Here is a 71,181-nt window from a genome sequence, read left to right as displayed (position 1 = left end):
CATTTTCATGGCCCTTGGAGATGCTTCCTTCTGGCCTAGCACGGTTATGAACATATTTCTTTGAGACTCCCATGAACCTCTCAAAGGGGAACATATTGTGTAGAAATACAGGACCCAAAATGTTAATCTCTTCGCATAGGTGAACTAGGACGTGCGTCATGATGTTGAAGAAGGATGGTGGGAACACCAACTCGAAACTGACAAGACATTGCACCAAATCATTCTCTAAACTTGGTATGATTTCTGGATCGATTACCTTCTGAGAGATTGCATTGAGGAATGCACATAGCTTCACAATGGCTAATCGAACGTTATCCGGTAGAAGCCCCCTCAATGCAACCAGAAGCAGTTGCGTCATAATCACGTGGCAGTCATGAGACTTTAGGTTCTGGAACTTTTTCTCTGCCATGTTTATTATTCCCTTTATATTCGATGAGAAGCCAGACGGTACCTTAATACTGAGCAGGCATTCAAAGAAGATTTCCTTCTCTTATTTGGTAAGAGCGTAGCTGGCATGACCCTGATGTATGCCGTCTTTTCCATGCATACGTTGCTGGTCCTCCCGTGCCTCAGGTGTATCTTTTGTCTTCCCATACATGCCCAAGAAGCCAAGCAGGGTCACGCAAAGATTCTTCGTCACGTGCATCACGTCGATTGCAGAGCGGACCTCTAGGTCTTTCCAATAGGGCAGGTCCCAAAATATAGATTTCTTCTTCCACATGGGTGCGCGTCCGTCAGCGTCATTCGGAACAGGTTGTCCGCCAGGACCCTTTCCAAAGACTACCTTCAAATCCTTGACCATATCATGTACATCAGCACCAGTACGGTGGCGAGGCTTCGTCCGATGATCCGCCTCACCTTTGAAATGCTTGTCTTTCTTTCTTACGGGATGCCTGCTCGGAAGAAATCGACGATGTCCCAGGTACACATTCTTCCTACAATTGTCCAAATATATACTGTCGGTATCATCCAAACAGTGCGTGCATGCGCGGTATCCCTTGTTTGTCTGTCCTGAAAGGTTACTGAGAGCAGGCCAATCATTGATGGTCACGAACAGCAAGGCCTTTAGGTCAAAATCTTCCCCCATGTGCTCATCCCACGCACGTACACCTGTTCCATTCCGCAGCTGTAAGAGTTCTTCAACTAATGGCCTTAGGTACACATCAATGTCTTTGCCGGGTTGCTTAGGGCCTTGGATGAGCACTGGCATCATAATGAACTTCCGCTTCATGCACAACCAAGGAGGAAGGTTATACAAACATAGAGTCACAGGCCAGGTGCTATGGTTGCTGCTCTGCTCCCCAAAAGGATTAATGCCATCTGTGCTTGGACCAAACCATACATTCCTTGCGTCATCTGCAAACTCCTTCCCGTACTTTCTCTCGATTTTTCTCCACTGCGACCCGTCAGCGGGTACTCTCAACTTTCCGTCTTTCTTACGGTCTTCTCTGTGCCATCGCATCGCCTTGGCATGCTCTTTGTTTTGGAACAAACGTTTCAACTGTGGTATTATAGGAGCATACCACATCACCTTGGCAGGAATCTTCTTCCTAGGGCGCTCGCCCTCGACATCACCAGGGTCATCGCGCCTGATCTTATAGCGCAATGCACCGCATACCGGGCAAGCGTTCAAATCCTCGTACTCACCGCGGTAGAGGATGCAGTCATTAGGGCATGCATGTATCTTCTGCACCTTAACCCTAGAGGGAAGACAACCTTCTTTGCTTCATACGTACTCTAGGGCAATTCGTTGTCCTTTGGAAGCATATTCTTTATCATTACCAGCAACTTTCCAAATCCCTTGTCAGATACACCATTCTCTGCCTTCCATTTCAGCAATTCCAGTGTGGTGCCCAACTTTTTCTTGTCAGCTTCGCAATTCGGGTACAACAATTTCTTGTGATCCTCTAACATGCGTTGCAACTTCTTCTTCTCCAAATCACTTGCGCAGTTTCTCTTTGCATCGGCAATGGCCCGACCTAGATCATCAGCGGGCTCATCTGATGCCTCTTCTTCAGCTTCTTCCCGCATTGCCGGCTCAGCTTCTTCCCCCATTGTTGTATCATCGTATTCAGGGAACCCATGGCCAAGATAGCTGTCGTCGTCCTCTTCTTCTTCATTGTCTTTCATCATAGCCCCTCTTTCTCCGTGCTTGGTCCAAACATTATAGTGGGGCATGAAACCGGACTTATACAGGTGGACGTGAATGGTTCTTGACGTAGAGTAATTGTGATCATCCTTACAGACTAAACATGGACAAGGCATAAAACCATCCGCCCGCTTGTTTGCCTCAGCCGCAAGCAGAAAAGTTTGCACGCCATTAATGAACTCGGGAGAGCATCGGTCATCGTACATCCATTGTCGGCTCATCTTCATTACACAACACCGAAAAGACCAAATTAATACAAGTTCATACATAAAGTTCATACAAGACTTAAATGCAACAAACAAATAACTCTCTAACTAAAGAATTTAAATGCAACAACAAATGCGATCAAGATCGCAACTAAGGTAAGCATAATGATACCAAGCCTCACTATCAATGGCATATTTTCTAATCTTTCTAATCTTCAAGCGCATTTTCTCCATCTTGATCTTGTGATCATCAACGACATCGGCAACATGCAACTCCAATTCCATCTTCTCCCCCTCAATTATTTTCAATTTTTCTTTCAAATACTCGTTTTCTCTTTCAACTAAATTTAACCTCTCGACAATAGGGTCGGTTGGAATTTCTGGTTCACAAACCTCCTAGACAAAAATATCTATGTCAACTTGATGGGCATAATTTGTCATAAACACGAAATGCAACAACTAGTTTTAAAAGAGAATATACCACATCCGAATCATAACAAGGACGAGGGCCGACGGGGATGTATATCAAAACCATGGCACTATGTATAACAAACAACGTAAGGGTAAGATAATTATACGAGTAACTATATATCCAAATCACACAAACATCAATTTGGTAATGTAAAACATTCATGAACAAGAGGCTCACCACAAGGTGGTGCCGGCGACGGAACGGTGCGGGCGATCGACTGTGGTTACGACGGAGATTTAGAAGGCACCAAGTAAACCACACCTACATATGCAAACTAAGTGTTATTTTTTGACCTCAAATTGCATATAAATCAAATACTAGCACATATATTTCCTCCCAAATTACTAAACTCATAAATTAATCACTATACAAAGCATTGCAAGAGCTAATCTAGCAATGAGAGATGAAAGGACAAAGTTGCTAACCTTTGTGATCATTTGAATGGATGGGGGCCTTCAAATCTTGACAAATTTTGGGCAAAATGTGTAATGAGCTCGAGAGAAAGAGGGGAAGAACAGAGAGGAGAGGGGAAAGGGGAAGAACAGAGCGAGCTCGGGTGGACGAAGGATTTATGTAGGATGACCTTTAGCACCGGTTCGTGCCACGAACCGGTACTAAAGGTGCTGGAGGGGCCCCGGACTGACAACATCCTGCCACCACTCACTTTAGTACCGGTCCGTGGCACGAACCGGTGCTAAAGGTCGGCCACGAACCGGTACTAATGAAAGCGGCCGGCTAGCCGTTGTAACCGGCACTAATGCACACATTAGTGCCGGCTCAAAAGCAAACCGGCACTAATGTGCTTGACATTTGACCCTTTTTCTACTAGTGCTTAGGCTTCGATTGTTGTGCCACCATCAACATCTGAGATCCATGAGGCATTGTCCAACATAAAGACTCTTCTTCAGGATTCATTGCCTTCCTTGTTGATTGCTTTGGCTACCATCCTGAAGGATGTGATGCTCCAGTCCGCTCTTGCAGTGCGTGTGGAGTTGCTGGGCTCTGATCTTTGCTGCACGACTTCCTCCCAAATGGGTCACGCTGGAGCGATGGATACTGGTCATTAAGAAATAACCGGAACAACCGCTAGGCCACCTCCCGAGCACCGCTGCCAAAATCGAGGGAGAATCACCCCTCGAGCGGTAGTTGGACCGGTACTTGGTACCGTAGTACCGCTCAATGAGGGAACTGGAGAACTGCCAAAGTACAATGTACAATCGCCTGGCCAGGTAAACGGGTAGGACCAAAACAGCCGTTACTTTTGCAAACGAACTCTGATTTCGACGAACTGAATCTTGATAGAAAGCTAACGACATGAGCTATCAAGGCCGATGCTAGAGTCATGCTTCTGTCGTATGGACAATCCACCGTATGTCTATGGGTCCTCATCCCCACAGGCCCTTCACCGATTCTGTCTTCCACCTGGCCGCTCATCTTTAGGAGGAGAACGCCAAGTTCACGCAACTGCTGGTACCGACTGGCCATGTCAAACTATCTCCAAGTGGATGCTTATGTGGGTCGCAAAGCCCTATCCCCCTAACTGGCGCGCCAGATACTGGAGCGTGTACTCAAGACACCAGGGATCAAGGATACCCCGTATTTGTGAGTTCGACCAGGGGCTAAAACACTTCCTCAAATCACGAGCGAGAGAACATACAAAGACACATGGATTTTATATAGGTTTAGGTCGCCATGTCGGCATAAAATCCTACTTCTTGTATTGATATGGAATGGAGGAGTACAAGTGCTTGTGGTGTTATAATATGGTGGTCGGGGTGCGATGAGTGATGGTCGGGGTCCTTGCTAGAGTGCCCGAGCACTCTTAATTCTACTCTTCTTGCCTTCCTCGGGGGAATGCTACTACTGTGTGTTTTCCTTGGGATTGGTAGTGTATGCTGATGAGCTTGGCACTGGTTGGGATATGTGTTTTTCCTTGTCCTCTAGGCGACCTTGGTCCTCCCCTTTATATAGGCCCGGAGGTACCACAGTGGTCATCTAACCATGTGTGAACGAGTATCCAGAGTTGTAGGCGTTGTGTGCAACTTGTCATCATCGTTAGTGGATGACCTGACACTGTTGAGAGTGTTAGGTGCTCGAATACTTATGCTTGATGTGATGCGTCGCACCGGCCTCCTTTGGTTCAAAGTATGAGCCAAGGTCGGGTCACATCAATCTGACCGGTGAAACACTACCCTTAATGGCTCAGGATGCTTGCCTTGGTCTTTGTCATGATGGCCTATCTTCATAGGCCTGTGGTGGGCTACGGGGGATAGCTTGGGCAGACATTTAATGCCCGTCAGTGGAGTGTTTCACAAGGTCCCCCAGCCATTGGGATACATGCCCTGGATGCTCGGGGCTCTAGCCCCCGATTCCTTCACTGCTGGTGTCATCAGCTACCCCACGATCCTTTCTGGCAACTATGGCCGTAATACTCATGTACCTGTGTATGTCTTCGGGTGATCGGCATATGCATCACACTTACCTGACCTACTGCTCTTCGAGTTTGCACAACCCTTGAATTTCTTTTGGGCTCATTCTTTTGGGCATAAAGTCACCATCGTTGCCCTTCACTTGCTTAGAGCTAGCGTCACCTTCGCAAATGCAACATGACACTTGGACCTGTTTTGAGCTCGTTTGCTCGGCATAAAGTCATCAATGTTCTTGTTCACGTTATTTGAGCTCGCGCCACCCCTCACTGATGCAAAACTTTGCCATGGTATTGTCCCCTTAGGTATAGGGCCCCAAATGACCTTCATCCACCCAAAGTTGAAGATCTCCTTGTTAAAAAATTCCGTGTCTTTAGGGTATCTCTACAAATTATAAATAACAATAATACAAAATTAGAACGAGGAACATATGGTCTAACTGGGTGCATTATGAAATGGCAATTACCTTAATGTGGTCCTCATATTGCTTCTGCCGAAAAGTTATTTTTTGATGGCCGGGAAGAAAAGCTAACCCAGTAATACGCGCATGCATATATTTGAGTTCAACAATTCTGTCCCACCTTCCAGGCAACTGCAAAAGTTCTTGTCGAGTTTCCTCTGGGTTCCTTTCCGGAGCTTCTCCGGGAGACTAGTCTTGGAAAAACACTTACCCAACCACGTCAGGTGGCTATCACTACTAACTAATCCTATATACATAAGAAGTTCATCCCCACTATCTTGTTTATCTTAACGAGCAGCCTATACACCTAATCACATACACCATCTTCCATTTAAATATACATGCAAGTCATCCACATCATCAAGCACATGCAACCAATAAAGCTTTAACTTTCCACTTGCTACAACACACACACCCTTCACATCATCAAGCACCATGCAACCATTCAACTTACCATTTCTCACTTTCCACCACATGCAAACCCTCCACATCATCAAGCACATGAAAATGATCCACATTATTGATTTGTTATTTTTGTTTCTCAATAATAAATAATTAAATTTGAATGCATGTATCTGCCCTTGATTTACCTCTAGGATCGATGAACGTGGTATGGTAATACTTTCATATATTCTAATATTTAGCAACACACGAGGTGTTATCCAGTCCTCCAAAACGCACACTTCCCCTACTAGCACGCTGCATTCTTTCCGCACCTGGCAAAAGCAAATGAGACATAGTTGGAGCAAAACGATATGAAGGGTCACCAGACATGAATGGAGAAATGGCTAAGGAAGGTTGCTCGATGGAGGACGAAGAGAGGTTCGATGGCTTATTTTATAGGCTCGGATAATGAGTGCTATGGCGAAAAAATAAGCGGGAATGATGAAGAGAGATTCGATGTGCGTGGGAATCAACATTGCTTGGGAACCAATCCCTGTCGTCGGCTGGAGCACATTCGGCACAAAAGGCGATGCCAACCATGCCAACAACCGACAGGAGTGTAGCGCGTTGTCTAGTCCTGAGCAGCAGCAACAGTATTGCCGCCATGGTGCATGGCGGCAGGATCCACGTCATAGGGTGCCACCACAGCTTGTGGTGGTGGGGCCTACCTCTTCCGTTTTCTGTTCCCATCAGACTTGGGAGTCGTTCTGCTCAACATGCTGTCACGGGCTACGGCGGAAGGCCCTGCCACCTCCAGCTATGGCGGCAGGTGCTATGTGTCGGCTGTAGGGCCTAATGCCTTGGTAGTTTTGTCAATTATGTTCAGGGGTGGTCTTTTTTGTTAATATGGTCGCGCATGTGATCCAATATGCCAAAAGTTCTTAATAAGACAAGTAGATGGGAATTTTATGCCTACAATATGATTAGCTATTTTTTATTGGCTAATGTCCCAAAAATTAGAACGTACCCAACTAATGTTTGAATAAATTTGTACTAGTCTTTTTTTAGCAAGGAGATAAACATATGATCCTTTATTTGATCACCTAGCTACCTATGATGACATATACATGTGCCATACATTGCTTTCCATCCGAGTGCTAGTTGGCGCATGAACTATGGAAGCATCACCATATAGTTGCCCCATGAGAAAAAGTAGGTTCAGACACCTTCATTTGTTTTCCCTCTACAATGAAAACATCAGCCGGTGGGCCTCATCAAGCAAATGAAAAAAAATAGGGTACAGATGCATCTACTCTAGTTTTTATACCTTTTATCTTAGGACCACTCTCTTTTCCTCCCAAGCACGTGCCTCCTCCTGAAAATCCCATAGTACCATCCGAACCAAATTTTTCTGACATCCGAGCCTACATGGTCTGCGGGGCATCAGTTTGAGGCTATGCATTGGCCATGCCCTTAGTTCTTCTTTGGGAATAGTGCTAGTTATTTAATTTATTACAGTATGGACATGAAAAATAATGAGTTGAGCTGGCTCACCAAATTTTAAAATGACCGCTAAAGGACTGCGCAAAAGCATCGCATACGAATGAGAAGGCCTCTATGTGGACAATCATTTATTTGTGAATATCTTGTAGAAAATAATATGTCCTAGAACGGTTTCAATGTAGATAAAGGCTCTCGACCAACCACAATGTATAGGACACGCTAATCAATTTTTGGATCTTTGCGATTGATGGAGAAAGCTCGCTCTTTGCTTCAAGTGTTTCACTAGTCTTCTCTCCTATAAAACCGTGTGCCTTGTTAGCAGAAACAAGCTAGAGAAATGGAAGGTAGTGCAGGTTAGCTAGGAAGTAGCAACATACATGCATATGTAGAAATGTAGTGAACTTGAGAATAGGAGACATCAGGATGCCAAAGCGTAGCTCAAAAGGAATATCCAGTAAGGCGCGGTGTGCTGCTCTGGCGTGTCACCGCTAACCAACGGCCATGGTAGGCATTTGGTATTTTGTGTTCTAGCCGCCATCAACGTGTTTGACTAATGGATCTACGAAGACGTGCAGTGATCCTGTATTTGGGAACAAAATTTCTACCGCTGACGACAGTCACCGCTGACCGTCGTCGGCTTCTTCATTCATACATGCTGCAAGGTAGGCCGTGTCGGAGCGAGCAGAGGCGGCTAATTGCCACGAGGAAAGGGAGGAGGAGCAAAGCAATCTGCGTGGTACAGGTGGAGATGGAGATCTACTTGCTCCAGCGCGCTGGCTGTACCCGGTCGGCGTCTCTCTTCTCTGAACGATTCCTTCTCAACCCTTCCATATTTACCTGACAAGGAAAACAGAACACCATGACACACAGTTTTGGTTGAAAAAGAAGATGAAAGAAGGGGAGCGGAAAGAACAGACCGGCCGGTGATCCTTCTAGTGCGACTTCAGAGAATTAAACTAGAAGAAAACACTACTGAAGGAGCTGTTGGCTGACATAAAAAGATGGCTTCGCCCGGGTTCGAACCGGAGACCTTCAGTGTGTTAGACTGACGTGATAACCAACTACACCACGAAACCTTTTCTGGTCTACTTTCGATTTATAACCCTTTTGTTCGGAACATTCACGCTGGAGCTTCCCCACCGCAAGTTATCAGGCACTTGATCAGTTTATTTACAGTATCAGTATTCTCCAGGTCAGACAGTGGCTGATGGTCACAAGTGTCACAATCTTTCTGGTAGTTGACTCTTTTCGATGGGTCCGGTGAGTTCTTTTGTGGTTCACTGGGTTGTTGTGGAGTCGAAGCCGCTGTGGAATGAGTCCAACTGGTGATGATGGTGGGCACTTGATGGCCGCTTGCGGTGGGCCCAGTTGGTGAAAGTCATGCATATTTCCCTTGCGATGGTTGTAGACAAAGTCGAAGCTGTCGGTCGCTAGCGCGTGTGGCCTGTTGTTGGCATGGGCCATCATGGGTTGTGTACAACTATTTGCGGGTTGGATTCGGTGGGGCTCTACTATGAAGTCTGGGTTCGTTTGTTCGCGGGCAAACAATGATGATGATGTGCTTGCGGCCTCTTCGATGGTTGCCTTTTTTTTGCTACTCTACACGTCAAGTGACCAGTTGGTCGATGTTGGGCACTGTGTGTGGGTTGAATTGTGTTGGTTTTAGCCCAATTTTCTGCTAATTAACCTAATAATTTATTATTTATTTATTTATTATTAATGAAAATGGCAAAATAAATACCCTGCCCGCCCTTGACCCCCGCATCGCCGAGTCGGGCGACTCAGGGAAACCCTAGACGCCGGCGGCCGGCACCCATCCTCCACCTACCCCGCGTCGCTGCTGGTGGAGGGCTGGCCGACGAAACCACTGCGGGCCTTGGGATGGCGCGGTGGGGCTATCTTTCCTTCTTCCCCCGCCAGATCTGGTTTGGCAGCGGCGAAGGCTGCCTCCCCCGGCTTCCCCTACTTGCTGGCGGAGTGGGTGACCTGCCTCGGCCGAACTTCCCCTGTGGTGGCTCACTGTCCGCCCCGGATGCGATTTGGACGCCCTTTCCAGCTGATTGCAATGCTCCGTCCGGCCAGCCATGGTGGCCGGTTGAGCCCTGCTAGATGCGGCTCCACCCCCTCCCGACCCCCACCCACCCCTCTGCTCGAGCTTCAGGGTCGCCTCTTCGCGAGGCGGCCATGGAGGCTGTTGGATGTGGTTGTTCCCGTCGGTGGTTGCCTTTTGGACCGGTTGGGAGTTTGGCTGCGTGCAAGACCACTTCGACGACGACGACCACCACCACCATCCCCTCCAGAGGCGTCTTCAGCCCGGTGGGCATGGACCTGCGTCCATTTCCTGCGTTCACGGCCGGCCGGTGCGGCTTTGGACTGGACGAGCCTCGGGAGATGCGCTCTTTTCGGCCCGTTGGCTCATTTGGCTCTTTGGCTCCTCGGCGTCTCTGCACCACCACCACCCAGCGGGTGCCTTGGTTGGCCGTTCATCCCGGCGCATCTCTACGTCTCTGGCACGTTCCGGAGCTGCGTCCCCTTCCATCTCCTTTAGCCCATCGGCACTCATGCTGCCCTGGTCCCCGTGGCCCGGATCTGTGCATCCTTCCAGATCTTGGCTTGTCCGGGGCTACGGTCACCGTCCCATCCCCGCTGCCTCTCATTCCGCGCAGCCACACATCCTCCCCCTCCTCCGGAGTTCTCACGTCCAGCGATGCCCGGTGCCTCCTTCAGCGTCGTGCGTGGTTCCCCTTCCCGCAGTCGCAGCTCCGGCCTGTGCCCGACAACCTCCTCTTCGACAGTGTTCCGATGGCTTGGAATTGGCCACGGCTAAACTCCCTACATCTTATGCTGGCAGCGGCGACACCCGTGGGTGTCGTCCCCTTCTTGAAGGCGCTGCCATGGCCGTTTTATGTGCCCTCTTCGAGCATTGGGGGAAACTCTAGGTCCGGGTTTCCGGATTAGATAACGATGGTGTCTAGGTGTCACTATTCTCCTTTATGAAGGCGTTATCTTGGTTGCTCGCGGCATCCTCGGTGCTGGCTTCGGAGTTTTGGTCGGCTAGTTGTTGACTGGATTGCTTCTCCAGTTGGTGAGTTTAGCCGTGTTCTTCGTTGTTTGGGTTGAGCATGTTATGTCTCTCCGCTTCGAGCATCATGTTCACGCTCCTTATTTCCATGTCATGTGTTTTACAAACTCATATACTCATTCTAACTTCTTCTATCAAATGCGATGATTGTGTATTGGCGAAAAATAAATAAACGCATCCCCAGTTCCCCACCCGACTCCTTTCTTCTTCAAGAAAAAAGAACTCATTTCCCTCTTGCTTGCGCGTGCTAGCGGTTCCCAAATCCCACCAGCGCCGCCACAAGCCGCCGGTCGCCGCTCCCCCAGATCCCGCCGTCGCTGCCCCCTCGCTTACTCCGTAGTGCACGCATCTTCCGCCGGAGGCCGCCCCACCTCCCCCGTGGTGCAGAGCATCCAGGCGGGACGCCGACGCCCTCCCTCTTCCTCGACGCTGCCCTCCTCGCCACCGCCCTCCTAGACATCCCCTCCTCGGCAACGACCCGAATCTGCCTCCTCTCCAACGCCGGCCGCCGCGGATCTGCATCTGCCTCGTCGCCGGACAGTGAGCTCCTCTTCCACTCTCGTGCGTGCGCTAGCTGCTGCCGCTTGAGCTACTGATGTTGTGCTGCTGCTTGTGCTACTGCTCTGTTGTGCCATGGATGGGTGGTTCTGCACTTGTGCTGCTGCTAGTGGCTGCTGTTCTCGGAAATTTGTCAATTTTTCAATTGAAGCATGTGTACACAGTGGGGGCATTTTCCCCCTAATACACAGCGGGCATTTTACTTGGCAACTGATATTTGTGGAGATTGTGTGCATTGCTCTGTTGTTTGTAGATAGTGCTTAATGGATTTTTTTTATTTTTGATACACTAGTACATTTTACACATCGCACTAATACAGCACTCTGGCGCATAGGTGAAGTACAGATGCAAAAACAGAAATGCATCTGTAGCTGGTTAATATCCCAAGTGTTCCCTAGATGAAAGTAGAGATGCAGGTATCAATGCGAATGTGATGTGCAGTGCTTCCTAAATACTCCCTCTGTCTCAAAATATAAGACGTTTTTTGACACTGAGACAGAGGGAGTACAAGTGTTGCTTGCTATCTCTTATTTTTCGACATGCCTGACTCGTCAAAATACTGCATTGTAGCTGTGAAAGTGTTTGACTTATGCTTGCTTGTTCTTTGAGTTTTCTTGCTTACGATGACCCATTTTGTGGATGAAACTATTTTCTTTCTCCTCCAGGATGTTTCTAGCCAAATCCAAGGAATCGATGCAGTATCAGGTCATGGAGGGGAGGAAGGACATGCAAGAGTCAGACACTGCACCTGTTGTTCAAGTACCCAGAGAGCCTGCCATCGTTATCAATGGTGTCCCAGACTTTCCTCCTGATTTCGCATCTGGTTCACAACTTGCAGTAAGAGATGCCCCGCGATCTCGAGCTGATCATCGCTTTGGTGAATGGCTAGTAGAGCGGAAAGTGAGGAAGTGGTTTGGAGACAAGTACTATGCAGGGATAGTTGTCAGGTACGACAGTGGAAACAATTGGTACACCGTTGTCTATGAAGATGGTGACCAGGAAGATCTTGAGTGGCATGAACTGGAGGAGATCCTGCTACCGTTGGACATAACCATTCCACTCAACACACTTGTGATGGACAAATTCAAACATCAGAATGTTGTTCCTGACTACAGAACTAATGTTGCTAGCAATCAGATGGTGGTCAGAGCGGTAAATGGCCAACAGTCAAACAACCTACCACTACCAGGGTGGCTTCAGGCGTCAGCATCAGCAGGAGAAAATGCTCTAGTATGTCTGAAACCTAGTGATCAACCTAAGAAAAGGGGCAGGCCTCGAAAGGATAGAAGTGCATCAGGTGATATTCAACCTAAAAAGAGGGGCAGGCCTCCAAAGGATATAAGCACATCAGGTGATATTCAACCTAAAAAAAGAGGCAGACCTCCAAAAGAACCTGGAGAGAAGAGTATTGATAGGAGCAAATTAGAGACAGTCAGGGCTGAAAAACTGAAGAGAGAAAGCATGCTTCTGCGAGGGCCACCACCTGGAAGCCAGTCATTCTAATAATCAATACCACCGTTCCAATATCTAGTAGATATCTCTAAATATTCCAGTCTATGTATGCTTGCGACACTAGCTTTCAATGTACGTTGTACAACCCAACCCAGCGTACTTTTAAATCTATATTTACTATGCGACTGCTGTCATATCAAATTCTTCTCCTAGACAAGTATATCTGCATGCTGTTTAAAATTCTTCTGGTACAGTCTTTAGGAGTTCTCCTTGTGGAAATGTAACCTAGTTGTGCTTTAATTTCTTTTTCCAGTGCAAGTGCATCTGCAAGCTGTTTAAAATTTCTTTTGGAACAGTCTTACAACTTCTTGTGGAAATGGAACCTAGTTGTGTTCGCCTGGCTGAATTCTTTTGAAAGATCCTTGAGTTGTTTCACGAGTGCTGGAGATCCACAATAGATTGAAAACGCCTGTAGATTCATGTGCATGTTAACTATTGCTTGCACTACAGAGTGTTCTTGTGAGTTCTGATGTTTGAATTTGTCCATCACAAGGTGTTCAGCGAATTCATCTCACCTATGCGAGAGTTCTTGTGAGTTCAGAGAACAATTCGCTCCAGTTAGGTCTTTTTAAAGTGTGTACGAATCTACAAGAGATTTATCAGCAGATACCTTGCTTCCTGAGACGGCATCAACACCATTTTTTGGCATTTGGAGTGACTGAACCATGGCAATCATCGCGGTGAATCGCCTGCGTGCGTGCTACTAGTGGAGACGGAGATCTACTCTGTTCGCGCACCTCTCTTCTCTGAATGATGATTCCTTCTCAGCTCTTCCATGCTTACCTGACAGGAAAACAGAACACCATGACAGACAGTTTATCTGCAGCTATCTATGCAGTTCCAAACTGCCTTGAGTTGCTCTTAAGAAGATGATACGATACAACGGTGACGAACTGATAGAATTAAACTTCAGGAAAAAAAACTACTTAAGGAGCTTGGCTGACATGTGTTCAGAGAAGAACACACACAAAAAATGGAAAAAAAATATATGATTAAATGGCTTCGCCCGGGTTCGAACCAGAGATTCCTAGTGGGGTTAGCGATCAGGCAATCAGTTTATTCTTCAGGTGAGATAGTGGCTGATGGTCAATTTGTACTATGAGATACCCACGGTAGATTCTGAACAGTCTTCTAATTTCAGATCATGATTTGGATTATATCAATTAGTACTTTCTATGTCCAGAGCATATCAAATTATATGTCCAGAGCAACCAAGAACCACCAGTGCTGGTTCTAGCACAATATGAAAAACATCATTATATACCAATCTCTGTAATATAACATGCTTGTCGCAGCAACAACTTCGCAACAAGTTAACCATACAAAACACATCATATCATATATACCAACCTCAGTCGATGGCGTCACCATGAATACATACATATCTGTGACTAGTTCCGGCACAACACAATTGAACATTCATGATAAATCTCCAGGGTATTAAATTACATGTCCACAGCAAACCAAGAACCGACATATGCTGGTTCTAATACAGTACAAAAAACAGCATACCAATCTCGGACGATGGCATGCACCTTGAATGCATACATATCCTGACTAGTTCTAGCACAATACACTTGAACATCGATTGATGCATGATAAATCTCCAGAGTATTTATCAAATTACATGAGAGCAAAGAAAGAACCGGTGCTGTTGATCTCTTCCCAGCTTCTACCCATTAAGTTTACCTCGCAAGGAAGCCCAGGTAACAACCACTTGCACATAGACCCGATTGTACAGGTTGTCGCAGAGCGAGTACCATGAGACTCTCCATCTTCTCTTGAACAAGAAGGTGCAGAAGACCACCCACAGACCCATCACATATCCGGAACCAGTGGCGACGAAAAACGAAACCACGTCACCATCACTTGCATCTCGACGGCTTTCTCCTGGAATTGGCTCCGGCTGTGAACATTTCCGCGAGAGAGGGGGGCCACACAGGCCCGCGTTGCCAATATAAATAGATGCCTGGTCTTCAAGTGTTTGCAGTTGATTTCCAGTCGGTATCTTTCCTCCCAGATTGTTGAAGGACAGGTTCAGGCGACTCAATGATGTGAGAGCCGACAAGCTTGAAGGGATCTCACCAGACAACTCATTTTGTGATAGGTCAAGTGACTCCACTTGCATTAAAGCGCCAATATTCTCAGGAATTTTGCCGTTGAAGTTGTTCGATGATAGGTTCAGGTTCTTCAGTTGTACAAGAGTGCTGATCTCTGCAGGGATCTCTCCGGTAATACTATTACAGGATAAATCAAGATTCACCATGTATATGATTTCTCCTGTATATAATCTCTCTTGACCTTTTGTGAGTACCGTGAAATTCACAGTGTAGTCAACTAGTTGATTTTGACCAACACCAAATTCAGAACTAGAGGCATACTGAAGATAATCAGTTTTGTCTCTTGTTTGTGCCATGCCCGTGGGACTAAAAATGGATCTCGGTATGCTCCCCGATATATTGTTGTAGGCAAGGTCCAAATATTGAAGATTGACAAGTTTTGAAAGCTCGACTGGAATGGGACCATAAAACATATTGGATCTCAGTCTTAAGAATGATAGAGACAATAGCTTCTCCCCAATCCATGCTGGTAAAGTCCCAGAGAAGTGATTATGTCCGAGATCAAGAAAGATGAGTCTTGGGCATTTCTGGAGTAGTGAAGGAAATTCACCCGAGAGGTTGTTGTTTCTTAAGCTTAGATTGGCAATACCCAGGCCTGTCATGTTTGTGCTGGATTCGTTGACTAGGCAATCGGTAATTGACCCATTGAGACCATTTCTTGATAGATCTAACAACCTCAATGCTCGCAAACTGCACAAAGAAGATGGAATGGCGCCAGAGATCATGTTGTTATATAGAAGAAGTGTCCTAAGCCCCGGCGCTCCAAAGTCTAATGGAAGTGGCCCTATTACTCTGTTCCCACTGAGATCAAAGCTAGTTAGATTGATGGGAAGCTTCGGTATTGGACCACCAAGCTGGTTAGAACTGAAATCCATTTTGACTGCTCTCATAAATTCCATTGTTGATGGGAGGACCCCTGAAATCTGATTATTTCGGATATTGAGAAACTCTGCTGAGGAAGCTGCCATCCAAAACCAACTTGGTACCATGTCATTTATGCTTGTGTTTGATATATCAAGATTGGATAAGTGTGTTTGCCATCTAAGCCACATTGGAAATTTAGGCCCTAGCCGGCAAGACCGAAGGTGAAGCATTCTTAGACTAAAAGGAGGAACCCATGTTGGACTCACTGTGATGGTTATGGAGTTGTGTGACAAGATCAAACTGTCTAACATATCTAGACGCGATAAATGGCCTTCATGTATGACCCCATCTAGGTTATTGGAGTTAAGGTCCAATATTGTCAGCATCGTGAGCTCTCCTATCCACAGTGGCAGAGGACCAGTGAGTTTGTTATCATCGAGAGCCAGCCAGCTCAGGTTGCTTAATGCTTGTACTGGTGCAGTTGGCAGGCTTCCAGTCAGATTGTTGCCCGATAGATATAACTGCTGTAGTTTATTCCTTGAACAATTGGGTAATTGATGGAGTAATTCTGTTATACTCCCACTGATATTGCTCTTATAAGAATATAATGCCTCCAGATTACATAGATTCTTCATAGTGGATGGTATCATGCCCACAAGGTTGTTTTCTGATAAATGAAGTTCCACCATGGAGGTCATATTACCTATCTCGTCTGGAAACGGGCCATAGAAACCACAGCCCGTGATATATAGATACTTGAGGCTAGTTAAATCCCAAAACCAGTTGGGTGTGCTACGCTGATTGAACTGGTTGCTCGCAAGCAAGAGTGTTTCAAGAGATGTCAGATTTGAGAGCTGAAGAGAGTCAGGGCTAGTTCTAAGCTGGCAAGAGTTAAGACGAAGAAATTTCAGAGTTGGAAGCATGTTCACCACCGGAAGCCAGTGGACAATTGTACTGAGGTTCACCCAGGTCATGTCCAGGTGCTCAACGGAAGTTAACCGTGACAACCAGGTGATATCAGTGGAGTATATGCCATCTGAGTTGTACGCAAGATTTAAGTAGTGTAAGTTGGAGAGATTACCCAGTTGCGGCGGTACCCTTCCGGTGAACATTGACATTGATAGGTCAAGATATCTCAACTTATGGAGAGAACCAATGAACTCCGGTATTTGCATCTTGTCGAATTCATTGGAGCTGAGGTCGAGATACCGCAGATGCTGTAAACCAAGCAACGAGGAGCTTATGTTGCCTGCTAGCACCTTCCTACTGTCACTGTCGATTGTGTAACCGCTGCCTTGGAGATCGAGCTTGACAACATGGCTGGTTCTGTTGCTGCAATAGACGCCCTTCCACCGGCAGCAGTCGTCGCCCTTCCATGACGAAAGGAGGTTGGCCGGGTCTGAGAGACCTGCCCTGAAGGCGAGAAGGGCAGACCTCTCACCGGCAACACAGCTGGGGATCGCTTCGTTTGGAAGCAGGGCAGATGTGTCCTCTGTGGTGCTCTTGGCTTGAGCGAACAAGAGAAAGGCTATGGCTATCTGGATGTAGGAGAGTTGGAGCGTGTCCATGGGTGATTTTGCCATGAGTATGTGCTCTTGTTGGTGTTGGATACCCCATGGTATGCATGATATATATGTAATCCGACTCTTGGTGTCACCTATGGTGGTTATTCAATGATATGCATGCTCATGAAGTTTCCTGCCGTGTTCATTTTGGCATCTTAGGTAGCACACCAAGGAGGACTCTCGGTCTTGGAATTGAATACAAGCAACTGGAGAGTGTAGTTGCATATTATGTTTAATTAAAGCAAATGAAATATGTAATCCAAACTCTTGGTGAACCTATGTATGGTGGTTACTCAATCTCATGCATGCTCCTAAAGTTTACTGCCTTGTCCTTGTCGATCTGATTGCCATTCAATCAATCATATAACCTATGGTGGTGGTTATTCAATCATATACACCGACTGATTGCTATTCAATCGTCATATATATATAACCTGTGGGCTGTCAGGCTTGGGATTTGATTAAAGCAACTGGAGAGTGGAGTTGCATATAATCAATCAGAGCAGTTGTTGGCAACAGGGAAAAGGACATGTATGATCTGGTATTCTGGTTACGAGTGATCCTGAATGTAAATATTCTAGGAATTCTCTGTAAACAGAAGTATTGCTGTGTTAAGCCGTAATGAACGAACCTCACCGGCTGTCTTCTCTTTATATACTGAACATCCAGGTTGAGTTACAGCAGCAGTTACACGCACTTGATCATGGATAATCAAGAGAGAAGTCTAGACCTTCTATGTTCCAGCACTAAGCTCTAATTGCTCAACGCTACAATAACTCATGTTAATAGCAGCGCTAACTCATAGTTATTCTAACATTCTCCACTGCTGTATATGTAGGATGTTGATGTGTGTTCTTATAGAGTAGCACATGAATTCCATGCTTAATTACCTGACAGGAAAACAGAACAACATCGGTTGACATGAAAGAGTTCAGGGAAGAACACAAAAAAGAAATAGCAACATAAAAATACAGCTATCTTGGCTTCGCCCGGGTTCGAACCGGAGACCTTCAGTGTGTTAGACTGACGTGATAACCAACTACACCACGAAACCTTTACTGTTCGCTTTTCAATATCAGACATATTCGTTGCTTTTGTTCTGACAGAAAAGGTGACGTGGCACCGTAGTTCAGTTTTTACCGCTCGGCAACCATAACGAAAACATCAAAGCTACTGGAGATCCATCCCATCAAACGTGAGTCATTAGCAATAGAACTATGGGTTTTCATTTAACTAACATTGTGCAATTCAAGGCGATTGAGATCGACTTCAATCCTAGATACCGCGAATAACTTCTAAATCGAGGACAGCCCAAGAATGCTTAGTTCTGCAAGCAACCAGGCACTTCAACCAAGCACTATACACCACAGATGCTCTCGAGAAGGATCATACCACTTTTCTGCCAGAAAACTATACATTGCATGTTTTTTTTAACTTGGAGGCAATACATGGAACCCCACATAGAGGCAATGCTGCCCATATACATCCAAAGGTTATTTTTATTTGTAAATGTAGAGAGAGAGAGAGAGAGAGAGAGAGTTGCTAATTATGGCATACTGACATTGCTTGTATAATTCCTGTAGGTATGAATTTTTAATGTTTATCTAGACGTCCAATGCACTTTCAGTACCTGTGCATTGTGGACTTTAAAACTAGATCCTTAACTGTAACTGCTTTGCACTTTGTTCAGTTTATTTTCAAAAGGGATTTGAGATGGTGCCCTACATTTATAGTAAGTTAAAGACATTTAGTAACTCAGCTTCTTATTATCTACTCCCTCCATAAGAATGGACTTTTAAAAAAAAATCCGAACAGTTTTTCAAACTTGGTGAACGTTTTCCTAAATCTATAACTTTTTTAAAAATTCATAAAAAATATTGATGAACGTTTTTTCAAAATAGATGATTTTTTTTTCAAAATTGATGTTCCTTTTTCTCAAAATTGATGGAGTTTTTTTTCAAAATGAATGCATATTTCAAAGTAGATGAATTTGTTTTGCCAAAATTGATGGACCTTTTTCAAAATTGATGAACTTTCTCAAATCCTTAAAAAAAATCTACAAACATGAAATTTTTCTCAATTCATGTTCCAAAATATGCAAAACTTGTTGAAACCCCAAACCACTTGACATGGTGCCTTAAATTGATCCTACAAGGACATGAAAAAAAAATGAGACCATTTAAGAGATATTGAGAAATGGGCTACTCCCAAACGGACTCTTCTGGCCTAACCGAATAGTCTCCGTCGAACATGGTATTTTTGGAAATCTCAAGACTGACCCAAACTTTCGTAAGCAGGTAGGCGTGCCCATGGTAGTCATTTACGCTAGGTTTGAATGATTTACTACACCATATGCAAGTTGCGACACGTCCCGCCATTTATCGACCATTTTTTACCGAGAAAACTCCAGAAAATACAAAATTTGTCGAAAAGCAAAGCAACTTGGCATGGTGCCATAACTTGGTCATACAAGCCACTGGAAAAAATAGGGTCATTTCAAGGATGTTGAAAAACAACATGCCATGAGATGAAGCCTTGTATTTTATGAATATTTGTATTTCAATGTTTGTACTTTTTTTTTACAATTGTGTCTGTTCAATGTTTGTACAATTTTTCAGAATGCGAATGTTATAATTTATGAACAAATTTTGAAAAGGCAAACTTTTTTGAAATTTTGGAAAAAAGAAAATGGAAAAGAAACAAAAACTATCAGCAAAAAAGAGAAAGAAATAGTGGAAAAAGTCTGTTTTGCTACAGTAAGCTGGTTGGTAAAGGATAGTTCTAGTAGTTTGCGTTTTTGTAGTTAGACATTTGAGTTTATCAGTTTGTGTACCTAGCGGCGAGCGGTCGGCAGTGAGAGTTACAGGGTTTGATCCGCACATTGCCATTTCCTTTTTAATGTATTTTCCCTGTTTTCACGTGCGATAATGAACGCGGCTAGTCGAGGCAGCGTATTGTGCGTGGCACCTTCTATTTGACTCTACTTCCCGAAGGCGAACCCTATTTGCTGCCCGAGGGTGTCAAACCGTCATGGCTTTGCTGAAGCGAAGCGACCGACACAATATGCGTCGGCCCACTTTGAACGAGATACCGGTATTGGGAACCTTCTAGAAGGTTCCCTGAGCTCATCGTATTGAAGAAAAGTATTCACCGTATATTAGGAAAAAATTCACTGTGTATAAAAAGTGTTCATCGTGTCTACTAATTTTATTCAACGCGCATTTCAAAAATATTCAGCATATTTTTTAAAGAAAGTTTAGTTTGTATTTGAAAAAAAACCATATACTAGGAAAATGTTAAGTGCGTATTTTAAATTCACTTTTTAGAAAACTGTTCATATTTAAGAAAACAATATCTATTTTTTATGATTTTGAAACATTGTTGGCATTTTCAAGAAATTTTGTTGGCATTGTTTTGCAAAAGTATTGAAAAAGAAAAAACAAGTCGGATCTGCAGCTCTAAATAGTACTTTAAACATTAGCGCTGCCTTTAAACCGTACTTAGTTACTAGGCCCTCTGGTTAGCACCGTTTCCATTCATGGCCAGGTTGTGAGTTTGATACCCGGTGCAAGTGCTTTTATTTTTCGCATTTATTACGGATACGTGTCTCAAAAAAAATTAGTAATACGTGTGCGACAGACTACCGTATACTTTGTGAAATGTCTATATTGCCCTTTTATACGCTTTGTGAGGGGGTCTACCGAAGCATTGCTCTTCTCCGAAAAGTATTTCCGGATGGAGGGAGTAGATAATAAGAAGCTAAGTTTATGGCATTAGAGCATTTACCTAGGGGAATGATTTGCCTGCTCCCGTGGAAGAATAAAGAATCAAAAGTTGCCAGATTCCAGATGTCTAAAAAATGCAGACATTCAGAATCTCTGATTTATGTGTTAAAAAAAGTTTTCAACAAGAAAGTCTTAAATGAACTAGTTGGATGATGTTCTGCTTGCTCGAACTTGAGAGGTGCATTACAAGGGTCTTGGGTTCGGGTACATCTATGTCGATCGGCTGGACATATCCCATGGCTACTCGTTCTGTCATTTCTGACCGGTTCTGCTACTTTTTTTTTTTTGAGAATAGGTTGTGCTCCATTTTCACCCTACTTGTTTCATGGCATGCCTACTTGTTTCATGTTTAATTAAATTTTTGCTTACATCCTGATGAGTTAGCTTTTCGACTCTTTTTTCCACGGGTGTGGCGTTGTATTGACTCTCTGAAGTGCTTTTATTTCACTATTTCTGAATGTCGACGACCAGCACGTTTACAGAGCCAAAACTGATAAGAGTAATCCTAGCTTGTTGTAGTATAAACAGTTGAGTGTGCAAATGTGTTCTGCACAGTGGGGTGGGTTGATGGTGGGCTGCGCCTGTTGCAGCCATCAGTTCATGCAGTGTGTGTACTGAAGATGAAAAGAGAGGAGCCGGCGTGTGTTGCTGGTTCAGTTTTGAGTGAAAAAAAAGGACAGCATCTGTTGCCTGGATCACAACTGAGTCACATTGCCCTGTTTTATCCTCTGTTCTTGTTGGCCTGTGTGTATGAGTGCATTTCATCGAGCTCGTGTTGAATCCACCCAAACCGGTGAAGACAACAAAAGAGGTGGCCAACAGAAACAAATTACTTCACTAAATCCAACAAAAAAAAAGTGGCAGCATGGCAGTGCTAATAGTAGTTCACCGAGGGAAAATGATTTTGTTGACATGAGAATATAAATACTGAAGAACTTTTTTCCCTCTCAAATTTGACAGCAGGGCTACTTGGCGACTGCCACTACTCTGCCTGATGACTGGCTATGGTCGATTGGCGGCACAGGTGAGGGGACCCTAGCAAGGTTACTTCCCTGTAAAAAAACTGATGTTGTGGGAGCGTTGCTTCGGCGGAGGCTGTCCTCCAAGGAGATCACACAAGAGCCTTTATGCACTTAAGTCTGGCAATGCATATTACTTGATAAATCTTAGGAAAGAATTCGGTGATCAAGAATTCGCGATTTCCTTCAAGTAGGTCCAGAATTCATTGACCGAATCTTCTGCTTGCTTAATTATGGCAGGCAGAGATGTCTTGCAGAGTCATTTTTCATCTTTGAAGCCAAGCCAGAGCCAAAATCGTATAGTATCTTGAGCAGCGGAGTCATTGGATCCAATTAATATCTGGTGTGTTACTATGGTGTAGTTGAGAGCTTGTGAAATAATGAAAAAAAAGTAAGCTTAGTAACAACGAGTATATGCCATCAATAATTAGGTTTATATTGTCCCGTTTGATTTCCAGGACTATCTTTAACTTGTCTTACATGGTATGCACCCACCAAACAAGACAACCTGAAGATAACCCCTATCTCAAAACTACTAGCAGATCTACCCAACTATGATCTCTATTTTCTACGTATGTGAATATAAATACATACATATACACATGCATATTTTCTTATGCTTAGTATCCATATATGTATTTTCTTCCAGCTAATTTCTATGCTAACATGGAATATAGATCACCGCTGCCTTCAGGTATGCTATGCAAGGCAGGCCGCCACCCTCGGTAGCAACCGACGTCCTCCTGCTTCTGATGCTCCGGCCCTCCTCGCAGGAGAGCCACCATGTCGTCCAGGGAGACGGCCTCGTCGTCCTTGCCCAGCATCCTCCTGAGCTCCTGCTTGCTGATGACCAGCTTCACCCTCACGACGGCGCCCTCCGGGTCAGCCGCCGCGGCAGAAGGCGCGTTAGCATCGGAGGGGAACAGGCGGTGCAGCTGCCCCATGCCGCCCGCCCGGCCGTCGAGGCCTTGCTTCTGCGGCCGGAGCGCGTCTTCGGCGTCGGAGGAGTCGGAGACGGGTGCGAGGGCGCCCTTGGAGGGGGATGGCACCGGGAGCGCCTTGAGGATTTCGCCGTCGACGACGCTCATCACCTTGATCTCCCTTCTGTCCTGGATCACCAGGCAGTTCCCCATGGCCGGCGGTGAGCTGAGCTGCGGGCAGATTGGTGGTGAGCTAGGAGGGAAGCACGCGCAATGGAAAGATTACAATTCGCAAGTGCTCGTTGTGCCCGTGTCTGTGTCTGTGTGAGTGGGGGGTTGGACGGACGGACCAGTGGAGTGGGGTGGTCTATTTAAAGAACTGAGGGTAGGGAATGTCCAGATATTTAAGGGCCTATTTCACTACTGCCATTGCCCTATTTACTTTCATTTTTGTGACACAAATTATCTTTTTTCCCTTCTTGAAAGCGACATTGGGTCTTGGCCTACCTAAGTGAAGTGAAGTTGTTTTTTGTTCCTTACTGTCTTTGATCGTGGTTGACGATCCGGATGTCCTTTGGGTTAGTAATTAGGAACCATCACTCTTATTTATAAATAAAGTCTGGGTTGATGTACCAAACTCTTTAGTAGTTGTTCTCTCGCCTTGCATCTTATATATGTTCTACATGAAACTGATTAACAAATAAATAGGCAGCCAAACACTATTTTTCATAAAACGGTTAAACTTTCTTTGTGACACATAGTCAATCGCAATTTTGAATCCAGTTCAAACCTTTATGCTCGCTAATTTTATGCGCCGCCCCCTTTCCCTTCCCCTCATGGATAGATAGAGGGATTGCACACTGGACATGATGGGGCATTAGTGACAATACTAGTACCGTTCACACGTTTTAGTTAATTTTATCGAAGTCTGAATTTAATACCATATAATCATAGAATCTCAACTTGATTGATCGGTATCATCATGAAGGCCGACTATCGACTGTTAACACCAAACTTTCGCAAAATCACAGAACAAGTTATTGGGAAAACCATATTTTTTGGACAAATGGAGTTAAATTGGTTGTTGGAAGGGAACTGGAGTTGGAATTGGCAACAGCCTACCATATGTGCATGTAAGTATGAGGTCAGGAAACATTAGCATGTATGTGGGGCCCAACATCTTGGGGCAGGCCTAATCCATGTTGTGCTTTTGCTAGCTTTTATAGAATATAGTGGAGCTAAGAATCATTTGCATGTTGCCAACGTTGTAGTTGAAACATGAAACAACCAAAAATAATGTGCGCGTGTAGTGGTGATAAGTATGGGGAATTGGTTGAAAACAACCCCCGCACCTTCCATTAGCACTAACAAGTAATAACAACCCACCCATGAAATCAGCCATTGCACCATATCATTTTATATTTAATAGATCATTAATTGTTCTATAGGCCCCAAACATACACATTTCTTGTGTTATGCGTGTTGGTTTACATGGCCTTTATGCACGATATGGAAACTATTGAATTGCAGCATGATTATCTCAACATGAGTACAAAACACGGTTTGGTTAATCTTTTGAATGTATTTGACCTCTAACTCATCTTAAGACGGTTATAATTATCATGAAATCAAGCTTTATGTTTAGTGTGATTAGTTGGCCAAATTTTAGCCCATTTTTTGGTGGATATAGTTTGTTCGTGTGGGAACTTAATTTTGTTTTTTCTAGCAACATGATATGGTAAACTTTTTTCTAGCAACATGATTTTTATATGCACACAAGCAAAAGTACGAATTTTGTTTGCACAAAGTCATATTTATTTTCATAAAATAGTAAGTCTTTTCATTTATTGTTTTTCCATTTGATTGTATGGTTAGAATATAAACCCAGATGAGCGAGACTAGTAATAATGTGCCATAGCCTTTGGTTTGTCCATCATTTTTTATGTGAAACTTTTGACATACGCATTTCTCAAAATTGGCATACAATTTAGCATTGAAAATATGTTTCTAAATATTTCTATGATATATCATCCTACTCATACTTTATTTGGTTGGTTTTCTGTATATATTCTGTTTGTAAATACACGATGTACTAAATGCAAAACTCACTCCTTGCCAAATTTGGTGCATATAAAAGCACAGAAAAATTATCAATATTTACAATGACAAATCAACACCTTTCAATTCAACGAAAATATTTTCGTAAGGTGTGTATTTGATATTGTAGATGTTCATATTTTTTCCCTATAAACTTAGTCTAAGTTTACAAAGTTTGACTTTGACAAAACTTATATGCACTATAATTTGTCAAGGAGAGAGTACTTGCAATCGTTCTTTCCCAACTTTGCCTCATGTTGTGGAAGTTAATTTATAATTTCCTCATGCAAACTAACATTATTAGATTTACCATGAAAACTATCATAGTGTCAAAACGTGTCTTATATTTTGATAGAGGGAGTATTTTCTTAATGCGACAAGTGTAAATTTGCAAGATGAAATGCATCCACAGCACATTATCACAGGGCCGGCTAGAGTGTTTGAGCCGGCATGAGCCTTTTTTTCTCGTTTGCACGGCGTCAGCAGGAGACCGAATCTAGCGTAATAAGACAACAAAAGCGCGTGTCATGGTCGATCTCTCCATCACATCAAGTAGCCATCAGCACATTCCCGAGTCCCACTACGATCCTACTTTCTGTCATCTTTTCCCTGCACTTTTCTTTGTCTGCACATTTTATCTCTCTAGTGCGGCACTATGGGGATTTTGTTATCATCACGTACGGGCGACACAATAAAGTGATGTGCACTAACTTGCTCAGTCAAAACCTCTAGAGAGTGGGTACTTTCTTTTATGTTTTTTAGTTGAGAGAGTGGGTAATTAAGCACGTCCACTATGACCCCTTAATTTATGCAACATGCATGGCACATTTCATTCAACCACCACGAATATCATTTTCGGAATTGTCGTCGCAACATTTTCTGTCCCTTTTTGTTTTGTTTTTGCAACATATGTGTTGCTGATAGCGAGATATTTTTGGTACAATGGAAATTCGGGGAACCAACGGAACCAAAGCAATTACTGTAGGAGTACTGCAAATGCATATCATTTTCCTTTTGCTAGGAGAGCCTAGTTTTTTTTTTTGCGGTACTAGCGGTACCTATTTAACCCATGCCTTATTTTTGTTTATATTTTTGAACACGGTACAGACGCAAGTGCTCATATATTCGCGCATACACTTACCTTTTATAAAGTCACCATAGGCGCCTCGTAGTCGACGGGAACGTCTCGTCCCACTGAACGTGTGTCGCAGGAAATCCTGAAATAAATCCAGGATAAATGCGAGCACCAGGATTTGAACCCTGTTGTGTTGGGGACACCACTGTCCACCTAACCATCCAACCACAGGGGTTTACAAAACCCTACATACTCATATGCCTGTATACTCCCTCCGTTTTTATTTACTCACATATAAGTTTTATATAAAGTCAAATTTCATAAACTTTGATGAAGTTTATAAAAATATATTAACATATACAATACCAAGTTAGTATCATAGATTCATCATTGAATATATATTTTGACACCATATATATTTGTTATTGTAAATGTTTATTGTTTTCTATAAACTTCATAAAACTTTACAAAAAATGACTCAAGTCAAAGCTAATATGCATAGCAAATAAAAACGGAGAGAGTACTATAATCTAGTGAGAATGGTGTTTTCGCTCCTGGGAGTGCGCGCTCCCGCGTGAATAGTAAACAAAAAATATAGTAAATGTTTTAAAAAAAATCTGAAACTTTTAGTAGAAGTTCGTGTTAGTGCCGTAAGCATCCTTGAAAATTTTCATGCGAAACGGAGCAGCGATGCTTCACTGGTGAAAATAAATAAATTTAGGGTGACATTTTGGGTAACATTTGGAGTGTTTTTTTTTGCACAGGCCAAAATGGTTAATTGTTTTGCCTACAAATTTGTATGTGGCATTTGGATGTGACAAAGAACAAATAGAATTTTGTGTTGGATTTTTTTGACATTTCAAAAATATTTTCACATGCAGGAGCGCGTGCTCCCCGGAGCACCAACGGATTTCCGGTAATCTGGGGCATTATATTGTCTGGCGAATGGATCATGTGTAGAGTTTTCATTATATTATCTGACTCCTGCTCCACGTCGATCTTATTAAGTCGAGATTTGGCACTCATGTGTGCGTCAAAAGGAATTACAGGTCATGTGCTGCCATCGAAAACTCGGCGTTCTCCATATCTAGGATTCACTAACTATAAATCTTGTTGGAGAAAAATAAGCCTAGCATATGCTTAGCTCCTACTACTAGCTTGCTAGTACTCACACTGTAAACTAATATAAGATCTTTTAGATCACTTATTAATACTCCCTCCGTTTTTATTTAGTCCACGTATTAGCTTTAGTCAAAGTCAAGCTTTGTAAATTTTGACAAAATTTATAAACAAAACGTTAACATATACAATAACAAATCAATATCATTAGATTTATTATTGAATGCTTTCATATTATATACATTTGTTAAATGTTTGTACTTTTTTTTATATATTTGGTCAAACTTTATGAAGTTTGACTTCAGTCAATCTAATATGAAGAGTAAATAAAAACGAATGGAGTACTTGTGGACTGGTAGCAGATTGGTTAACGAGCATGCTTAATTTCGTAGTAAAAATGACTCCTACTTTAGTGGTAGTAGTAGACGACCGGTGGCCATAGCCTGTGGCCGGTGCATGCATCCGGCCGTCCTTTTGGCCTGCCCGTTGAAGGTTGAACGCTTTTAGCCGCGCGCGGATGCGGACCTGACCTTTATTCCTTGCCAGGAAAGAGACGGCCGGCCGGCGGGCCGTGACGCAGCGGCTCACGAATGCACTGTGCATAGCCAAGCCGCCGATCTGGTGGGGCGGCACCGCCGCAAAGACTACATAGATCGATGCACCACCACCACTCGCACACGCACACGTCGCCGTCGTCGAGAGCGACGGCGGAGGGCGGACCACGACGACGACGACGTCCGCGCACGCTCGATGGATCCAGACGGGTGGAAGGAACGACGTATGCGTGCATATACTCGCCCGCGTGCTTGGAACGAGAAACCAGCGGAAACTTGAACGGCGAGGCGTATGCTAGCTTGGGGACAAGGGCACGGACAGGAAGGACCAGTCCATGAACATTGATGACGGAGGCCGCCATCCAACTCTACATCATACATTTCAACCATATTTCAAATCATGCAAATACGATGAATTTCATATAAACCAGACGATATTCATTACATTTGAATATTTTTTGAACTAAAAACCATAGTGGACTAAGGTAAAACTAGTCTACGACCGGCGCCGGCAGATATCCATTCCCATGACACGGACACCATTGACTGATCTATGGCCGCCCATGGCGGATATCCATTGTCTTCCTTATGTCTCCTAACCCGCTCATCGAACCATCATGAGCCCCGGAGGTATATGCTTCAGCGCAAAGGGCAGCTCGCTTCTCCATCTCCGGCTGCGCAACTCATCGGAGTGGAACCACCTAGATGTGCTTTAGCCGGAGGGGAAGGGGACGACGATGGCCTTCATGGGACCCAAGCGACGGCAGTCTCTCATGTTCTACTTCTCCTCGATGATGATGGCTGGCGTGGACGTGCTGGCCACCGTTTCGTTGATCTTCGTGAAGCCGGCTTCTTTCTCCACCGGCAGGGCGCGGTTACGCGTTCATTGATGGCGGATGGCACAGCCGCAGGCATGGGAGGAGCGTATGATGTGGCGTCGTCCACGGCAGCCACAATGCTTGTGCCGCCGTGCTCCCCTACGTGCCGTCCTAGAGCAACTCGCCGCTCCTCGGCGAGCTGGCTTGGAGCGCGAGTTGCTGAACGAGGGGCCGACTTGGAGCTTCGGCCTCCGCGAGCTAGCCTCAGAGGACAGTGAGGTTCATGGCTTGTATTCGGCAGGCTCGACAGGCCACCCAGCCGGCTTTTATGCCAGAGAATCCTCATCCTGCTCGTCGGATGCCATGGAGATTGTGGATAAAATGGTGCAAAGAGGAGATGGGAGTGGGACGTGGTATGATTTTTGTCCGGCACCTGACACCCTTTAAATAGCATGCAGACGACCAGAGCCAACTGATGTTGGGTTTAATGACAGGCGGCTCACGAGCGGACGTGTGGTCGGGGTAGTTTTCTTGACACACGCGTAGCTTTAGTGGAGGAAGGTGTGCAGTCTGTGACAATTTGAATGCGGTGAGGAGGCGTGTTCAGCCAGACATGCAGCGTGTGGCGCCCTCTCGGTCATCGTGCCGCTTCAATGCTAACAGTGAGAGGTCGCGTCCGTCCTGCGCCGGCGTCAATGCGGAGTTGCCGCGACATGAATGCGGGTAGCTAACGCCGGGCGACAACACGCTCGGGCATGGGTGGGTGTTTCGGGTGGGCCAGGACAGTCAAGAGCGGGGTGGCAGCGATCCGGACGCCTGCAAAGCCCCCTTACTTTTTCTCCGGTTTGCGGGAAGAAGCATGTTCGAACCGTTCGACGGACCGATACAGACCCGCGGTGGATGGCACAAGACATCCGGACCGCGGGATCTATATGCGAGAGGTTTGATGGTCCATGTTGGAGATGCCCTAAGAGCATTTGCCTAAATTGATCCTCTAGTCTGCCGACAACATCAGCTCACCCCTCATATGTCCTGCCAGCAGCCGCCCCCCTCATTTTCTACTCACAAATTTATACAAGTCAATCATGTATAACCAAATCCATACAAAACATACATATAAAGTTCAATATATTGCACCAGACAACCAAAAGGTACAACAGTTCATCACAAAATACATCATCAGAACCTACTAAACTATCCTACAAATTTAACTTGGAAAGGAGAGGATTCACTGCTTGGCTTTGCCCTTCCTCTGTCATCACCCGGGCGGCGGTAGTACATGGCGAAGATAATGCAAGGGTTGTTGTCCGAGGGGCGAATGAGTCGGAGCAGGTGTTAGAGGAGGAGGACGAGGAGCAGGGGAGCCCGGTGAGGCATCTAGCAGTGAGGGCCCTACTCCGCACTGTGGCGCCATGCTTTGACCCGCGGCAGCATTCACCCTAGCCAGCCGCCAAGGACGGCGGAGCTCGAAGAGCTGCCTTTGTCCACCCACGAGCGTGGGAGGGCGACGCAACTGCTCGCCGGACGACGCAGAGGTCGAATCCTCAACGGCTGATGCATCCCAGCCGATTGGGTCGGATACGTTGACGCGTTGCTGCTGCTAGAGCCGGCCATTGTGGAGTGGAGGAGAGGGAAGAGGTTAGGAGGGGAGTGGATGGGACTGGAGTGTGAGCGGAGCGGAACGGTCGAGAGTGATGAGGGCAAGGGTTTGGTCTAGGTGGGGAGGCTATCTTTTTTTTTTCACCGGTGTTCTGTTGACTTAACCTGTTCCGTTTTTCATATCCATGCATGTACTCCGGTCATTTTTACTCTCCATATAAGATTTCTATGTTGAACATCATAATGTTTGACCAATTTTATATGAAGAAATATCAACATCTACAATATTAAAGTAATATAAGATGAAAACTAAATTCATGACCTGTCTGATGATATTTAGTTTGTATTGTAAATATTATTTTTTTTCTCTATAAAATTGGTCAAACGTTACAAGCTTTGACTTCAGACAAATCTTACGTGCGGAGTAAAAAGAACCGGAGAAAGTACATACGCATGCGCTGTGTGTTGATCGTCTAGCTCTCGCAGCTCACTCCGGATATATCCACAGTGTAGAAAGCCCTGGTCTTGTACAAAAAGGTGATGCACATTTGGTCCGCGAACGCACGCGATGCTCAACGCGTGAAGATCAACCTCAACGTACCTCTCCGGCTGGCTTTCTTCTTTCAGCACGCGTGGGACCTCGTTTTTCCTCTTTCGGAGACTGTTGACCATAGAGAGAGCAAGGCTCCTTCTGTTTGGATTTTGTGTCCATCTGAGTTCGCGTGTTTGCTTGCTAGGTAGGGTTTGGTAGACGTGATAGCACGAGTGGCCGAGTGGACTGGCACTGGATAGCAACGACCACCAAAAAATTACGTCGAAACACGGGAAAGGTGTGCTTTTTATGGGCATGCCAAAAAAGTTACGTCCTGTTGCAACCTGCAACCCAGAAAACAAATGGTATATCCAACGTTCATCTCTTCCCACTCCAAAGAGAAAACATTATGGATCTCTTTGTTTCCATAAACATTGCACATTTTTGTATAAACCTAAAACAATTTTATACACGTTAAACATTTTGCAAATACATGATTAGCATTTTTTGAATGGTACGAACATTTTTCAAATACATGATTTACATTATTCTTAAATACATGTTTTGAACACATTTTCCCATAAAATGTTCAAAAGATTCCAAATACATGTTGAACATTTCCTTGAACAACAATAACCAGGCTTTTAAACTACAAAAACATTATTTTTGAAATTGTATAAACATTTTTCAAAAATATCATGCACATTGATTAGAAACACGTGAATATTTCTTTAAAATCTGACTTACATCTTATGAATGACAATACACCTTTTTCTAACCTACATGAACTTTTTTTTACATTGTATAAACCTGTTTTAAAATGTCACAATTTTTTTTGTAATGGTATGAAATATTTTTTATATTATGCATAATTTTTTTTACACTGTATAACAATTTTTGAAAAAACGCAGGAACATTTTTTCAGTGTCACTGACATTTTCTTTTAAAGCTATCAACATTTCCCTAAACTGCACTCTACATTTTAAAAATTGTAGTTTTAAAATTGCAAGTAAATTTATTATTTAAAATATATGTATTTACAACGTTCTCAAAAATATGAACGAAAAAGGAATGAAAAAACTACCGAGTCGCAATTTACTTATGTATCATCTGGTATCATCACTGGAGGGCGAGCCATGAGTTACCGAGGAGTGGACGTATTTAGGGCCCAACGTATGTACTGTGCGCTTGAATCGAACACTTCTTCCAATGCTGAATCGTAACGTGCATTTCGTTAAGGCGACTGCTAGGCGCCGGCGTGCCGGCCGAAATTTTTAGCCGGTTAGCGCCCTAGCATTCGATACAGGCACATTTAACAGTCAGATCCAAAGAGAAAAAAAATCCCCTCCTCTCTGGTGTACAACTCCATGACTCTTTCACCGCTTCCCGCTAGCAGCTCGTCGGCGCGCTCGCCGGGGCCGCTTGTCGGCGCGCTTGCCGGAGCCGCTTGCCGGTTGTAGCACCGGTGCTCACTGGTCCACCCCGACACATCAATATGTAGTGTCGATTCCAGCAAAAAGTTGGCCTTCGATTTGCAGCTTTTTCGCTAGAAGTCATTGCTGTAGCCGTTTACACACGAGGCGGTAGCAACAAAATCGCTGGTTCCAGCAAAAAAAAAGGGGATGGTAGCAAAAATTAAATACGCTAAAACAAAGACGGTGGTAGCATATTTGGAGTGCTTCCGAGCAAAAAAATGGATCCAGCAAAAAATCAAAGACGGAGTGGTAGCAAAAATCGAAGACGGTGGTAACACAAATCAAAGACGGTGGTAACAAAAAAATTGAAGTGGTTCGAGATGCATCCAGCAAAAGAAAATCAAAAGACGGGGTGGTAGCAAAAATTGAAGACGGTGGTAGCACAAATAAGAGACGGTGGTAACAGAAAATTTGAAGTGGTCCAGATGCATCCAGCAAAAAAACAAAGACATGGTGGTAGCAGAAAATGAAGACGGTGGTAGCACAAATCGAAGAAGGTGCTAAAGAAAATATTGAAGTGGTTCGAGATGCATCCAGCAAAAATAATCAAAATACAGGGTGGTAGCAAAAATAGAACACGATGGTAGCACAAATCAAAGACGATGGTAACAAAATTTTGGACCAGTTGCAGCAAAAACAGTCACTCCCAAAAGATGGCAGCCATCCGACGCAACACCGGTGTACGCCGTCTTGCTGGTTGCAGCTTTCCCCCCACTAGATGCAGCGCCGAGAGTCACCGTTGCCAACACTTGCGGCAGCAGGTTCCAGCATCTGCGGCGTCTGATTGCAGCTCGACAACTCTTTTTCGGATGGGATGTAGGGGCTGATGCTGCGGCCGGGACAACTTGCGGCGGCAACGCGTGGACATGAGTAGGCGGTGGCAACGCGTGGGCATGAGTAGGCGGTGGCAGAAGGAGTTGTGGCTCGCTGCGCTCAGAGAAGAAAAAGGAGAAAAGGATAAGGATAAGGTCGGGGGAACGAGTGGAGGAGATCCACCCGTGGAACAGATAAGGGAATCGCGTGGGCCCAGCAGGCCGCGTGGCGCACAGGTTTGAAGACACACGCGGGATTCAAAGGGCAGGCATCGCTGGATCGGTGCGCCCGGCGGAAAGACTCGCCCGACGTGTAGTAGGCAAACATTTCCCTTTCGTTAACCGGCGCCAGAAAGCTTTCTGAATTGGACGGCCCATCTAAAGGTGCAGTGGGAGAGAGCTTCCCAGCCTATAGTTTTTTTTGATAAGGTTTTTTCTGGATCGGTTTTGTTTGTTTTTATTTATTTTTATGCTTCTTTCCTTATTTCCTTTTCCCTTATTGCTTTTATCAAATGAATGAACCTTTTTTCATTTCGAATTTTTATTATAATTCTCAAACTTTTTTCCAATTTGGTTTTCAAATTCTTGAAATTTCTTTTCTCAAATCTTTCTCCATATATTCAAATTTTCCGGTTTTTGTACACTTTTTTTAATGCATGATTTCTTTTCAAATTGTATGAACTTTTGTTTCAAAATCTGTGAACATTTTCTTCAAAGTTGATGAACTTTAAAAAATATGTGAATTGTTTTGCTAAAACAATGAACTTGTTTTTCAAACATCATGAAGTAATAGTAATTTGGTTGTTGAAAAGCCGAATCAAATCTATGAGCCATTTTATTAGTCATATTTTTTTATGAACTTTTTTCGAATTTGTGATCTTTTGTCAAATCAAAATTTTGAGATTTCATGAAATATTTTAAATTGTTTTGAAATAGGTTCCGATACATAAACCTTTTTTTAATGCGCACTTTTTTGAGTTGCAATTTGTTTCTTCAGATTCTCATTTTTTTGTGAACTTCTTTAAAAAATTATTTTTTTAAATCCATAGTCAATGGTCCACCGGACAAACAAATCAACCAGTCAAATTGGTCCGCCGATGGAGAAAGAGGGGGGTAGGCGACCAAAATCGCATTGCTGGGCCTCGGCATGCTTGGGCGCGTGTGAGTGTCATCTCTCCTTTCTGGCGCTGAAGGCGCGGAACAGGAGCTGCCTCTTTCCAAGTCACGTCGAGCGAAGCATACCATTGCACGGAGGGCACCCCTATGTCTTGCTTATAGCTAGATGTAGGGAAGCGTCGCGGGCGAGATGGGCCAGCCCAGGCGCGCACGAGGCCATCTGCCACACGTAGTTTTTTCACTTTCCTTCCATGTTTTTGTTCTTGTATTTTTCGTTGTTTTGCTTTTGTTTATACTTGCAAATATTCTAAAGATGTATGTTACAAAAAACCTTACATAAAACATTTGAAAAATGTTAAATATATATGTATAAACTGTTTCTCTTGTATATGAAAAAATTTGATCATATATTTGAAAAATATAAATCAAGCATTGGAAAAATCATAATGAAGTTCTTGAAAAAGTTAATCAAGCATATGAAAAATGTTAACCACCGTGTATAGAAAATAAAATGTCATGTATATGGAAAATATATTAAAAAATACACAATGTGTGAGAAAAAATGTTGATCATGTATTTTAAAAAATGTTCCTAGTGTATACAACATATATTAAATAAAAGTAGACATAAAAAACCATGTACTTTAAAAAAGTTCATTTTGTATTGAAAAATGTTGAACAGATATAAAAAAATGTTCCTGATGTATCAAACAAATGTAAATATGTGTGAAAAATGTTAATTTCCATCAAAAAATGTTTGCCATGTATTAAAAAATGTTGACTATCTGTTCAAAATTGCTAATATTTTATTGTTAAAATGTTAATCATGTATTGAACAAATGTATTAGATATATACAAAGAATATTACCATATGTATGGAACAAATTAGACATTAACATATATGAATATTCAAAAAAATGATCATGTATTTCAAAATGTTAGACATGTATATAAAGTATATATCCGATGTATACGAAAAATGTTGAATGTGTACCAAAATAGTTGACATGTGTTGAACAAAAAGATAGCCGATGATAATTGAGAACTAAACAGACAAAATCACGAAACCCAATAAAAGCCAAAAAAAAGGAAAACAAAGGAAACCAATGCAAAAGAATGGAAACGGTAAGAACCAGGAAAGAATCAATGAAAACAAATAAACCAATGAAAAACAAGGAAAATAAAGAAGGAAGAAATAAAAGCAAAAGGCAGAGAAATCGATAAAGAAACATAGAAACACAAAGGAAAAAAGAAAAGAAAAAGCCAATAAAACCATGAAAGAAACAAAGAAAACTGGTAAAAAAACAAAGAAAAACATAGAAAATTAAAGAAAACTGGTCTAGAAATAGAAAAAAAGAGAACGAAAAAGAAAAAATAGATAAAAATGGGAGATGCTACCAAGCGAACGCAAGGAACCTCCGAGCAAGCGACCGCGGACTAAAAAACGCAAATAATGAGCCGGCCTGGTACTGTACACCTAATGGACCAATCATTCAGGATGGACTTCTCCTAGTTCGTGTCAGTTTTTTTTAGGATCCCTAGTTTGTGTCAGCTAGGCTACGGGTAAATATACTTGGGCCGCATGGGCTGCTGCGCTGCGCACGCGCGAGCGACGTTTTTTTTAACGTCAGTAAGACCTTATTCTCAAATGATTAGATATCGTTTATAAGTAAATGAGAAATAAAATCAGGGATCGAGGTATCCCAAAAGCTACAATATTTAGCAGTTGCTTCATGATAACAATGAGTGTACTTGACTTTTGGGAAATTCATCGCAAGCAGGTTACATTCCATAATGGTTGCTACCTCCGGACCGTGATATTCGTGCAGATGCTTTATAGACTCAACAGTGAAGCTGCAGTCTGATTCAATATTCAAACCGTTGCATCCAATCTGAGCTGCCAAAAACATACCATTTTTAATAGCAATCATCTCAGCTAAATCAGGACTGCTCAAATGAGGTAAGAACCATGTCGTCACTGCTATGAACCTCGCCCGATCATCGCGAGCAACTGCACCGTGGTACCATCAAGTGTCTCTGAAAACAATGAGGCTTCCACATTTATTTTGACAGTACCTTGTATTGGTGGTTTCCACATAAGATCACTCTTACGACCAGAAACTTTAGGTGTTAAAGCTGGGATAAAATCTGTCAGCATGACCTTTATAGAAAGTGTCGTTCTCTCAAGCATCCCCCCCCCCCCCCCCCCCCCCCAACAATTTACCGACGGTGCCACCAAATATACCTGTCTGCAACAATTGTCAAATCAGGTACTAGTAACTCTAACTCTCATGAGCCCAGATCTAGCTTTTATGGGACATCCATTGTAATAGAACATGATCTATCCTCCAACATAGCGTGGCGAATAACATCCAACAAGCCTAGCTCAGTCTATATTTCCTTCGCACTATGACAAGTAAAGAGGCAGTTGCTAGGCTGGATAGATTTAGGAATAGAATAGATTTCTACTTTATTTATTTTCTACTTTTCAAAATGATTTTGACTTAAAAACAAAAGAATCTCACTTTCGAAAATTCAAGAAAATTTCAGATAAATCTAAAATAATATTTAGAGCTCAGGAACAAAATTGTCAGACGTACATGAAATAAAATAAATGCAATATTTTGTCAAATTTATGCTGGGTTTTAAAATATTCCCTCAAACCAATTTAGGGTTCTGAATAATTTCCAAAAATATTTCCGAACTTCATATGAAAAGCCAAATAAAATCTAAATCATTTCCCAACTCTTTTTATGTTGAAGGTGTAATATTACCTTGTCTCATTTGATTTTATTTTTGAGTTGGATTTGTTTCAAATTTTAATATCAAAAAATAAATTTGGGAAACTCCTTTTATTCTGTCTCCTTAGAATATTCCATAGACTCCAATACTTTGAAATCCTAGTCAAAATAGCTAAAAGCAAGCACTACAAGCAAGTTTTATTTAATCCAGTTTAAATATTTAACATACCAAAATTTAGAAATTTGGGATGCTACAAATTATCTGCAAAAGCCGGTACAAAATAATTTACATGCTTCAACGTCTTATGTATTTAGCTATGCTGATGAACACCATGATGAGTTTGGTCAATTATTTTCAAACATCCAATGTTAAAGTTTTCAATAGGATGCAGAAAAGTGTTTGACCTTTTTATTCATCAACAACTAACTTGCAATATGTAAATCCAAACATGCCAGTGGATAGGGAAATTGGTTGTGCTACTACTAGCTATTCGGCCAATTACCCTCAACCATCATTTGCCACACCTCACGTTAGTAATTTTTTAGCACCACATGCAATTGTGGATATTCATAATTCGGTCACCCACACAATAGTCATAGCCCAATAAGTGAAAATTCTACACATGTGCCTTCACCTAATTGAAGGAAATATGCCCTAGAGGCAATAATAAAGTTGTTATTTATATTTCCTTATATCATGATAAATGTTTATTATTCATGCTAGAATTGTATTAACCGGAAACTTAGTACATGTGTGAATACATAGACAAAAGAGAGTATCCCTAGTATGCCTCTACTTGACTAGCTTGTTAATCAAAGATGGTTAAGTTTTCTAACCATAGACATGTGTTCTCATTTAATGAACGGGATTACATCATTAGAGAATGATGTGATGGACAAGACCCATTCGTTAGCTTAGCATAATGATCGTTAAGCTTTATTGCTATTGCTTTCTTCATGACTTATACATATTCCTCTGACTATGAGATTATGCAACTCCCGAATACCGGAGGAACACCTTGTGTGCTATCAAACATCACAACGTAAATGGGTGATTATAAAGATGCTGTACAGGTGTCTCCGAAGGTGTTTGTTGGGTTGGCATAGATCAAGATTAGGATTTGTCACTCCGAGTATCGGAGAGGTATCTCTGGGCTCTCTCGGTAATGCACATCACTATAAGCCTTGCAAGAAATGTGACTAATGAGTTAGTTACGGGATGATGCATTACGGAACGAGTAAAGGGAATTGCCGGTAACGAGATTGAACTAGGTATGATGATACCGACGATCCATTCTCGGGCAAGTAGCATACCGATGATAAAGGGAATAACGTATGTTGTTATTGCAGTTTGACCGATGAAGATCTTCGTAGAATATGTAGGAACCAATATGAGCATCCAGGTTCCGCTATTGGTTATTGACCGGAGATGTGTCTCAATCATGTCTGCGTAGTTCTCGAATCCATAGGGTCCGCACGCTTAACGTTCGATGACGATTTGTATTATGAGTTATGTGTTTTGGTGACCGAAGTTTGTTCGGAGTCCCGGATGATATCACGGACATGAAAAGGAGTCTCGAAATGCTCGAGAGGTAAAGATTGATCCGGAAGGGTTCCGGAGTGTATCGGGTACATACCGGAGTACCGGAGGGGTTACCGGAACCCCCCGGGGAAAGATATGGGCCATATGGGCCATAGGAGGGAGGCTAACCAGCCCACAAGGGGCTGGTGCGCCCCCCCACAAGGGAGGAGGCCGAATTGGTTTAGGGAAGGGGGCGCCACCCCCCTTTTCTTCTCCTACTCCCTCTCCTTCCCCCTTTCCACCTCCATGAGAAGGAAAAGAAGGGGAGCCGAGTCCTAGTAGGACTCCCCCCTTATGGCGCGCCCCCTAGGGCCGGCCTCCTCCCTCTCCCTCCTTTATATACGTGGGCAGGGCACCCCTTGGAGACACACCAATTGTTCTCTTAGCCGTGTGCGGTGCCCCCTCCACAGTTTACTCCTCCAGTCATAGCGTCGTAATGCTTAGGCGAAGCCCCGCTTGGATCACATCACCATCACCGTCACCACGCCGTCGTGCTGACGGAACTCTCCCTTGACCCTCTGCTGGATCAAGAGTCCGAGGGACGTCATCGAGCTGAACGTGTGCTGAACTCGGAGGTGCCGTACGTTGGGTACTTGGATCGGTTGGATCGTGAAGACGTTCGACTACATCAACCGCGTTAACCTAATTCTTCCGCTTTCGGTCTACGAGGGTACATGGACACACTCTCCCCTCTCGTTGCTATGCATCTCCTAGATAGATCTTGCGTGAGCGTAGGATTTTTTTTGAAATTGCATGCACGTTCTCCAACACTAATACTGTAGCATATAGTGTTGCCCCTATACAATTTAAAAAAATTGGCAACATATCACTGCCGAAAGTGTCAAAAAGCCGTGCGTGTGTGTGTGTGTGTGTGGGGGGGGGGGAATCCTTTCCAGACTGGGTTATTGAGAAATATATTACATTCTCGGACTTACTATTCGGCAAGAACTAATAGAAGTCGGGTAGCCTCATGATTTTGCTGGTACGAAAGCGAGAGTTTTGCAGAGGATGCCTTCACCCAGTACTGTAGCATCCAGTACACCCCTTCAACAATTGAAAATTTTCGACAACTCATTTTCAAAAGATCCTAAGAGCATTGGGGAGCAATTCGATTCAGAGTGGTCTGAAATTGGGCTAAAAAGGTTAAAAGATTGCCAGGCTATAATGTTTATTGAATTGAGACAAGAACGAGATGCCTTGCGAATTAACAAAGAAAAGAATGGTGATTCAGATAATAAAGATAATCCGGTTGTTGGAAAGCCGAATAAAAAAGTATGTGTACTGAATCTACTAAAGAAAAAGAAATGTTGCCAATTAGTACAATTGACCAAAAGAAGAATGATTCAAAGAGTAAATGTGCTTTGGTTGAAAAAGCCGAATCAAATAGTATATGCTTGGAATCCATCAAGTTCAAAGAGGCAAGCATTAAGAAAGGGTATGGCAAGCACAAAAGAACCATGCTTGATTTTTTCTGAAGTTAAGGAAACCTACTTCCTGCCCTGTGAGTTATTTGCCATAGGACTGAACAAGCATCAAGAACAAGAACAAGTGACCGAACAAAGTTTGGTGGACAAACATCTTCAAAGTGATTAGGCACGGAAGACGACACAGTATAAAGGAATGGTTTAATCTAACACACGTGCGGCGACCGGCTGGAATTTGGGTCGGTCAACCGACGCCTAGTGTTGGCTAATCAAATAACATGGGTATGAGAATCCAACCTAGTTGTAATCGAGCGTTATCCGATTACACACACAATCATGTGGAATCTGTTTTCCTCAAAACAAGGAAACCATATTTGTGCACAAGTCTTCTTCCACAACATCGTCTTCTTTAGTGTCTCCTCCGTCTAAGGCCCCTCCGCCTCTCCATGCTGATGTGCTAATCTTAAGTGTTTGATCTTGGCAATAATGATGAAAATCCTTGTCCTGATCTTCTCCGCCCGGATGTCATGACGGCGGTGTGAGGACACACTTCATCCCTTTTTTGAAGGTCTTGCTGCGAAAAAAGTTGACTTAGTTGTAAGTGTTAAATTCATATCCTGTAAATGTTTTGCACCGTAGTTGCGTATCTTATGTACCCCATTTATTGATAACTTTGGTCTCATTACCTTGCATCAATTTGAATAAAGATTGTTGTATGCATTAGTACGATGCAGAACCTAGGTTTTTAACCTCTATCCCCCAAAAAAGTTTGGTTTTTCCTTCGTTTTCCAACATCTCGGCTGAGAAAAATAACTAGCAAGAAACATAAATTTGTTGAATATTCAAAGTAGTTTATTAGTGATTAATTAGCATGTCGGATATAATTTCGGCTCATCCCACACTTCTAATTTTGCTAAAATATATTGAATATTTTGTACTGTTATATATACATTTTATCAACTAATAAACAAAGATAGTATGTCGAAGTACCACATTCTTGTGATTCTGCTAAAACTTTTGTGCCTGAAAAATTCATTGGCGTCAGTCGATTTTTGAATGAGGTCAAAAAACGGGGTGACATGACGAACGCCGGCAAGGACCTCGCTAGAGACGGGATGATGATGCGAGCGGCAACAAGCTGCGACTTCCGAAAATCCTAAATCTAGGAAAGCCTATACCTGTTACGAAAACTTCCAACTAATCTAAACAACGATTAGAAAAACATTCGCGCATCGGATGGCTGTTGGTTTGATGATCCGACGCTCTAGATTTTCGACTCGCACCATTTTTTTTCAGGCGCCTGTTTAATACTCCTAGATGCCCGTGTATTTTTTGCCAAAATTAGGCGCTGGCGCGCGCACGAGATGGCTTGTCGACCACCCGCTGCTTCACCTCACAGCATGACCACACGAAAATCCATCACACCTAATTTCTCTTCTCTTAGCGATCGGCAATCATAATTAGCAGCAAAAAAGACTAATCACTCTTTCGATCCATCGACCCCCTCCATCTCCGGCGCCCCTCCGCGGCAGGTAGAGAGAGGGGAAACCGTTGATCCGTCGACAAGATCGGTCGATCTCGAGGAGGCCGGCCGGATTACTGCATCCATCACATCGCATTTCAATTTGCATCGAGAAGACACCAAGAATTTGCGCCTCCACATATATATCCATCGATTGTAGCAACAATCAGGCAGGTGGGCGGCCGGCGTCGTGGGAGAAGGGCCGGAGGGCGATTTCTGATGGAGCCAGAGGAGGGCGCTGCCCCGGCGCCCGCGCCCACGCCCGCGCCGGCGGCGGCCCCGGTGCCACCGCGGGAGGCGATCTCGTTGGAGAAGGCGTTCGAAGGCAAGACCCTGCCGACGTGGAACGAGCAGATCACGGTCCGCGCCGTGGTGGTGAGCGCGGGGCTGGGCACCTTCCTCAGCTTCATCGTGATGAAGCTCAACATCACCTCCGGCATCGTGCCGTCGCTCAACGTCTCCGCGGGGCTGCTCGCCTTCTTCATGATGAAGACGTGGACGTCGGCGCTGGAGCGCTGCGGCGTCTTCCCGCGGCCCTTCACCCGGCAGGAGAACACGGTGGTGCAGACCTGCGTCATCTCCTGCTCCAGCATCGCCTTCTCCGGCGGCTTCGGCACCTACATCCTCGGCATGAGCCGCAAGATCGCCAAGGGCTTCGACGAGGCCAACAACACCATGAACGTCGAGGAGCCGTCGCTGTGGCGCGTCATGGCCTACCTCTTCCTCGTCAGCTTCGTGGGGCTCTTCTCCATCGTGCCGCTCAGGAAGATCATGATCATTAGCTACCGCCTCACCTACCCCTCCGGCTCCGCCACCGCCCACCTCATCAACAGCTTCCACACGCCCCAAGGCGCCATCCAGGCCAAGTACGTAACCAATTTCTTCTTCTTCTTCTTCTTCTTCTTCTTCTTCTTCTTCTTCTTCTCCGGCAACGATCGACAATGGCGGATGTAGGAATATATATATATGTTTGTTTGATGTTTGCAATGGCAGGCAGCAGGTGTCCATCCTGTTCAAGTCGTTTCTAGGGAGCTTCCTGTGGTCCATGTTCCAGTGGTTCTACACGGCGGGGGACTCGTGCGGGTTCGGCTCCTTCCCCACGTTCGGGATGGAGGCGTACAACCGGCGCTTCTACTTCGACTTCTCGGCGACGTACGTCGGGGTGGGGATGATCTGCCCCTACATCATCAACTTCTCGCTGCTCATCGGGAGCATCATCTCCTGGGGGATCATGTGGCCCTTCATCGAGAGCAAGAGGGGGGACTGGTACGACGCCAACCTCCCCAACAGCAGCCTCCACGGCCTCAACGGCTACCAGGTCTTCATCTCCATCGCCATGATCATGGGCGACGGCCTCTTCAACTTCTTCTCCATCCTCTTCCGCACCTCCTACGACATGTACCTCAAGCGCACGGGCCGCGCCAAGGCCAACGCCGCGGGGGTCCCCTTCGCCGGCGCCGGCCTCGCGGGCGCCAACGAGAGGCAGGCGCTCAGCTTCGACGACCGCCGCCGCACGCAGATCTTCCTCAAGGACCAGATCCCCACCGTCGTCGCCGTGGGCGCCTACGTTGCCCTCGCCGGCATCTCCGTCCTCGCCATCCCGCACATCTTCCGCCAGCTCAAGCCCAAGCACGTCGTCTGGGCCTACGTCGTCGCGCCCATCTTCGCCTTCTGCAACGCCTACGGCACCGGCCTCACCGACTGGTCCCTCTCCAGCAGCTATGGCAAGCTCGCCATCTTCATCTTCGGCGCCAACATCGGCGCCAAGGACGGCGGGGTCATCGCCGGCCTCGCCGCCTGTGGCCTCATGATGGGGATCGTCTCCACCGCCTCCGACCTCATCCAGGACTTCAAGACGGGGTACCTCACCCTCACCTCCCCGCGTGCCATGTTCGTGAGCCAGGTCATCGGCACGGGGATCGGTTGCATCATCTCCCCCACTGTCTTCTGGATCTTCTACCAGGCCTACGACATCGGCAACGACGAGGGCTACCCGGCGCCCTACGCCAAGATCTACCGCGGCATCGCGCTCCTCGGCACCAACGGCTGGGACCAGCTGCCCAAGTACTGCCTCAGGTTCTGCGCCGCCTTCTTCATCCTCGCCATCGCCATCTGCGCGCTCAAGGAAGTGGCCAACAACAAAACGTGGTGGATCAGGGACTACATACCCAGCGCGCTCGGCATGGCGGTGCCCTTCTTCCTTGGATCCTTCTTCACCATCGACATGTGCGTGGGGAGCTTGATACTCTACATGTGGTCCAAGTCCGACAGGCTGCACGCGCAGATGTTCGCGCCGGCAGTGGCATCGGGGCTAATCTGCGGCGACGGGATTTGGTCGCTGCCGTCGTCGTTGCTGTCGCTAGGCAACGTGGAACCACCCATGTGCCTGAGGGTCTTCGACGCCGACACCAACTACGAGGTGGAGCAGTTCCTTTCGACCTTGCCCATCCCGGCGTAGCCACATGATCCACGCATACCATTTTTCTTCTTTTTCTTTGCATGCGTACACGTTATATGTTCATGATCCATTGATCAATTAATGGATGGATGATGCCCATGATAGCTCAAAGGTTAGCTAGTACAGTGTTCTAGCCTTGTACCGTAAGGACGTGTAGGATGGATTGGATGGTGGTCTATATGTATGTATTTGTGTAATTGTTGCATTCATTAATTTGTATTCTCACGGAATTTGATTGGTTTTACTTGTTCTTCTGCTTCCTCCACTACCGGAGTAACCTAATATACCGGTGGCCTTTTCTATGCCGACGGCTTTTTGTCAGGGCCGTCGGCATATTCATCTATGTCAACGGCCTAGGAAAAACTGTCGGCACATCGCCATCTATGTCGACGGGCGTCGTCGGAATAAATTAATGACGTTGGTAGTATGCTTAAAGAAGATAGAAAATGAAAGAAAGAATTAGTGGCATTGATACTACCCTTTAAGTAGAAAAAAATGAAATAAAAACTAAAACAAAATCAAAATAATGAAGTTTTCTAATAAAGAGGTATTACTCTTTAAGAATAATGAAATGATAAAAAAATGAAAAAAAAATCAATGGACCACCCAAATCGCACGTCGCTGCTAGACAGGATGCACATCAATTCAGTTCAACCCCCGGCAAACAAAAAAAACCCGAATAGATTTTGGCCAATCCAAGAGGGAGGAGAAGAAACCTTGATGTGGTTGGAAGTAATCGAAGAGAAGGCCATCATGTCCATGGCTACCTCCTCCTTTCCCCCTCCCTGATGTGCTTGTTTTCCTACATGAACAAAAATAAATCAAGTCCTTATATTATTCAAGCTATCAAGGAAACCTATATGTAAACAGTATCAACCAAATTAACTATCCAGATTGTGTTTATTTTAGCTGTACAACATAGAAGGAACAATATGCTGCATAAATAAGTACGTCATAGAATCTAACAGAAAAAGAGCCTTACAAGATCCCATGATGGATTATTCGCATCAGTAGACACAACACCTACGCGAGTTTCATCTGCCTCTCTGCAGACACAACAAGAATTTCAGCAAAGGCTGAGAAGAAATCTCAACCAATTTGAACAGATGAAGTTCATTCTTACATAAAATGCTAAAAGTCAAGAGAGCAGAAGCTGTACAAATGTACTGGATAAAATATAATGAGCTAAGAGCATCTCCAGCCGCACCCCCAATAGGCCCCCCAGGCCACTTTTTCGGCGCCGGCGCCAAAAAAACGCCCCAGCACTAGTAGAAAAAGGACCTAATGTGAGACACATTAGTCGCGGTTTGATTTTGGCCCGGTACTAATGATACCATTAGTGCCGGTTCGAACGGCTATGCATTAATGCCGGTTCGTGTTGAACCTTTAATGCCACGAACCGGTACTAAAGAGGTGGTAGCCTTTAGTACGGGTTGGTGGCTCCAACCGGTACTAAAGACCCCCTTTAGTACGGGTTCGTGCCACCAACCGGTACTAAAGGGGTGCGCTGCCACCCGCAATGCACAATGTTTAGTCCCACCTCGCTAGTTGACAGGAGCTCGCACCGGTTTATAAGCCCCGCCGCGGCTACCGTGTCGAGCTCCTCTCTAAGCAGGCCTTTATGGGCCTATTGCAAGTCTTCTGCCCCGTGGGGCCTACTGGGCCGTAGGGGCCTGCATCCTGGCCCAACTAGAGGTTGGGTTTCTAGTCGTATGCAGGCCGTAGCGGCCCAGTAGGTGGGCTGTTTTTGCTTTATTTAAAAAAATAAAAAAATCCTTTAGTCCCGGTTGGTGTTACCAACCGGGACTAAAGGTCCCACAGAACACGGCGCGCTTCGTGCCACGTGGTGGCCCTTTAGTGGCGGTTCGTGTTGAACCGGTACTAAAGGGGGGGGCTTTAGTCTCCACACTTTAGTGCCGGTTACAGAACCGGTACTAAAGGGCCTTACGAACCGGTGCTAAAGCCCGGTTCTGCACTAGTGCAGTCGCACTCCCAGGACGACGAAAAGCGCCGGTTCGGCCCTTTTTTCCGCCCGGTGGCCGCAGGCTGAACCCGGCACACTGGGGAGGGGGGGGGGCGATCGGGGGCTCCGGCGCAAGCGAAAAGCACGGCTGGCCCACACCCTCGGGTGAAAAGTTAAGATTTTCTTCCCCGACTCGCCTTCCAACCCCCGTGCCCTCGGCCGCCACTAGCTATATCCCGGCGCCGCCCGCCGCCCTGCACCGCTAGATAGCCATTCCCCGCCGGAAAAACAGCAGAGGTTCTCCACGGCAGCCCCTCCAACAGCAGCTGGGCGTTTCCGGCCGCGGAGGGGCTGTTTAGCGGCGGGTGCACGTCCACCGGGCGCAAGGTGTTCGGCGATTTGCCTGCCTCGGCGATGGACTCGGATGACGAGGAAGCGCTCGCCGCGCTGCTGGAGGAGGAAGCCGAGGCCGACATCCAGGAAGAAGAGCATCTGATGGTGCTCGCCGCCCTCACCTAGCTGCTGGCGAGCAATGAAAAGCCGCGGCGAGGTGGCTCGGCGCCGGGGTGGGTGAAAGCAAAAAACCGGCATCGTCTCGAAGGCTACTGCATGCTCTACTCCGACTACTTCGCCGATGCTCCACTTCACGGCGACAAAACATTTCGGCGCCGTTATCGGATGAGCCGAAAGCTCTTCCTCAGAATTGTGAATTCCATCCGGGAGTTCGACAACTACTTCAAGTGCAAGATGGATTGCACCGGCAAACTTGGATTCACCTCGATCCAGAAGTGCACGACGGCGATGAGGATGCTTGCATACGGAGCTCCCGGTGATTCACTCGACGACTATGGGCGGATGGCCGAGTCCACCAGCATAGAGTGTTTCTACAAGTTCTGTCGGGCAGTGGTGGCATTGTTTGGACCGCAATACTTGAGAACACCCAATGCGGAAGACACTGCTCGGATCCTAGCACAGAATGCAGCAAGAGGATTTCCTGGGATGCTTGGAAGCATCGGCTGCATGCATTGGAAATGGAAGAATTGCCCATTTGCTTGGCAGGGGATGTACAAAGGCGCCAAAGGCGGTTGCAGTGTGGTACTTGAGGCGGTGGCCACACAGGACCTCTGGGTTTGGCACTCCTTTGGTATGCCAGGAACTCACAATGACATGAACATGCTGCAGTGCTCTCCTGTCTTTGCCAAGCTTGTTGAAGGTCATTCTCCTCCGGTGAACTTCGAGATCAATGGGCGGCACTACAACAAGGGGTACTATGTAGCTTATGGCATCTATCCGAGATGGTCGACATTTGTGAAGACGATCTCAAACCCTGTGCCAGGAGGCAAGAATGCCTGGTTTGCGAAGATTCAGGAGGCTTGCAGGAAGGATGTCGAGCGGGCATTTGGTGTGCTCCAATCTCGATTTGCTGTTGTCCGGTACCCCGCTCAGACCTGGTCCAAAGATCAAATGTGGGAGATTATGACTTGCTGTATCATCTTGCACAACATGATCATCGAGAGCGAGCAAGAAGACCCAGTGTTTGACACTGAACCATACTACAGGCAGGGTCCTCTAGCTGAAGTTGATCACCAGCTACCGGCAACCTGGACTGCCTATCTCAGTATGCGTCAGGAGATCCGAGACCCACAGGTGCATCATCAACTGTAGAAAGATCTGATTGAGCATCTATGGAGGCTCAAGGGGGACGCCGGGCGCGACGTGTGATGAAATATGAGTTTTTATTTGTTGAACTATATAATTTGTATTGAACTTTTTGTTGTTGTACTATTTTGTTGAAGTATTTGATTTTTCTGTGATGAAATATGTGATAAGAAAAAATTTATGTTGATAATTGAACACCGAGACACGGCGCCGAAATGGGGCTGAAAAGTGGGCCAATTTCGACGCCTGGGGGCGACGACTAGGTGCAAAACCGCCCCCAGCGCCGATTGTATCGCCGGCTCGCCCCCCAGGGGCGATTTTTATGCGTCCTGGGGGGGCCAACGGCTGGAGATGCTCTAACCTTGCCAAAAAAACTTATATAGGATAGGAGGCATTGGCGATATTCCTGTGAAGACTTCAATGCCAACGAAGCTGCTAGCTGGGTCTCGAGATGGGGCCGCATCTGCACACCATCGTCTGTAACCCTGAGGTGGAAACAATCGCACGGGTACATTCAGAGCAAACTCAGCACGTCATGTACATTAGTTTCAATACCTGACGTGTAGGATGGATTGGATGGTGGTCTATATGTATGTATGTGTGTAATTGTTGCATTCACTAATTTGTATTCTCACGGAATTTGATTGGTTTTACTTGTTCTTATGCTTCCTCCACTACCAGAGTAACCAAATATACCGATGGCCTTTTCTATGCCGACAGCTTTTTGTCAGGGCCGTTGGCATATCTATCTATGCTGACAGCCTAGGAAAAACCGCCAGCAGATCGGCACCGTCAGCATAGAATGGCTGTCGGGGTAGATTGATGTATGCCGATGGTTGCCGTCGGTATACAAAGATCGTCGGCATGTAAGCGGCCCTGGCGACCCGGTCTCCGACGGTCGGATGATGCCATAGAGATATTTTAGTGTTCTTTATTTTGATGTCTACACAATAAAAAAAAATCAAAACGCTCTATCGGAGGGCAAAAATGTTTCTGACCAAGTTTCGCCTCTAGACAGCAGCGCTCCCTCCCGAAAGTCATTAAATCTGGGAACACAACACCCTCTACACACCTCCCAATGATGTGTGAATCGACAAGAAATTCCGATCAAAGACACTACCGGGGGATTTATTTACGCCCCCCTCCCCCCCTAGAGTTTGAAAATGTCACAAAAAAGGGCCCAGTTTTTGACAAGTCTCGTGCAAATTTTTGCTAGAAATTTCGGCAGCATAACGCGTTGGTAATCAATAAGAATGATGCCATGTTGTTCATTCCAAAATTTATTCAAGCACCCCAAGTTAGTAATGAACATTTTGTACACTCACGTTACAGCAAACAGGTTATAGTTGTTCCGCCAAGGCCACACCATGATGGACAGGGGGGAAACTAGGAACTACAAGCAGAATCAAACATCCACAGGTTAAAGACCCTTGGTGTCTGCACTTTTCTTCATTTTCCACAGCAAACTGGACTGGAAGGTTGTCCTTGGCTTCTATGGCACGAGGTGCCACATCCATTTTATCGACCTTGGATTCTGTTGCTGGACGTGTCACGTCCATTTTGTCGACGTTTTCCTCAGCGGCGCCTTCGTACTGCAACAGGAAGGTCCATGAACTCTCTGAGCAGCCAATGGACTTTGCAGTTTGTTGCCATTGAAGGAAGTATGCCTTCCCTGAGAAGTCTGTGTTTCTTCATTCCCTACAAAAGTTGTCACCCATAAGTTTATAGATTGAAGAGCGCAACTGACACCGTGTTGAAATCAAATACAATTGCTATTTGTGCCATAAATTCAAGGTTTCTAAGCCCTTCAGTTTATCTAGTGAAAATGAGTATAATCGCAAGGTTCAAATAATTTGTCTTCCGTGAAACCAGTGTCTGTAACTGGTGGGACTATAATAATTAATAGAAACTACCAGTCTAGAGAATAACTAAACATAGATAAGTATGCCATGGAATCTAACAGAAAAAGAGCCTTACAAGATCCCATGATGGATTATTCGCATCAATAGACACAACACCAACCATGACCATGGGAGGGCGAAGAAAGCTGTCACAGGCTTCACGTACGCGAGATTCATCTGCCTCTCTACAGGCACATCAAGCATTTCAGCGAAGGCCAAGAAGACATCTCAACCAATTTGAACAGATGTAGTTCATTCTTACAGAAAATGCTAAAAGTCAAGAGAGCAGAAGCTGTACAAATGCACTGGACAAAATATAATGAGCTAACCTGTGAAGACTTCAACGCCAACGAAGCTGCTAGCTGGGTTTGAAGATGGGCCCGCATCTGCACCCCATCGTCTATAACCCTGAGGTGGAAACAATCACATGGGTACATTAAGAGCAAACTCAGCTTGTCATAGACATTAGATTCAATACCCAAAAGTCTTGGTTTCCTTACGAACAAGGGAAAATTACATAAAACCTACAACAGCCTAAATTTTGCTGCACATTTTATACCAGGAAAAATCACAGCAGCCTATAAGCCTACATATTCACTACATTGGTTGCACACCACCAAAAAATATCAACTGCAACTACATTGGTTTGCCCAAAAGAACGTCAGTACAGAATGCACCCTTGTTCTGCCGTGGATTATCTAATCACAGATTCATTTTCATCTCCTCTGGACAAACAATCAACATTTGACAATCATGCATTCAAGGGAGCAATCAATATCACCAACAACAATTCTCTCTCTGGTTGAGAGGCAACAGGACTATTTATGATTCACTTGTTTTCTACAATCAGGGTCTCCCAGTCCAAAACCAAGCTACCAGAGCAAACAGAGTAGGGACTCGCCTAACTAGTTGTAGCACAGAACGTAGTAATGAGAGCAAAGGCACTAGTTTCTGGTGACTATTCATCTCCTGGGTGAAGATATGGATGTCAATGCACAAGCACGGGGACAAAAGTTAAAACAAAAACTCACTCATCTCTCTTCATCTCCAGGACAAAGAGATGTCAATGCACAAGCATGGGGACAAAAGGTAAAACTCTCGATCATGGTTAATCATGGTGAACGGGGAAGGGTGATAAACAAGAAGAGCATATACATGATAACTCATGATCAATCCAATCTATATCGAGGAAGCAAGAAACAATGACAGATACCAATCCAGTCCTTTCTATCTACACAACAATACTCATCAAGATACTCATGTACACCTGACAGAATTCAGTTATTAAACTGATTGGCACTCATTGACTATTGTGGTAGGTAACCAGATAAGTAGAGTCCGGGGAACAAAGGAACTCACATGGTTCATCTTGCAAAGCAGCAAGGAGAAGAAGCAAGCAGAGGACGATGATGGTGCAACACTTGCAGAACTGCTGCCACCAGGTTGTCTAGAAGGGTCACATCTGGCAGGTTGTCCATATTTATAGCTTGTTAAATAGGAAGCATAATTGAAGCAGCAGTAAGAGAAAGCGAAAGATCATTAACTTTGATGTAAATTCAGCAACGCTTCCTCCCTTTTTACCCAGTACACATGTACTACATTGTAATGTTGTAGGGGATGTCTATATTTTAATTCGTTATCAAAATGCTAATGACTTGCTCCAGTTCATTCCTAATTAATTGTGTTTTGAGTTTGTCTTATTCATGAAAGTTTCTGTTTTGCAACCGATAACTATGTGGTGCTATATTACATGAAGGTCTACAGTTACTATGTATGCAGAATGGAGGTATGATGTATCATGTGGACACACATAACTGTGAGAGAACGTCGTACCCTGCCTAGGGCGACGGCTGCGTGTTATATAGAGCGGGGCGCGACTTCCCGTAAAGCGTACAGAGGAGAGATTACATTGTTAGGATCCTTAAATTGAAACCCAAGGAATAGACTAGAGAGATAGAGATAGTTACAAGAGATAAGAGGAAATCATAACAACCCTAGTCTAAGGTGCGGTGTAGACGACCTCCTGATTGTGTTGGGGAACGTAGCAGAAATTCAAAATTTTCTACGCATCACCAAGATCAATCTATGGAGTAATCTAGCAACGAGGGGAAGGGGAGTGCATCTACATACCCTTGTAGATCGCGATGCGGAAGCGTTGCAAGAACGCGGATGAAGGAGTCGTACTCGTAGCGATTCAGATCGCGGTTGATTCCGATCTAAGCACCGAAGAACGGTGCCTCCGCGTTCAACACACGTGCAGCCCGGTGACGTCTCCCATGCCTTGATCCAGCAAGGAGAGAGGGAGAGGTTGGGGAAGATTCCGTTCAGCAGCAGCACGACGGCGTGGTGGTGATGGAGGAGCGTGGCAATCCTGCAGGGCTTCGCCAAGCACCGCGGGAGAGGAGGGAGAGAGGTAGGGCTGCGCCAAGAGAGAGATCATCTCGTCTGTTTGCAGCCCCAAATACCTCAAGTATATATAGGGGAAGGGGAGGGGCTGCGCCCCCATCTAGGGTTCCCTCCCTAGGGGTGGCAGCAGCCCCAAAACCCATCTAGGGTGCGGCCAAGGGGCAAAGAGAGGGGGGCGCCACTAGGGTGGGCCTTAAGGCCCATCTGGACCTAGGGTTTGCCCCCTCCCACTCTCCCTGCGCCTTGGGCCTTGGTGGGGGGGGGGGGGGGGGGGGGCGCACCAGCCCACCTGGAGCTGGTCCCCTCCCACACTTGGCCCACGCAGCCTTCTGGGGCTGGTGGCCCCACCTGGTGGACCCCCGGGACCCTCCCGGTGGTCCCGGTACATTACCGATAGCACCCGAAACTTTTCCGGTGACCAAAACAGGACTTCCCATATATAAATCTTTACCTCCGGACCATTCCGGAACTCCTCGTGACGTCCGGGATCTCATCCGGGACTCCGAACAACATTCGGTAACCACGTATATCTATTCCCTATAACCCTAGCGTCATCGAACCTTAAGTGTGTAGACCCTACGGGTTCGGGAACCATGCAGACATGACCGAGACGTTCTCCGGCCAATAACCAACAGCGGGATCTGGATACCCATGTTGGCTCCCACATGTTCCACGATGATCTCATCGGATGAACCACGATGTCGGGGATTCAATCAATCCCGTATTCAATTCCCTTTGTCTATCGGTATGCTACTTGCCCGAGATTCGATCGTCGGTATCCCGATACCTTGTTCAATCTCGTTACCGGCAAGTCTCTTTACTCATTCCGTAACACATCATCCCGTGATCAACTCCTTGGTCACATTGTGCACATTATGATGATGTCCTACCGAGTGGGCCCAGAGATACCTCTCCGTTTACACGGAGTGACAAATCCCAGTCTCGATTCGTGCCAACCCAACAGACACTTTCGGAGATACCTGTAGTGCACCTTTATAGCCACCCAGTTACGTTGTAACGTTTGGTACACCCAAAGCATTCCTACGGTATCCGGGAGTTGCACAATCTCATGGTCTAAGGAAATGATACTTGACATTAGAAAAGCTTTAGCAGACGAACTACACGATCTTGTGCTAGGCTTAGGATTGGGTCTTGTCCATCACATCATTCTCCTAATGATGTGATCCCGTTATCAACGACATCCAATGTCCATGGTCAGGAAACCGTAACCATCTATTGATCAACGAGCTAGTCAACTAGAGGCTTACTAGGGACATGGTGTTGTCTATGTATCCACACATGTATCTGAGTTTCCTATCAATACAATTCTAGCATGGATAATAAACGATTATCATGAACAAGGAAATATAATAATAACCAATTTATTATTGCCTCTAGGGCATATTTCCAACAGGTTGAACCGGACCTGTGTACGCATCACCTGTCGCTGAACACCCTCCCTTAATCACAACTGTATCAAGTTGAGATTACTCTTGAATTCTTCAAAATTTCTTGTGGGCAACGCTTTTGTAAAGCCATCTGCAACTTGGTCTCGTGAATGAACAAATCTGATTTCCAATTGTCTGTTTGCAACTCTTTCTCTGACAAAGTGGAAATCTATCTCAATATGCTTTGTTCTTGCATGGAACACTGGGTTAGCAGATAGGTAGGTAGCACCCAAGTTGTCACACCACAAACATGGAACTTTGGTATGCTTCACACCAAGTTCTCTTAACATAGACTGAACCCAGATAATTTCTGCTGTAGCATTTGCTAATGCTTTATACTCTGCTTCAGTGCTTGACCTAGATACAGTAGCCTGTTTCTTAGCACATCATGATATCAAGTTTGGTCCGAAGAACACTGCAAAACCACCAGTGGGTCGTCTATCATCCACACATCCTGCCCAATCAGAATCAGAAAATGCACTAACAAGATTGGATGATGACTTGCTGAAAAAGAGACCAAGCTTCATAGTATGTTTAACGTATCTCACAATGCGCTTTGCAGCAGTCCAGTGAACTGTGGTGGGTGCATGAAGAAACTGGCATACCTTGTTGACAGCAAAAGACAAATCAGGTCTAGTTAAGGTTAAATACTGAAGAGCCCCAACTAAACTTCTGTATCTAGTACTATCTTCTTGATTCAAGAGAACTCCCTGTTCAAGTGATAATTTTTCTGTACTTGAGAGGGGGGTCAACGATGGTTTGCATCCTTGTAAACCAACTCTTCTTACCAGGTCAGCAGCATATTTTTCTTGAGATAGGTGGAGACCATCTTCATGTTTCTTTACCTCAATACCTAGAAAGTAATGCAGGTCTCCCAAGTGCTTGAGAGAAAACTCAGCGTTTAAGTCTTTTAACAGCCCTGTCACTGCTTCATCTGATGAACTTGTAACAATGATATCATCCACATAAATCAACACAAATATTGATGTATTTGACTTATTGTAAATAAACAGAGATGTGTCAGAGTTGGAAGGAGTAAAACCAAGTGCTTGCAATTTCTGACTCAGACGTGAGTACCACGCTCTGGGAGCCTGCTTTAGTCCATATAGAGCTTTATCAAGCTTGCACACATAGGAAGGCTTACTCTTGTTTTCAAACCCAGGAGGCTGTTTCATATATACTTCCTCTTCCAGAACACCATGAAGAAACGCATTCTTGACATCCAATTGTCTGAGACTCCATCCCCTGGATACAACAATAGACAACACAAGACGAATAGTTGCAGCTTTAACAACAGGACTAAATGTGTCCTCATAGTCAATACCATACCGCTGTTTGAAGCCTTTTGCAACCAACCTGGCCTTGTAGCGAGCTATAGTTCCATCAGACTTTCTCTTTATTCTGTAAACCCACTTGCAATCAATTAAATTTTTACCTCGCCGTGGGGGAACTAAATGCCATGTTCTGTTTTTCTGAAGTGCCATGTATTCTTCTTCCATGGCCTTTTTCCACTTTTCATCACTAAGTGCCTCATCAAGAGTGTCTGGCTCACCTGTAGAACAAGCAAGGCCAAATTTGGTTATTTGCTTATAGTTAAGAGGTTTAATTACCCCTCTTTGCAACCTTGTACGCGAAGGAACAGGAGGAGCCGCACGGTTGCCCTCCGCAGATGATCCAGCCTCTGGACGAAGCGATCCCGAGGCGGATATCCCTGGCGCCCCCGACGCGGTTTCTGGAACAGCAGGATTTTCTGCGGCGCCATCGGTCGGTGTGGTCGTGTCGGGCGGAGCAGAAGATCCCGACCCATGCATGCGGTCTGTGTCAGACCCATCATGACGCAATGATTGCACGGGCCCGGCAGAATCCATGCCGGATCGCGCGTCCGCGGCAGGACTGGCGGCAGGATCGGCACCGGATCCCGTGCCTGCATCAGTTTTCGTGCCTGGAGGCCCACCTGGCTGGCGGCGCACGTAGTGGCGGGGTCCGCCCGCTGGCCAGCGAGGCGGAGGCTGGCATGTGTCGCCAGCTGGTTGGCGCGGAGCAGATGGCGCGCCTGGTCCAGTTTGAGCCGCCCGCGTGGCAGTTGCTGGCTGGCTGCTGCCGCGCCCGGCAGTTGGAGCGGAACCCGACGCGCTGACGCCCTGCTGCGCCACAGATCCCGTGGGGCATTCGCTGGCGCGCTGCTGGGGCACCGATCCCGAGCCGGATATGTCCCCCGTTCGGTGGCACATGAAATATCGCTCGTTTGGAGCGTATTGTGCACCGTTTTGAGTATTTCCTTCGCCATTTTTTTCAGCGTTTGCATCTGCATCAGTACAAGACTCAAAAGCAAGGTTATGAGGATTAGTCAATAGTTGATCATCACAATCATTTCCCCCTTGATGAACACCGGTGAGACTAGACGGTAGAAGAAGTATTTCTTGACGTAGGAGAGCTCCGGCATTGGGGTGAAGATTTGCGAAGGGAATTTTTGTTTCATCAAACACTACATCTCGGGAGATATAGACACAACCCGTGGGAATGTCAAGGCACTTAACGCCCTTGTGTTGGGCACTATAACCAATGAATGCACACTGTTTGGATCTAAGCATGAGTTTGCGATCATTGTAGGTGTGAAGATTTAGCCAACAGGCGCATCCAAACACACGAAGTGACGTGTAGTCTGGTTTGGTGTGAAGGAGCCTTTCCATGGGAGTTTCATTGTTAATCACACGACTAGGTAGCATATTTATAATGTGGACAGCAGTGAGGAAGGCCTCGTCCCAAAATTTAAGGGGCATGGAGGCGCCGGCTAGAAGGGAAAACCCAACATCAACAATATGTCGATGCTTACGCTCGGCTGACCCATTCTGTTGATGGGCATGAGGACACGAAACATGATGGGATATGCCAAGTTTCTGAAAGAATGAGTTTAGCTTCTCATATTCCCCTCCCCAATCAGATTGGAGAGCAAGAATTTTACTGTCAAATTTTCTTTCTACAAGAGCTTGGAAATTGAGAAAAACTTGGCAAACATCCGAACGTTTCTGAAGGAGATAGATCCACGTGAACTTACTATAGTCGTCAATGAAACTCACATAATATGTATGTCTACCAACAGAGGAGGGAGCAGGCCCCCAGACATCAGAAAAAATGAGTTGTAAAGGTTTGGTAGAAATACTTGTAGAAATTGGATAAGGCAATTGGTGGCTCTTGGCCCTTTGACACGAATCACAAATTGTTTCAACATCACGATCCCCAACATATGGGAGTTTATTTTTCCTAAGCAAACGCTCAACTAAAGAGAAACTTGCATGACCTAATCGATCGTGCCACCGTGTTGAAGACACTTTGGTGGCACTAAAAGCTTGTTTATTGGATCTTCTAATCTCTGAAATCAACGGGTAAAGCCCACGAACGCATCTACCTCGATACAACACCCTCCTCGTTGCCTGATCCTTGATCAAAAAGAAGAAGGGGTGAAATTCAAGAAAGACATGATTATCAATGGCAATGCGGTGGACAGAAAGAAGATTTTTGTTGGCACTAGGGACATGCAAGATGCGTTTGAGATGAAATTTTTTATGAGGGGTTTTAATAATTGAGTGACCAATATGACCAATCTTCATACCTTCTCCACTATAGCAGTGTGGATGTGATCTTGGCCGCGGTACTTCTCCCGCATGGTCACCTACTCCAGCTCACCGGTGATGTGGTTTGTGGCACCGCTGTCGACATACCAATTTGTGTCGACGCCGTAGGAAGCTTCAGCAGCCCCGGCTACCTTTTCATCTTGAGATGAATCTTCATCTTCATCAAACCGGTACCAACAGTCCTTTGCAGAGTGGCCCAGCTTACCGCAGATTTGGCAGCGGATAGCATCAGGCTGAGACTTGTTGGTGGAGCCATTAGATCGCCGGCCGCCCTTGGTGTTGGAGTAGGAGGGTCGGCCGCTGCCGCGTGCGTTGTTGTTGCTGCTGGTGTTGCCCCCGCCAGGGCCCTTGCTCTTCCCGCGAGGAGGGCCAAGAGGACGAGAGCCACCGCCACGCCCGCGGGTGGCGACATTCGCCAAAGACTTGAAGCCGCCACCGGTCCCAGCCCCTTGGAAGAGGGCCACTCGTTGATCGAAGTTGCTCATCTGAGCGAACAATTCGTCAAGAGTGACCGGGATGACACGAGCATCAAGGGCAGAGACCAGCGGCTGATATTCCATGTCCAGGGCGTTGATGATGTAGGAGATGAGCTCGTCGTCGTCCAGGGGTTCGCCGGCCGCCGCGAGCTCGTCAGCGAGAGATCGCATGTGTGCGAAGAAGGTGGCCACGGATTGTGTGCCCTTCTGCGCGTTTGTGAGCACCGCCCGGATGTTGTTGACGCGGGACAGCGAGGTCGATGAGAACATCTTCGCCAGCGCCGACCAGAGCTCGTGTGCATGGATGATCGACGTGACCTGCACGAGCACTTCCTTCGAGAGGTTATTCAGGAGATATCCCAGTACCTGTTGATCCTCCCGGATCCACACATGGTGGAGCGGATTTGGGACGGACTCCTCCTTGCCATCCTTGTCCTTGGTGACGACGACTTTGGCCGGCTCGGGTATGCTTCCATCAACATACCCGAAGAAACCAGCACCTCGGAGCTGCGGCGTGATCTGGGTGCGCCAAAGGATGTAGTTGGTGCGGGTGAGGCGTTCGGTGATCTGGCCGGAGAGGGTTGAGTTGGAGGAGCCGGAGGAGGCCATGGTAGGAGGTTTGTGGCAATGGAGGAACCAGATGAGATGGAAGAGGTAGGCTCTGATACCATGTGAGAGAACGTCGTACCCTGCCTAGGGCGACGGCTGCGTGTTATATAGAGCGGCGCGCGACTTCCCGTATAGCGTACAGAGGAGAGATTATATTGTTAGGATCCTTAATTTGAAACCCAAGGAATAGACTAGAGAGATAGAGATAGTTACAAGTGATAAGAGGAAATCATAACTACCCTAGTCTAAGGTGCGGTGTAGACGACCTCCTGATTGAACCGGACCTGTGTACGCATCACCTGTCGCTTAACAATAACAACCATGTCTACATCATCGTTATCCTTGTTTCATGTCAGCAATATTCTGTGTCTAGTGCTGACAATTTACAACAGATTATGGTATCTGTACATCAAAATTCTCTGCAAATTCAATGTGACCTTGCTGTGCTAATGAACCTACAAGTTGTTAAACATGGCATAGAAGAAAGACATGAGCACCAGGCTAATTATGGCACAAATAATAGTTATATACACGGCAGCAGACACCTACAACAAGGGGAAGAAGAGAAACACCTTTGATGTCTGTAGCCGAGGACGAGCCACGCCGCCCCCAGTGATTTTGCGGTGGAGACAAGACCTCAACTGGCAGGCATGGCCAAGAGGTGTCACCTCACCAAGGACATCAGGGAAGATCTCCGGGAGGCGCTAGCGTCCGCGTTGGGTCGCGCGACAAGGAGAGCAGCGCATCCAGTGGCAGAGGCGAACCCGGGAACGCGAGTGGGGGGAGAGGAAGAGGATCTCCTCTTCCCTGCCAAGCACGATCCGGATCAGCGGCTGCAGATTCGGGGCAGCTTCTCCTTTTCTTGCCCCATTCACCAGAAAGAAAACTGCACACAAATGATGTACACAGTTTGATTAGCACCGTACGATTAGGCCCACTAAACTTAATCTAACAGCTAGCCTTAATCTAATCTGTCCTCTGATGTGCACTTAGTAATTTACGTTGGCTGAACGTGCCCCACCGCAGATGAATAGAGGAAGCTCCGCCCCGCACCTACGCAATCCCTACAATCACGCAAAGGGTAGAGAAAAAGGGAAGTGATCTCAATCGGAGCCCCTCGCTCGCTAACTGCCCCGCGAGTTCGCGACCCACGCCACCTGCCTCTGGCCACCGGACGAGGGTTGGACACCCACGGCACATGCGCCACCGCCTGACCCTCCTCCGCCACCACAGCTGCCGCAGAACCGACGAGTGCGCCGGCAGCACCTCCCACGCCCTCCTATCATCTTCCCTATCCCTACCCAGCGGACAACCAGAGGAGGTGTAGCTGACGTCTCCCTCCTTCACCTACACCGACGATGAGCTGAGACGGCGCCCTCTCGCCAGGCATGCCCTTGATCTAGACGGCACAGCCGAGCCCGTGGCCCTCCTCACCAGGTCACTGGATCCAGCCAAGATCCGTCCCGTCCTCCCACATCGGCCACCATGGTCGTCCTCCTCTGCACCCAAGCTTTGTCCATAAGCTCCATGTGCATTCGCAGGTTTGAGCCTGCGATCTGGATCGACCAAGTCACAGGAGCTTGCCGGCAACTCCCAGTCTTTGATCTGGTTTGCTGTTCATCTTAGGTGATTTTTTCTCTAGAAAACATTTTTTTCTTGCGTATCATCTTAGGTGATTTGGATGGCCCCGTCTCTCACGAATACAACAAGCCGCTCGCGCTAGGCGGAGCGGACAGAGCCAACGACGTGGGTGGCGGTGGCGGCAGCGGGACCGGGGAAGAGAGACGCATCTGGCGGCCTGGAGCGTGCTGATGGCCGCGGCGGGGATGGCCCATGCCCGCCGATCTGCTCCTCAACTACGACCTGCCCCCTCAGTCAAACTCTAGGGCCTTTTTTCCCGAACAGATTGGAGATCAATAAGAAGGGCGGCGACCGTAACTACGACCTGCGGCAGAGGAGAAACTGACCACGAGCAACGAAGGCCTGACGGCGCTGCTCGTGCGGGACTCAGCGGTGCTCTCGGTGCACCGCCGATGGGTGATGGTGCTCGAGCCTGAAAACTCCATGCTCAGAGCCACCGGCGGCGGCAGCTGAGTAACGGAACTGGTGCGGTCAAGGTACATCTCATCCCTTCATTCATCCCTCTCTCCCTGCCTCCCTCCCTCGCTCTCCCCCGGCGGGGTCGCCGTTAGCCCGCCCGCAGGGAATGGGGAGCACTGGTGCTCTGCTGGCGAACGCTTGATGCGAGGACAGGGAGACCTCCGGCGATGGGGAATGAAGAGAGCTTTGGCAGATAGCCCTGTTCTCTCTCTGGATGCGAACAAGATTTCATCTCAGTTTTTTTCTGTGTGTGTGCAGATAGCAGAGAGGAACACTGCTGGCGAGAGGATTCTTATGACTACCAGCAGATCAAGCCTTCCCATGAGTTTGTTGCCAAGGATTTGCATGGAGCGAAGTGGAGGTTCCGCCATTTTAAGAGGTAGATCAATGCTGTTGCACTGCTTGATGAGGAGTATGGTATGCAACGCTATATTTTGATTTATACTACAGTATTATTTTGTTGCTGGTAAACGTGATTTCCATCTAATATTTTTTCAGAGGCAGAGAAAATTATGCTGAGAAGGAGGTTATTTTCTAGGCTTTTAAACTAACACAAAAATAAGACAGGTTCTGCATCAAGGATAGGAATTATAATATGTAATGGTCAGTAAAAAGTACGCACATAAAATACTTTTCTTTTTCAGTTGGCAACATTGCATACAGAATTTGAATCTTAATTATTGGAATTCAACTATACCAAATAAGATTGTTCCTGAAGAGCTTGAATAATCCATTTTGTATGGGACTTGTCAATCCAACTATACCAAATAAGATTGTTTCCGGAGCCTGACAGCTAAAATGCATTGTTTTTTTAGATCTTCACTTTCGGGTAAGCATGGCATGGTGATTAAAATGTTTCTTAGAAAATGAACTGATAATGAGAAGTTATGTTCTAATTAAGATGGATTAAGGGTTGTGCCTTTTTAATTATTCAGCCTAAATATATAGCAGGCTGGTTCAGTGATCATCAGTGAACGAAAATTATCTCTTTTGTTCAGGTAAGATGGGAGGATGGCACAGACTGTAATAGCAAATTAGACTTATCTCCACGGGAGATCTGAGATTGTTGGTGGTTCAATCTCTATTGCTTAGTGTCTGGCACTATCAATGACCTGCAGACACAAACAGTGTTGTAATCTTTCCTTTATTACTCCAGGACCACCCAAGTTAATGCTTCTACATCTAATGTAGATTATCTATGTGTGAACCCTGTCTCTGGCAGCATCAATGACTTGCAGACACAAACATAATGTTTCTATGTGTAAAATTAAACCAATTGTGATCAGTATAGATTGGTGAATTGTTCCTTAACCTGCATGGTTATAATTGACGTTCTTCTACGTGTTATTATCATGTACGTATGACATGAGCTTGTTCTTATAAACCATATATTATTCGATGCCTTTTTCCCTGTTTGTTTTTGGGAAAATTTGTGGTTCATCATGTAAGAACCATGAACAATCATATTAGGATTATCCTTGCGGTAGTGTATGGCCCTTAATCAATTATACTGCTGATAAAAGTTTACTGTTTGGGACTCATTTCGTATGTTCCTATTTTCCATTTTTCTACCTTTGTTCCAAGTTTGTTAATTCTATCACAAGTCCTGGGAAGTTTACATTATAAAATAGACGAGCTCTTTTACGGTGATTGGGGAGTTACATCTTGTAATTTGATGTAACTCCTCCCTTAATTATTCTCCACCGTTGATTATAACTTGTTAACTAAAAAGGTTAAATTTAATCAACAAGGGTATTATGGTCATGCGTAATTGTTTTTTTAGTAACTCTGTCAATTCGCTGGTCAATCCCCCGCATCTGGCTAGACGGTTGCGCAGGAGCGACGACCTTGGCGACCAGGCCGGCGCGACATCCATTAGGCGAAGCCCCGGCTGGGCTTGGCCGTGGTGGAAGCTACCCCACGCCACCCACCCCCCGCGCCACCGTGAGGTCCTGGCGGAGACAACGCTGGCGCGAGGTCCTGGAGGCTCCAGCTGCGGTCGGTCGTAGTGTTCCATCGCCCTGAGCAGCGCCTCCTGCTGCCGATAAGCCGACCAGCAACGCCGGCGACCAGTCCATAGGCACGTAGCCGCCACTCCTGCCTTCCTCCTCCCTGTTCCCTCAACCCCCGGCTGAATCTGAATCTATTTGCTCTATTAGCTCTGCTCTTTCTGAATCTCTTTGATCTGAATTACTACCACAGTGTTGGGGCAGGTATTCCAAATTCTGAATCTCTTTCTGTGGAGAACAGACAATATATGTTCGTCCAATATGTCTAGGTGTAGTTTACAGTGGAATGGGTCTGATCTCTTTGCACTTTCTGAATTTGTTTGCTATGTTCTGAAATCACTTATATAAAAATCAACAAGTTTCTGAATTAATGTTCAAAAAATCATCTAGTTTCTGAAAATCAACAAGTCATGAGATGTTGTACAGCAGCTTTGTACAACAGCTTTTTCTTTCTTCATATGAACAAAAACTATAATCATAAAAGACATGAGATGTTGGACATTTTTTAACTTATTCTGAACCTCTTATCTTGAGGGGAATATGTGAGCATGGAAATTACTTTACATCCAGTACATGATTGAGACCAGTTGATCATTTATATGTCATATGCAGGAAGTCATGGCCGATGTAAGTGCAGAGTGTATGGCTGAGTACGACGGCATTGTCAGCAGGATGTTTGATAAAATTTCCATGCTCACATGTTCTTTTATCTTGAGGGGAACATGTGAGCATGGAAATTTCCATGCTGAGTTCGATGAAATTATTTATGTTGAGTTTGTATTTATGCTGTCAGTCCTTTTATCTTGAGGGGAACATGTGAGCATGGAAATTATTTTACATCCAGTACATGATTGAGACTAGTTGATAATTTATATGTGATATGCAGGAAGACATGGCCGATGCAAGTGCAGAGTGTTTGGATGAGTACGTAAACATTGTCAGCAGGATGTTTCATAGCGAGGATGAAGGTTTTGAGTTCTATAACAAGTATGCTCTTGAGAAAGGCTTTAGTGTGAGAAAAGGCTATGTTGAGTGGGATGAAGCGAACGAGAAGATAATTCTGAGGAAACTTGTCTGTAGTCGTGAAGGTTGCCGTGAAGAGAAGCACATGAAGAGGAAGAGAGAAGATAGGAAGAGGAAGCCACGGAATATCACTCGTGTGGGGTGTAAAGCGAAATTTGTCATTGCAAGAGTCGCGAAAACAGGGCGGTGGTTTGTGAAGGATTTCATCGATGAACACAACCATCCTCTGGCCCCACGAGACCTTGCTTGCTTTTTGCGTTCCCACAGAAGAATCAGCGACGAGCAGAAAGCGGACATTATAGAGATGGAAAGTGTTGGAATCCGGAAACACAAAATCATGGATGTGTTGTGCATGCAGTACGGTGGATATGACCATGTTGGATGCATGACGAGGGACATCTATAACTTCTGTCATCGCTACAAGCAGGAAACAGTCGCTGCCGGTGATGCTCAGACGGTGATCTGTCACATGATGGCGCGGCAAGAGAGAGACCCAGATTATTTCTTCAAATACTTGGTTGATAAAGATGGGCATCTGAAGGGATTGTTCTGGTCCGATACTCAATCCCGCCTTGACTACCAGGCTTTCGGCGACGTTGTGGTTTTTGATAGCACATACAGGACCAATAAGTACAATCTGCCGTTTGTGCCGTTTGTCGGGTTGAATCACCACCGCAGCACAGTTATCTTTGGATGCGGGATCATTTCTCATGAAACTAATGAGGCGTACGAGTGGATGTTGCGGACATTTTCTGAAGCCATGTCGCAGAAGCATTCGATATCTGTAATCACTGACGGGGACCTTGCAATGCAGAGAGCGATCAGGGTGGTGTGGCCTGACTCATACCACAGGCTGTGTGTATGGCACATTCAGCAGAACATCGTACGCCATCTGCATGATGATGAGGTTAGGGAAGAATTCAGATCTTTCATATATGACTCGTCTTCTATTGAAGAGCATGAGAGAAAATGGATAGAGTTCTTACGAAGGAATGAAGTGACAAGTGAGGAGTCGTGGCTGCATCAGATGTATCAGATGAGGAAGCTGTGGTGTGCTCCATACCTGGTGGGGCGCTGTTTCTTAGGATTGAGCAGCAATCAGCGGAGTGAGAGCCTAAACTCCGTGCTACATACACATCTTGAGGGTAAGATGACATTGTTTGATATGCTAGAGCACTATGAGCGTTGCCTTTCCGGACGACGCTTGAACGAGGCGATCCTAGACATCGTGGCCTTGCAGTCCGTTCCATTTACAGACGCTGATGCTTCAAGTCTCGAGAAACATGCTGCCCGGGTTTTCACGCCTTGTATGTTTCAGTTGGTCAGATGGAGCATAAGTGTTGTTAGCAAATGTGTTATCAGCGAGATACTAGATGCATGGGAGTTGACTACATATGTTGTGGCTAAGATCGATAGAAGAGAGAAGAAGTTTGAAGTGCGCTGTGAGATGAAGGAAGGTTCTTTGTACAGGATCAGTTGTTCTTGTCGTAAGCTGGAATGCTTGGGAACACCTTGCTCTCACATATTCTACATCTTGGGAATACGTCAAGTGGAACTGCTGCCTAGGTGTTGTGTTCCCATGAGGTGGACGATGAGTGCGAAGTCTGCATTCCCTCCGACCAGAAAGAGCGAGATGTATGACTATTCGGCAAGCCTTATGAGGTACCGTGAGTTGCGGAATTTGAGTCACGCGGCATGTTTCCGGGCATGTCAATCTAGTGAGGAGTATCAGCATCTGAACATGGTTCTGAGTGAAAAAGATGGCAGCAAGGAATCAAGCCGTGGTGAGGAAGAATGCATTAGATTTGGTCCGGTGCTGCCACAGACCACGGAAATTGATTGTGGAGATTTGGAAAAGGTTCTGGACCCAGTGCATGTGCAAGGCCGAGGTGCACCGAAGAAAAGGCTGCAGGCAAGGATGAAGAAGCAAAGATCAAAGAGGAAATGTGGCTACTGTGGGGTGGAAGGTCATAATCGGCGTAAATGCAATAAATTGAAAGAGGTGTCAAATATGTCTTAACTTTTATTTTTACATCTGATTTACTCATTACTATAGTGCACTGATTATATCTGTTGCTGTGTAGGAAATGATGGCAGCAAACTGTTAGCTACAGCTCTGTGTACAAGGCCATTGGCAAAATGGACGCAGCTGTTGAGCCTCAAGAGAGTGATGTTGTGTTGGTGGCGAAGTGCCCCAACCCTGATTATCCTTTGTGAGCATTACTGTGTTTCTTGGTCTTTTCTTTCCACTTTGATCATGTGGTGCAACCTAGCTGCTAAAGCCTAAAAGTATTATCTATTATATGGACATTGAGTTCTTTTTGTCCTAAAGCAAGTTTACATGTGCTGGCAGAAAGCCATTCGTACATGCAGGGAGGGGCTCTCTGAACTTGCTCCTTGAGCATGATGCTTTGTCTTTTTGGTTTTGTGAAGAATAAATTACTTTATTTGTTACCTGAGATTCTGATCATGTTTGATCCTTAATTTATTATAAGTATGGGTCCATTTTACATGACTGAGCTTGTGCATGAACCATGGAAGTTTTCCTCAGGCACATATTTCTTCTTGTATTATCAGTTTTTTTATAATGGAATGCAACTATGAAATGGAAACATGCTAGTCTCCAATATGAGGACATTTAAGCCGTACTGCCTGGAGCTTTCGATAAAAGAAACTATGTTGATTGATCAAAGTTGATTCTTTTGATTTACGCACATAACATTTGAGTGACCAATGATAGCAAAATATTCTGATCCTGAATCCTTCATATGTTTCCTTGAACCAGGAATGCCATGTGAAGGAGGGTATGAGGAAGATTTTGGATGGTCAGCGACAAGGGCGTCATCAAGAAGAACAGGGAGCTGCATGCATTTCCTGGGTAGCAGTTCTAACTGTTTTTGTCATATCTCATTGTGGATTAGTGAGAATGTTATGTAATTAGTGATCTGCAGTCCAGATAGTTTAGCAAGTGAGATGTTTGCTGTGTTGAGGATGTCAGATTGCTCGGCTGCAGGTGGGGAACAGTGCCGACTTTGTGTTTTTGTGGACGGGTCGAGGCATATTCTATCAGATTTTCTATACTGTGCTTTCAGGATGTTGTATAATACAATTTTCTGGAGCATGCCATCGCTTATACAGGTTTAAGATTATGCATTTTACATGTGACGTTGGCAGGCATATGATTATGCGCGTTTTCGGATCTAGATATATACAATGACGCACACATTCGCCTTTAACAGTAGATTTTAATAGTAGAGATAACTGGATCATCACGTGTATTTATGTCTTTGATGTCCATCTTCCTCCGTGATCCGCGCCGCACTCCCCCTTGTGCTTGACTGCTGTGCCGCCCAGGAATAACATGAAGATGCATCAACGGTTTGAGTGCGATCGTTACCGACTCCGAGTTGCAGCGGAAGAAGATGAGTCGATGTAGATCATACTTGGAGTCCCTCGAACCATAGAAAATGTAGCTTCACCCCTCCTAAGATTTCTTTGAAGCTCCGCCACTGATTTCAAGTGGAGTCCCTCGTTTAATTGACGTTATGAACATAAAACTGGTTTGGACTAGTGCAGCACATGCAATACAAAAATAGTAAAAGCCACAATTAAGTGTGCGGGCAGCAAAGGAACCTTTCATCTAAAAATTGAGCAACAACTCAAAGTTGAAAGCCTATAATTGTAAACATAGTCTCACAATTGTCACTTCAATGAAGTGGTTGTTGGTTCGAAAATAATGAAAAAACTACTTGGGACAATAGTTCAGCTATAAAGCTTGAAATTGTAGAAAAACCAAAAGCCTACTGAAGAGGCTCGTCACTGCTGCCGAAATCCAATGCCTTCTTCGGATTGTTATCTGCAAGTTTCTTCCTTTTGGGCGATGACCCATATTCGCCCAAGTCCCTCTCGCCGATATCCATGTACCCACATGCATATATGTCTTCTTCGGACATGTCCTGCCCAAATGCATGCGAAAGGTATTTATGGAAATGATGTGGCCATTTTTTGTATAATAAATAGGAACTTGGAAATATAACCAACCTGTTCAGACATGTCATCATCGCTATTATCTAAGAATGCACAATTCTTCACAATGTACAAATGACATTTCTTTATCCCTTCTAAAGCGTGCAACATTTCATCGACGTCATGCTGGCCTGACATCTGTACCATTCCTTCAGGTGGTACGCACCCAGGCTTGATGTAGTACAAATCTGCTTCCCCTTTGTACCCATGGTAACGCAAATTTTTCACCATTATCTGCCAGTCCACCTTGCCAGGTTCAACTACTGTCGTCATACCAGGTTTCTTGTTGTGGTATGCTTGAGGAACATGAGAAAGTTCTTCGTCCACATGAACAATAAATTGCATTACAACTACCTACATACGGCTCGTTGACATCAGTTTTTGCACAATATTAAAGTGTTCATACGTAGGATGTGCATACCATTTGTAAAACATACTTACTCGGCGACGTGGTAATGAGGCAGATTGTTCCGGTGGTGGGATGTCGCATTTTTCCTGCGGAGGTGGTGATGAGACAGATTGCTCTAGTGTACTGATGTCTTGTTGTGCCTGAGCATGCTGTTGATATAAATTGATTTTCGTTTGTGTGTGGATAATTTAATGAATAATAAGTAAATAATGAAAGGTACCTTCGTGCCTGTACTAGCATGGTCTTGCATCATACCCCCTTCCATGCGGATCTCCTCCATTTTGGCCTTCTCATCCTGCTGAGCCTACTGTGGTTACAAACTGATTTTGCTTTGTGTGTGGATAACATAATGAATAATAATCTTAGTAAAGGAACGTACCTTCAGACGTGTATTAGCACGGTCCTGCATCGTATTTCCTTCCATGCGGATCTGCTCCATCTTGGCCTTGTAATCCAGATCATTGCGGTCCTTTGGTAAGTTAAGGTCCATGCCCGCACGCGTCTGCATGTTATTGAAGCCCATTTTACCACGCTCGAGATGTAGAACGCGGTCTTGCATCATATTCCCTTCCATGCGGATCCCCTCCATCTTGGCCTTGTGATTCATGTCATTACGCTCCTCCTGCAACATACGGTCCATGTTCGCACGCGCCTGCATGATATTGAATTCCATCCTGCCACGCTCGAGTTGCATAGCGCGATCCAGGTCCTTGCGCTCCTGCTTCAACTTTAGGTCCATATCGTCATGGAAATGCTTCAACCTCTGATCCATGGCTGCACGCTCCTCAGTCATCATCTGTTCCACGGCTGCACGCTCCTCCTTCCTCATGCGGTCCACGGTTGCCCGCTCCTGCTTCAGATTCTTGTCCATCACCTCTCGCTCTCGCTGCATATTCTTGTCCGTCTCTTGACGCGCCTGATGCAAGTACTTGTCATCATCCATTCGGTTGTGCTGTGCCTTTGAATCCATGGTCCCTATAGAAACCAACAGAACAGTGCTAGTTACAATATGTTTGAAAATTGAAATATCTATTAATTTCAAACTGTCACTATTCAACACAATGTGGCCGAACTGAAGGTACGGAGTGCTTGGTAATTCCGCTAACAGCCTCTATAATACAATGAGAAATAAATAATCAATTCTATTCCACGATGTATTCCTAGTTTGAAAAGAGATGAATGAAGGGCATGATCATTATAAAGTATGCCCATACTGCTACAATTTAGAGAAAGTATTAGATTTTTGTATTTTAGTTTAGTGCATGCGATGTGTCACTAAAAGGATCCTCAGATCGGCCGCCACGGCACCATCCACATCCACTGTATTAATTGAATCTGATTGGTAATAAGAGGGAGGGAAACACCATATGTGTACATACAGTTCGGTTGCGGAGCACTGGGTCGCCGGACGCGGAGGAGAGGACGTCGCCGGGCGTGGAGGAGAGGGAGCCGCCGCCTGATGAACTGCTCTCGATGGGATTTGCGTCTATGGCTAGGTTTACGTACGTGGCTGGTAAGTTGGGCTGCTAAGTACTATATGGGCAATTCTATTACGTATCTGGATTGGGCTGGTAAGTACTATATGGGCTTTTGTGCTCACGTGGATCAAATATCGTAAATCTGAAATAACAAAATGTTCTTGTTACTTAAAAGAAACTTCAACTAAAAATAAACTTAAAAGAAACTTTGTCTAAAAAAAGCTTACAAGAAACTAAAAAAAAAATCCTTCTCTTTTGCACACTGTAGCGGAGGCATTACTTGTTCGGACTCACCACTACGGGTAGTCGTAGTCTGAAACACCCACTAGTACCGGTAGTCAGGGTCGGGAAAGACCGTTATAGAAGTTGCGTGCCAGGAGTTTTGGGTTCGGAATACACATAGTGGTGATAGCCAACTGTTGTCGGGTAGTCCAAGTCAGAATCATCGATAACTAATGGTAGTCGGGGTCCAGCCGAGGAGTACTTGAAGTGCTATTGGTGGGACCGCCCAGCTGGCCACCCATTGTGCTAAAAGGGATCCGGGGATCAATAGTGGTACTGGTAGTATCAGACGACTCATCGTGGTAGTGATGTATCTGGATGACCCGTAGTACTAGACGTAAAGAGAAATGGTCGTGGTACTACCTGTAGCGGATGACACACAACTACCAGTCGGACCGCCGAGCTGCCCACCCGTGTCAAAGTAGTTTTGGGTTCGGAGTACCCGTAGTGGTGATAGCCAGCTGCTGTCATGAGAATCGGTCTTACTCGTTGAGGCTGACTCGTGGTGTTAACATTTCCGGATGACCCATTGTGCTAAAAGGGTTCCAGGGATCAATAGTGCTACTGATAATATACAACACATGGTGGTACTGATGTACCCGGATGACCCATAGTACTTGGTACTGCTGCAGACGCCGTTGGTGAGTCCGTCAGGATGGGGGAGAGCACGTGCCTCAAGACTACTGTCAAATTTGCTCGCGCCGTGATTGAGGTGTTTGGACCGGAGTATCTCAGAGAACCAAATGCACGGGACATAGAAGAAGTTGTTGGCTATTGGACAGGCAAGGGGGTTTCCAGGAATGCCCGGATCAATTGATTGCATGTAGTGGCAATGGAAAAACTGCCCCAAAGGTCCGCGGGTAATGTATCAAGGTCACACCAGAGAGGCCACCATCATACTAGAAGCGGTGGCATCACATGACTTATGGATTTGGCATGCTTTCTTTGGAATGCCCGGTTCTCACAACGGCATCAACGTGCTTCAACGATCTCCGGTGTTCAGGAGGCTTTGCAATGGGGAATCACCGCCGTGCAACTACGCCTGTCAACGGCCGGGACTACAACATGAGGTACCAACATTTGTTATTTACGTGCGACATTGTGGTGCATGATCGACGTGCATGTATTTGCATGGATTTGAGAGTCCGGATTTGAGATATGTGGATGCACAGAAGAAAATATGAGGGCCCGTCCGGATGCACCCGCGGGCGTGCCCGGATGCGTCCGCGGGCGTTTGAGGGGACGGATTTGCCAAATCCGATTGTAGATGCTCTAAAAATTCTTCATATCCTTTCCTGACGAGGCCCCGGTCTGATTCGTTCAACGGCAATGCCTTCACTTTTGGTGAGCCACCTTGAAGGTCTGCAAAGCTGCATATCAACGATGGAGCCGCGTTGAGCTCGGGTTAGGAGGTGATCCATCATTCTTTTCTTCGATGGCTGATGTGGTGGTGCCGGAGGCAGGTGACAGGTGTTGATGTCAAGGTCAGAGATGTTTTGCTATCTTTTCACTTATGTCATGTCGGTCTTTACGTGACTTGTACTTTGTTTTTTATGATATATGAATGAGACATGTACTACCATAGAAAAAAAAGAAGTTAACACACAATTAGTTTGGCCAAAGAGATCGCCTAAGCCCGGGCGCAAGCCAGAAACAGACGTGGCAGATTCTGAAGAAAAAAACGACGTGCCAAAAGAATTGGTGTTTCATCAATCAACCTTTTCCGATTTTAAAGGCGCCATCCAATCAACTCTTAACACTTACCACCGCGCGGGTTCGGCTCCTCTACAGTAATGTTATTACTGTACACAT

At 45.5% G+C, this 71,181-nt stretch overlaps 5 protein-coding genes, 1 long non-coding RNA gene and 3 other non-coding genes across 10 annotated transcripts; 4 read left to right on the top strand and 5 right to left on the bottom strand.

Annotated features, from left to right (window-relative positions):
* Positions 1-8,602: 8,602 nt before the first annotated feature.
* On the bottom strand, positions 8,603-8,676 carry TRNAV-AAC (transfer RNA valine (anticodon AAC)). The gene has a single exon. It is a non-coding gene; the product is annotated as a tRNA-Val (tRNA).
* A 2,257-nt stretch (positions 8,677-10,933) lies between these two features.
* LOC109736150 (uncharacterized) lies at positions 10,934-12,932 on the top strand. Of its 2 annotated transcripts, none has more exons than XM_020295369.4 (2): positions 10,934-11,222; positions 11,906-12,932. In XM_020295369.4, exon 2 carries the CDS (start codon positions 11,907-11,909, stop codon positions 12,741-12,743), a length of 837 nt encoding a protein of 278 aa, XP_020150958.1. In that variant the 5' UTR covers positions 10,934-11,222; position 11,906; the 3' UTR covers positions 12,744-12,932. The 2 variants fall into 2 exon arrangements, with proteins under 2 accessions (XP_020150958.1, XP_020150959.1); XM_020295370.4 differs by having other exon boundaries at positions 10,998-11,243.
* A 1,133-nt stretch (positions 12,933-14,065) lies between these two features.
* On the bottom strand, positions 14,066-17,795 carry LOC109736151 (receptor-like protein EIX1). Its single transcript, XM_020295371.4, has one exon. It carries the CDS (start codon positions 17,317-17,319, stop codon positions 14,425-14,427), a length of 2,895 nt encoding a protein of 964 aa, XP_020150960.2. The 5' UTR covers positions 17,320-17,795; the 3' UTR covers positions 14,066-14,424.
* Positions 17,796-18,281: 486 nt separating this feature from the next.
* On the bottom strand, positions 18,282-18,355 carry TRNAV-AAC (transfer RNA valine (anticodon AAC)). Its single transcript has one exon. It is a non-coding gene; the product is annotated as a tRNA-Val (tRNA).
* Positions 18,356-22,520: 4,165 nt separating this feature from the next.
* LOC109736158 (uncharacterized) lies at positions 22,521-23,374 on the bottom strand. Its single transcript, XM_020295377.3, has one exon. It carries the CDS (start codon positions 23,236-23,238, stop codon positions 22,762-22,764), a length of 477 nt encoding a protein of 158 aa, XP_020150966.1. The 5' UTR covers positions 23,239-23,374; the 3' UTR covers positions 22,521-22,761.
* An 18,070-nt stretch (positions 23,375-41,444) lies between these two features.
* Positions 41,445-44,178, top strand: LOC109736159 (probable metal-nicotianamine transporter YSL8). Its single transcript, XM_020295379.4, has 2 exons — positions 41,445-42,356; positions 42,484-44,178. The coding sequence occupies exons 1-2, from the start codon at positions 41,710-41,712 to the stop codon at positions 43,946-43,948; spliced, it is 2,112 nt and encodes a 703-aa protein (XP_020150968.1). The 5' UTR covers positions 41,445-41,709; the 3' UTR covers positions 43,949-44,178.
* A 13,248-nt stretch (positions 44,179-57,426) lies between these two features.
* Positions 57,427-57,565, bottom strand: LOC120967635 (small nucleolar RNA Z247). Its single transcript, XR_005761360.1, has one exon. It is a non-coding gene; the product is annotated as a small nucleolar RNA Z247 (small nucleolar RNA).
* A 1,589-nt stretch (positions 57,566-59,154) lies between these two features.
* On the top strand, positions 59,155-61,453 carry LOC109736160 (uncharacterized). The gene is made up of 4 exons (XR_012187028.1): positions 59,155-59,479; positions 59,584-60,159; positions 60,401-60,521; positions 61,141-61,453. It is a non-coding gene; the product is annotated as an uncharacterized lncRNA (long non-coding RNA).
* A 1,446-nt stretch (positions 61,454-62,899) lies between these two features.
* On the top strand, positions 62,900-66,274 carry LOC109736153 (protein FAR1-RELATED SEQUENCE 5-like). Its single transcript, XM_045229570.2, has 3 exons — positions 62,900-65,176; positions 65,259-65,387; positions 65,960-66,274. Exons 1-2 carry the CDS (start codon positions 63,032-63,034, stop codon positions 65,280-65,282), a joined length of 2,169 nt encoding a protein of 722 aa, XP_045085505.1. The 5' UTR covers positions 62,900-63,031; the 3' UTR covers positions 65,283-65,387; positions 65,960-66,274.
* The last annotated feature ends 4,907 nt before the right edge of the window (positions 66,275-71,181 follow it).

This window comes from Aegilops tauschii, chromosome 6 (assembly GCF_002575655.3).
Source record: "Aegilops tauschii subsp. strangulata cultivar AL8/78 chromosome 6, Aet v6.0, whole genome shotgun sequence".
NCBI lineage: Eukaryota > Viridiplantae > Streptophyta > Magnoliopsida > Poales > Poaceae > Aegilops > Aegilops tauschii.
This window is presented reverse-complemented; position numbering and strand designations above follow the sequence as displayed.

Coding starts and splice junctions, on each gene's coding strand:
- LOC109736150 (XM_020295369.4), top strand. CDS start 11,907: ATGTTTCTAGCCAAATCCAAGGAATCGATGCAGTATCAGGTCATGGAG.
- LOC109736151 (XM_020295371.4), bottom strand. CDS start 17,319: ATGGCAAAATCACCCATGGACACGCTCCAACTCTCCTACATCCAGATA.
- LOC109736158 (XM_020295377.3), bottom strand. CDS start 23,238: ATGGGGAACTGCCTGGTGATCCAGGACAGAAGGGAGATCAAGGTGATG.
- LOC109736159 (XM_020295379.4), top strand. CDS start 41,710: ATGGAGCCAGAGGAGGGCGCTGCCCCGGCGCCCGCGCCCACGCCCGCG. Junction 42,357..42,483: donor CAAGGCGCCATCCAGGCCAA/GTACGTAACCAA, acceptor TTGCAATGGCAG/GCAGCAGGTGTCCATCCTGT.
- LOC109736153 (XM_045229570.2), top strand. CDS start 63,032: ATGCAGGAAGACATGGCCGATGCAAGTGCAGAGTGTTTGGATGAGTAC. Junction 65,177..65,258: donor AATGCAATAAATTGAAAGAG/GTGTCAAATATG, acceptor GTTGCTGTGTAG/GAAATGATGGCAGCAAACTG.